This window comes from Nicotiana tabacum, chromosome 15 (genome assembly GCF_000715075.1).
Source record: "Nicotiana tabacum cultivar K326 chromosome 15, ASM71507v2, whole genome shotgun sequence".
NCBI classification, from domain to species: domain Eukaryota; kingdom Viridiplantae; phylum Streptophyta; class Magnoliopsida; order Solanales; family Solanaceae; genus Nicotiana; species Nicotiana tabacum.
Window position 1 is genome coordinate 33061938 of NC_134094.1, and position 72089 is coordinate 33134026.

General features: G+C 39.4%; 2 protein-coding genes and 1 long non-coding RNA gene across 3 annotated transcripts; all 3 read left to right on the forward strand.

Moving 5' to 3' along the window:
• Positions 1 to 7658: 7658 nt before the first annotated feature.
• Positions 7659 to 10383, forward strand: LOC107769103 (large ribosomal subunit protein uL6z/uL6y). Its single transcript, XM_016588289.2, has 3 exons — positions 7659 to 8165; positions 9739 to 9861; positions 9934 to 10383. The coding sequence occupies exons 1-3, from the start codon at positions 7791 to 7793 to the stop codon at positions 10018 to 10020; spliced, it is 585 nt and encodes a 194-aa protein (XP_016443775.1). The 5' UTR covers positions 7659 to 7790; the 3' UTR covers positions 10021 to 10383.
• Positions 10384 to 12988: 2605 nt separating this feature from the next.
• On the forward strand, positions 12989 to 13604 carry LOC107769104 (uncharacterized). Its single transcript, XR_001644327.2, has 2 exons — positions 12989 to 13082; positions 13171 to 13604. It is a non-coding gene; the product is annotated as an uncharacterized LOC107769104 (long non-coding RNA).
• Positions 13605 to 28390: 14786 nt separating this feature from the next.
• On the forward strand, positions 28391 to 30754 carry LOC107769105 (polygalacturonase-like). Its single transcript, XM_016588290.2, has 4 exons — positions 28391 to 28857; positions 29416 to 29705; positions 29975 to 30200; positions 30290 to 30754. The coding sequence occupies exons 1-4, from the start codon at positions 28420 to 28422 to the stop codon at positions 30518 to 30520; spliced, it is 1185 nt and encodes a 394-aa protein (XP_016443776.1). The 5' UTR covers positions 28391 to 28419; the 3' UTR covers positions 30521 to 30754.
• The last annotated feature ends 41335 nt before the right edge of the window (positions 30755 to 72089 follow it).

Genomic DNA, 72089 nt, shown 5'->3' on the forward strand with positions numbered 1-72089 from the left:
GAAGTTATAATAAGAAGCAAGAGAGATCTCGTGGATGAAACGTTGGAGATTTCTCTAAAAGCTACAAGCATTCAAGCGTTCTAAGGATTAAAAGATTAAGATGAAGATTCAAGATCAAGCTACAAGCCCTTGGATTAAAAATACGTCAAGGTCAAGATCAGACCTCAACCACTTGGATTAAAATAAAATAAAATTCAAGATTAAGCTCGAATGGGCTTTTATTTACTGTTGAAAAGTAGAATGAGAGGATTCATAGAGATTGTAACACGTAAATATTTGAAATAAAATATTACGATTGTTGCAATATTTTTCAGTCTCGATTATTTGCTTGACGCAAATTTATTATCTACAATTATGAAACTAATATATCCCTAATTTATACGGAGGGACATGTAGCAAGCTCAAATATAAATAACCCATCCCGATTTTAAATATCAATTCTAATTAAAAATTCACCCAATATTTTAACTCATACCCGACACATTCCTTACAAATAACCCATTAATTACAAATCAACACACATGCACACATCTTCAATAATAGACATGGAACCACATTATTCCTTCACAAATTTTTACAGTCAGCTTACTCGTCCTTATTATTATTTTTTGGATCTTAATCTGTATAATCTATTTACTTAATTTCATTAAACACTTATGGAGGACACACATTTCATCGGCACAGTCCACTACTTTGACATTGTTAATACATTTTGCACCGGTGCATACATAGGTAAAGACACGATTCACTCTTCACTCAAACACAGTCGTCTTCCCTCACCGCTAATCAGTGGCAGATCCAAAATTTTTATCAAGGGGTGTCAAAATATAAATAATTAGATACATCGAAAAGTCGAGGAGAGTCAACGTATAGTAAATATACATAAAATAAAAAAAATTATCTAGAAAAATAGCGTAATTTTCTGATAAAGGAGTTTCGCTGACACCTCTGGCTTCAATGCGGTCCGTCACTGCCACTAACCCACCTCATTATTTATTCTCATCACCAGTCCAGTTGTATCTTCACTTTCTCCACTATGTTACTACCGTAAACCACCTATTAACACTAAATTAAAATTTCAACCACCACCCTTGCGATTGACATCGTTCATCACCATCGACCCAAATGCAAAGCCATGAAACTACGTACCTTGAACCGGTTTCATATCCTCACCTTCCACCACCATAAATTAACCAACAATTATTTTTTCCGTTTCTCCAAAATTCAAAACCTCAAAATTTTCAATCAGAAAACGCCATCCACTGTTACCCCCTAACAGACCCTGACCAGTTCCACCATCAAAACCACCATAAGATCTTCTTCACAATAGTGTTTAGATTGGATTTTTGAGTTAGGTTCAATGTTTTCCGGTCAAAGGCGAGGTTCTGTTGCAGCCGCCGATAAAACACTAAAAGAAAGGAGGAGAAAGCTAAGCTAAGAAAACAAAATTAGGGCAAAGAAGATAATTTCAATTTTCATAATGCCGACTCTGCAGATACAAGGACATATATGCTCCACTCTTCACTAAAGGACAAAACCGGATAACTAACTCTATAGGACTAAAAGTGAATGCCAATGACTAATTGCATGGGTCCAATTGTAAATACATAAAGATATAAAATGAACTATAAGGGGGACTAAAGTGTCGCACCCCAAAACTTATAACCTCCTGTCTATTTAATTAATTATAATGGCTAGTTACAACTTCGCAAGCCCAGCATACAACCTTCTAAGCTTCTTCTTTTCTACTGCACATCAGTTCCCCCTGTTGAAATCTTACTTGTCCTGAAGGAAGGAAAGATGGAAAACGTATCTTTAGAGCTGAATAATCCTCCCATGTTGCCCCTTATGATGGTAACTCCTTCCATTTAACCAACGCATGTGCCACTGCCTTGTTTCCTCTTTGAATCATCCTTCTATCCATTATTTTCTCTGGTTGTGGGCAGTAAGGGCTAGACAACTCGATGACAGGAGGGTGTGTTATAGTAGGAGAAAATTCATGACAGAGCTTCAACTGGGAAACATGAAAGGTTGGGTGCATCAAGAGGTGGGCAGGAAGGGATAACCTATATGCCACTGATCCTATTTTCTGTTACACATGGTAAGGGCTATAGTATCTTGCTTATAAATTAGTAAAATACCTGCCCGATATGGAAAGTTGCATGTATGGTTGGAGTTTTAGGTAAACCTTATCTCCCTCATTGAAATGTCTGTTAGACTTGTGTTTGTTAGCTTGTTCTTCCATCCTTTGTTGGGCTCTTTTGAGGTGATAATTCAACAATTGTGTTTTGAACTCTCTAGTCAGTAGGCTTCTGTCCACTTATTCACCTTGAGAATCTCCAACCATGTATGGTAAGTGTAGTGGGGGTGGTTGTCCATAGAGGGCTTCATATTGTGTACTCTGTATAGAGGTGTGGAAGGTTGTATTGTACCACCATTCTGCTGATGCTAAAGAATTGGGACCAATCTGATTGTGAGTCTGAACAAAAGCACCTTAAGTAGGTTTCTAGGCACCTATTCACTACCTCTGTTTGCCCATCTAATTGAGGGTGATAAGCAGTGAAGGTATTGAGTGTTACTCCCATTATAGAGAACAATTACTACCAAACTTTACTAGTAAAGATTAGATATCTGTCACTAACGATATCTTCAGGTACCCCATGTAACTTATATATGTTTTCCATGAAGAATTTTGCAACATCATTGGCAGAATAAGGATGGGAGAGAGCAATGAAATGAGCATATTTGGTGAGTCGATCCATCACCACCCAAATCACTGGTTTTTCTGTAGATTTAGGCAGTGCATCTATGAAATCCATGCTAATACTGCTCCATGTTGCTACTGGTATTTTGAGTGGTTGCAGCAACCCAGGATAATGAGCATTGTCATACTTGTGCCTCTGGCAAACATCACATGCCTTGACCAATTCTTGGACTTCCTGCTTCATGTTCTTCCAATAAAAGAGAGCAACTACCTTCATGTAAGTGTTCTCTATCCCTGAGTGTCCTCCCACTGTTGAACTATGCCACAGTTGTAGGATATCTTTTCTAAGTTGAAGATCAGGTCCTACCACCAACTTCTCTTTCTTTCTGAGTTGACAATGGATAAAGGTGTACCCTTTTGTATCAATTTCTCCCTGTTGTATTGACTGAATGACTGCCCTCAGTTCTTCATCTAGCTCCCAGCTTTGTATAAATATTTCTAGTAGATCAGTTCTCACATTGGATAGTGTCATTGCAACAAGTTGGATAAATGGATCCTAGACAAGGCATCTGCTGCCTTGTTTTCCTTTTCCTTCTTATACTCAATATCAAAATCATATTGCATCAGTTTAGTGATCCATTTGAGTTGAGTTCTAGTGTGTAGCTTCTGTTCTAAGAGGAATTTTAGGGCACTTTGGTCTGTTTTAACAATGAAGGACATAACTGTCAAGTATTGAGACCATTTGTTGTCTGCCATCACTAATGCCAACAATTTCATGTCATATACATATAATGATTTATGTTGTGTGGATAACCCCTTGCTGAGAAAAGTAATAGGTTGCCCTCTTTGCATTAAAACAACTCCAATGCCTACATTGCAGACATCAGTCTCAACCACAAAAGCCAATGAGAAGTCAAGAAGGGCTAATACAGGTGTTGTGGTGAGTGAAACTTTAAGTTGGTTGAAGGCTCTTCTAGCCCTTTCAGTCCATGTGAAACCATCTTTTTAAGCATATCAGTAAGGGGTTTACAAATCACCCCGTAGCCTCTTATGAATATCATATAGTACCTTGCTAACCCCAGAAAACCTCTTAATTGTGTCACAGATTGATGCGTAGGCCAGGATTGTACAACTTCATCCTTCTTAGGATCAGTAAATACCCCTTGAGATGAAATGTAATGACCTAAGTATTCCGCCCTCTTTGCAGCAAAAACACACTTACTTCTCTTTGCCAATAACTGGTGTTGGAGTAGTAAGTCAAAGAATTTTCTTAAGTGTTGCAAGTGTTCTTCCAAGCTCCTGCTGTAAACTAGGATATCATCAAAGAAAACTAAAATGAATTTCGTGAGATGTTCTAGAAAAATCTGGTTCATCAAACTCTGAAAGCTGGAGGGTGCATTGGTCAACCAAAAGGGCATGACCAGGTACTCATAAGGCCCAAAATGAGTTTTGAATGTTGTCTTATGAACATCATCTGGTGCCATTATGATCTGATGGTACTCTGCCCTTAAGTCTATCTTAGAGTAAATGTGAGATCCACTCAATTCATCTAGGAGTTCTTCAATGATGGGTATGGGAAATTTGTCCTTGATGGTCACCTTGTTGAGAGCTTTGTAGCCAACACATAGCCTCCAAGATCCATCCTTCTTGTTCACTAGCACCACTGGAGAGACATACAAACTAGAACTATATTGTATGATACCTTGGTTCATAATTTCCCTAACTATTGTCTCAATGACATCCTTCTGCACTGTTGAGTATCTATAAGGTCTTGAGTTAACTAGTAGACTGCCTTCCATCAAAGGAATATGTTGATCAAACACCCTTATTGAGGGAGGTAACTGTGTAGGCTCACCAAATATCTTTGCATACTCATCAAGAACCTGCTTTAGCTCCATAAGCTATTCAACTCCTTCAGGTTTTGTCACCTCCATCTCCTTGTATTTTGCCTCTCTTACCTTGGTCATGAAGAACTGGGATCCTTCATTGGCCATTTTGTTCATTGATTTTGCTTGGATCATTTTAAATTTAGGTTGGATTTCTTGCAAGGTGAGCAGCTGCCCATTATACTCAAATTCAATCATGAGCTTCCTGAAATTGAACTTGATATCTTCTAAGGGGTAGAGCCCTTGTATTCCCAGCACTATGTCACTTTTTCTAATTGGAAATACAAGAAAATCATCCTGAAATATAGCCCCTTGCATTAACCACTGGAATCCCTTACAAATTCTGTCTGTTGGCACTTTCCTTCCATCAACAACTTGTACCAACTGAGGCTTAGTTTTACGTATTTGGCACCCCAACCTTTTTGTTGTTTCTTCATCTATGAAGTTGTTTGTAGAGCCACATTAAATGAAAACTTCCAATGGTCTTTGCTCTGTGAATCCTCTCAACCTCAAAATCTAATAACCTAAGGTTCCATTTAAAGCTTGTAAGGAAATAACAGTTCTTAGGGAGTTCCTTGGCTATCTCTTCTTCTTCTCATTCTTCTCCTTCTACTCCTTCTTCTTCTTCTCCTCCTCCTTCTTCTTTTTCTCCTTCTCCTTCTCCTCCTTCTCCTCTTTCTTCTTCTCCTTCTTCTCCTCCTTCTCCTCCTCCTTCTCCTTTTGCCTCTTAGCCTAGCACTTGTGGCCATGCGCAAACTTCTCATCACAAAAGAAACACAGTCCTTGATCCCTCTTCTCTTCCATTTTCGCTGGACTCAACCTTCTTCTTCCATTGTTATCAAATTTAGTTGTGACTGGTTTCTTGAGTGTATTCAAGTTGCTCCTGGCCAATTGTTATGACTATGACTCATGTTCCCTCTATTCACAGATGACACAGAGTTGCCAATTTTTATGGCCTTACTCTGAGCTGCGAAACTGGATTCATGCAGCCTGACTAAGTAGAAAGCCTCGGGTAATGTACAAGGATTTCCAATTCTCACTACATGGCTAAGTTCTAGCTTGAGGTTGTTTAAGAATATGCTAATAGCATGTTCTACTGATATATTGAGCCTAATCATGACATTGACAAAGGCTCTTTGGTAATCCTTCATTGTCCCTGTGTGTTTGATGTTCATGATCTCAGTCATTGTATCAGTATATTCAGCCCCAAATGTGTCACACAAAGCCCAAATATACTCCTTCCAAGTAGGAAGTGGTAACTCCCCCCTGCTCCTCATATAGCCTAAGTGCCATTGAAGGGCATCACCCTTAAAATGAAGAGAGACTAGCTTTATTTTCTATTGAATGGTGACATCTTCCTCAGCAAAGAACTGCCCCACCTTATACAACTATCTTCTCAAATCCTCACCATCAAACTTAAGAAATTCAACTTTGGTGTACTTAGTAAAATACAGGTTAAGATAGGCTACATTTTGTGTGTTTGGTTGGTTTGTGTATATGGGATTGTTTTGATAAGGCATATGTGCAGGGGTAGGTTGAAGATTTATCTGAATATATGGTGTTTGGTGATACAGGGGTGGTGGAATGTGTGTAGGTTATGGGTAATATATTGGTGGATAAGACATGTCCTGATTATAGGAGCCATATGACACTGGCATGTTCTGGGCAGAGTAGTAGGGTCTATTGGCATCATGAGGAGTAAGAAATGGTTGGGGCTGGAAGGTGGTAAATCTGGGTTGAGGGGAGAAGCTTTGCTATATTGGTTGGTTTTGGAACTGGGTAGACTGAGCTATGGAGGCTCGACCCAGTGTTACAGGAGCTTGGGGTTGCGATAAGGTGCTTATAGGAAGTGGGAGAGGGTTAAGATTGGCAGGAATAATAGGTGGGGGAAGCTGAGAGTTGGGAATTTGGTTGTACACAATCAATGGAACAGTGTTACTACTCGTTCCTATGGAGACTGAGCTGTTAACACAAACAGAAAAAGGAGTAGTTACCTCACCTAGGTCGAATGGCTTATCACTTGGTGAATATAGCCCCCCTCTACTATGATTGAGGTCCTTGTCTCTCTCAGGTCTTTTTTCGCCATGGATGATCTCGTTTAACACCTATCTAATTTCACTCAAGGCTTCATCTTGATTTCTGCATGCTTGTTCATGGCCAGCTTCAAGCTGGTCTTGTCTAGCTGTAAAGCTCGTCATCTCTGCAGAGATCTTCTGTAGCATATTCATCACTTCATTTAGTTCCGCCATTAATCCACAGAGCCGAGAAATTGCTCAGATACCACTGTTGCAGTCGCCGATAAAATAGTAAAAGGAAGGAGGAGAAAGCTAAGCTAAGAAAACAAAATCAGGGCAAAGAAAATAATTTCAATTTTCATAATGCCAACTTTGCAGATACAAGGACCTATATGCTCCACTCTTCAGTAAAGGACAAAACCGGATAACTAACTCTATAGGACTAAAAGTAAATGCCAAGGACTAATTACATGGGTCCAAATGTAACTACATAATGATATAAAATAAACTATAAGGGGGACTAAAGTGTCGCACCCCAAAACTTATAGCCTCTAGTCTATTTAACTAATTATAACGGCTAGTTACAACTTCGCAAGCCCATCGTACAACCTTCTAAGCTTCTTCTTTTCTACTGCACATCAGGTTCCGTTCAAGATCCGGTCGTTGGCCAGTTTCTGGTTAGTAATTCCTTTTTTTGTTAATGGATTATATTTAAGTAAGGAAGATGGTAAGCCAGATGGGTTAAAAAAATGGGTAGGTATTTAATTATCGGGTAATTAAAATTGGGAGTGAGTTATTTATTTCTGAGCTTGCCACGTGTCCCTCCATCTAAATTATGGGCATATCAATTCCATTGTATTGCAGTAGAGCTATAATTGACCGGATAGTGAAACTGAAGATATCTTTAAACTACTTTCCATAGAACAATCCTTTTTCGTATATAAAAATGTGGCTAAACGTTAAATAACATGACAGAAACTGGCCAACCCACGCCATTTCTACAAAAATGCACAATGAATTAGACTTTCGTCAATTGGACCTCCATTTTGGCCCATAATAAAACAAACATCTAAGACATTTTCATATAAACACCAACATGTAAACTCTTCCACTCTAGGGTTTTTTGGTTCGCCACAGGAAGCCGGTAGGCAATAGTGAGGGCAGAAGCAGCGAGAGAGACAAAAAATGAAGACTATACTCTCATCAGAAACGATGGATATCCCCGATGGGGTAAAAATCAAGGTAAAAGCAAAGCAAATAGAAGTGGAAGGACCAAGAGGAAAACTAACCCGCAACTTCAAGCACTTGAATCTTGATTTTCAGCTCATAAAAGATGAAGAAACCGGAAAGAAAAAGCTCAAGATTGATGCTTGGTTTGGATCTCGTAAAACCACTGCTGCTATTCGTACTGCACTTAGTCACGTTGAGAATCTCATAACTGGTGTCACTAAAGGGTACCGTTACAAGATGCGTTTTGTGTATGCCCATTTTCCTATCAATGCTTCTATCACTGGTGTGAACAAGGCTATCGAGATCAGAAACTTTCTTGGCGAGAAAAGGGTACCTTTTTTAAAATATATTTTCGAATTTTTTAATGTTAATGTTTAGTAATAACGTGTTTTTATTTGCTATTGCTTATAATGTATCTATCGTGTATTTACGTTGATTAGGAGATTGTATTTGGAAATGCTGTATTTAACTGCTAGAATTTCTGTAGTTTTTGGTGTGTGAGATATTGCTAGGCAGAGTGGATTGCTGAAGTTAATTGAGTATTCTGTTAAAATATGATTTGGTGTTTTTCTCCAAGTTTTGCCTCTGGCACATTTTAGTGTTTACTTCTCAAATCTGTATGTAAAAATACTATTTGGAATGTTTTGGAATGAAGAGGTCAATTAGTCTTACTGAATGGAATTCGTTTGTTGGTAAATGTTATTTGGCTTTAATTTGCTGCTTAATAATAGTACTACTTTAATAGGATGGCCGAATATGCATCTTGAAACATTTGACGTTTCAGGTGTCTTTGAGTGCTACATATTTGTTTTGTTGCCTCCATCCATCTAAAAAAAATATGGGGATTCTCTGAAATACCAATTTTATATAATTGCACTTGTTGTATTAAGCACAATTTTTTTAAAAAGTGAGTGGCTCAAAAAAAGCACACTTATATGATGCACATGGCTTCACCAATGGCTTTTATGACACTGATTTAGTAATGTGCTTCCAAGTCCTTCAATTGATTGAAATCTGTTTCTTAACATTTCATTAGGGAATGCGCTTAGATTGTGGCTGGCGGAGCCACCATCTGTTAAGGGTATCACCTATTCGCCGAAAAATTATACTGTTTAGCTAGGTCAAAATTTTATTTTTATGTATGCATGCTATATGTTGACTCTTATTTTCTCTGAGTGTTCTTTTAATGTTTTGACAACCCCTAGTAAAATTCCTGGCTTTGCTATTGACATGGATGATGTTATAATACCATTTTTTGGGTTTTAAGTTCTATGAAATCAAGTAGTCTGAGATTGAATAGTTGCTTTTCTTCCACGGGTAAATAAATGTAATACTCCCTCTGTTTCAGTTTTCTGAACCTATTTTTTTTGTCTATTCCATAAAATGATCCCTTTTTAAATTTGGAATCAATTTAACTTAAATTTTCAATTCTATGCTTTGATAGCCCCACAATTGCTCTAGCATGTTTAACACCACAAGTTTCAAAAGATTATAGCCACACAAATGTTATGACTTGTTTAGGACCACAAGTTTTAAAAGTCCTTAGTTCAGTCAAATAGGTTCACACAAATTGGAGCGGAGCAGAGGGAGTAATAGCTAAGAGAACTAGAGAGCTAGGTTGAAATTTTCGTAGTGAGTAAAGTACTTGGCTGCAATCAATGGATGGATTGAGATGATTTGGTTTATTTTTAATATAAGAGTAGATGTTTGAATCCTTTTTCCATAAGGAATGACATAGTTGTAGGTTAGTTTCCTTGATAGATGGATATGTTCTCCCAATTTCTTCTTTGGCGAGGTGTTTAAAATCTGCTGCTACATCATTCAAATTAACATTAGCTTTGGTGGCTTGGCATATTTAAGTGTAAGGTAGTAGGGAACTGACTTGTTGCTTTCATTGTCTCAGGTAAGGAAAGTCGATATGCTTGAAGGGGTTACTGTTGTCAGGTCTGAGAAAGTTAAGGATGAATTGGTATTGGATGGGAATGACATTGAGCTTGTTTCGCGTTCTGCTGCACTCATAAACCAGGTAAAACTCCCTCTTTTTACTCCTGTAGACATGCACTTTAATATGCACTTGTTGATTCTGCTTTATTGACAGAAATGCCATGTTAAGAACAAAGATATCCGTAAGTTCCTGGATGGTATCTATGTGAGTGAGAAAGGAAGAATAGCTGAAGAAGAGTAAGTTTTAGCAGGCTGGTTGTTTCATTTGAAGTTAATTCAACAATTTTGGTTCCATGGTTTTCTGGATGAAGTATCTGTTAGGAGTAATTTTATGTTTTATGTTTGGCTCATTAACTAGAGATGGATGCTTTCCTTTGATCGTTTGCTTATTATCAGATCAATTTCTATGTCAGTTTTTTTCCTTTTACCTGTTGTTGCCCTATGCCTTTTTAGATGGATTTAAATTTTTTTTTTTATATACACAATTAATGTGTCTTAACTTGTAGTAGAAGTAATCTACTTTATTTACCCGTTACTAATTTTACTTTGTATGGAGAGTTATCCGAAGTTATGTGATAATGTAAATATTCTTTTGCGCCATCCGTATATATAAGTCTCATTCAAGAGGGATTGCACTCCAGCTCTACAAAATAGAAAAAAAAAGCATTATAAACCATTTAACTAGGACATTATCTGATTGGTGTTCAACTCATTTTCAGTTATCTGCTAGTGACTGACCTTTCTTCGATTAAAAGAATGTGGAGGAAGGAACTAGAAAGGGAAAAGTAAAAGAAAATTAAATGTTTAAGTCAATATTCATTTTGATAGGATCTCGTCGCAACCTTTTAATCTATGGATAACGGGTAAGGGAAGAGGTTATTAAAACAAACTTGGACAATTCAGTTGAAGGTCTTTTTATAGAGACGCTTACTAAGTGACCTTTGGTATGATTACCTAAATGGCAAAGGTCAAAATTTTTCTCTCTACTTTCGAAATATTTTTCGTTATACTAATGGGTTATCTATACTCCTGCAGTCATACTTTGGAGAGACATGTGTTATCGTCTTGTTGGTCAATTCTAAATATTTTTTAATTAATTAAAAAGATCTGTTATCTATACACGAAAAATAATTTTTGTTTTTGTAAAAGTTGTAAAAAACTGAATTATTTTTATTAAAAACTGAAAAATAATTTTGTTTTACAGTTTTTACAAAAAAAAGCTTTTGAAAAAAGCTAAAAAATATTTTCTAAAACAATATTTTTATAAAAACTGAAACAAAAATAAAAAGTAATTTTTTAAAGCAATGTTTTTGTAAAAACTGAAAAAATATTTTTTTTTTCAGTTTTAGTTAAAAATATTTCAGTTTTTTTCAGTTATTAATTGCTTTAGAAAATTGCTTCATTTGTTTTTTTTCCAGTTTGTACAAAAAATATTGTTTTAGAAAATATTTTTCAGTTTTTTTAAAGCAGTTTTCTTTTTGTAAAAAACTGGAAAAAAAATATATTCGTTTTTTTTTTCCAGTTTTTAGTAAAAAAGTTTTTTTTAGTTTTTACAAAAATAAAATTATTTTTCGGGTATGAGTAATGGATCTTTTTAATTAATTAAGAGATATTTAGAATTAACCAACATGACGATGACATGTGTCCCTTCGTTTAAATGAGGGGTATATTTGAACCCAAAGTATAACTGCAGGGGTATAGATAACCCAATAGTATAATGAGGGGTATTTTTAGATCATTTTCGAAAATAGAGAAGTATATTTGGCCCTTTGTCGTTACCTAAATGGTTTTAATTTCAACCAATCTATACTTGACCGTCAATGTCGGATAATTAATGTTGATATTATTAGCCGTGCTAACCTTGATATGAAAATCATACATGCTCACAATTTCCCTCTAAATCTAGAAGAAAAATAATATAGCAAAGATTAACTTATCTGAAGTGAATAATGGGGCGTGTCTTATATTGTAAATCACATAGGATCATCCTGTGTGGTTATTTTCGTTTTTAGTACGCACTTGCATTAATAAATGTCCTTCCTCGATATCGGGGCGGTTGAACCATAAGACAGCTAAAGCAATGGCATGGGCCCTAACTTTTTGGGCCCCCATTTTTTTTCTAAAATTATTTGTTATATATTATAAAAAAATAAAAAATCGTGCATATACTGTTGGAAGCTAAGTTTTTTTGGAAGAAAGTAATTTTTTACTTTTTATGTGGGGTCCATTGGTGTCTAATTTCTTACCTAATTATATCATACCACCTGGCATGAGCCCACATGACTATTCATATATATATATATATATTTTTGTCTCTTTCACTTATTCTTACTCTCTTCTTATTAATTATTCCTATATTCCATTCGAGAAAACTTTTAGTTGTGTGCTTACAAAAGATCAAAGTTTGCTTTTGGGTGTCTTGTTCAAAATTTCAAGCATTGCAACAAGACAAAAGCAATATTTATTTTGAAGCAGTGCAATACTATTTCGATACCGTTATATCAACTTATCAAATTCTTGAGCCAGGTTTTATTATTCTAACCTTATATTATATTTTTTCATTGAAAATTTATCATTATTGATATTCTTACTTCCTAAGTATATATTCTTATTTTAGTTATTATTAGATTTTATTCAATTTAAATATGTTAACTAGAAAATATGAATCCGGTTATGCAAAAAGAGAAACAAATGTGAAGAACTAAATAAATCCCAAAAGGGAGCCCTTGATAGATTTTTAACAAATAATAAAAAATTTGAATTAGAAAACATGGGAGGATGTTCTTTAAATGAACAAGTCACTGATAGAGTTGAGTTAGATGATAATAACATTCAAGAAGAATATCTAGAGGAAGTTACTACGAAATCTGATATAGTTCCAGAAAATTAAGAACTCTTAAATGATTTGACTAACTGCATCTCTAAAAATATATATGACGATTTTTTTATTTTTTTTAAAAATTAGGGCTTCTCTGTGAAGTTTGTCTTTAGGCCTCCAATCTTGTTGAGCCGGCCCTGCCTCGACAGGACCTTTCAAATTGGAAAACTCAACTTGCGTTTTTCCATTTGCAAGTAACAGCATCACTCCTTTACTTTTAATTAATTATCTCAATTTCTTTTTTCACTATGCCTCGACATGATAGTAGCTCAAGCGAGTAAATATTATAGTAGGATGCAATGAATAGTAGCATATGATAATTCTTTGTTCTCAGATTTCGTGTAATGCCGTTGAAGATATACATGCCATTGACAAGTAATGGAGGAAATTGTAATGGAGCAAATCCCAATCACTAGTAATTATGGGTGGGTTTTGTTTGTTTTCCATGTGCTATTCTGTACTCGCATTGGGTCCTAACTATATACTCCTAAATAATATTTTTTTCATTTTCAGATTGAATCCGAAATCTATACTTAAAGATGAAGGAACCATATTTATCTCACTACAATCCTTGGTGGTGGTCCATGTACAATCCTGAGTTACTCTATGTGCAACGTTGCATCTACACAACATTAACAGTTCAACATTCCATCTTACTTCACAAAATATTCTTCGGGTCGTTTGGTAAGCGGACTAAGTTATCCCGGGATAATAATCCCAGGATTATAATCCATAGACTATTTTATCCCACATGGAAGGTGGGATAAAATAATCCTAAGTTTGATGAGATAAGGTGGGATAAAGTAGTATATCCAGTATTAAGTCTGGGATTAAATTTATACCATATTTGGTTGATGGTATAAATTTAATCCCTTACCTTATCCCACGTTCATGTATATGTTTACAATTTAAGAAGGAATATATAGAGTGTGTTTCAGTGGCGAAACCAGGAATTTCATTCAGGGTGTTCAAACTTGAAATAAGTAAAAATATTTTCGATAAAGGGTATTCAATATATGTTATATACCATTAAAATCTAGTATTTTACATATATATACAACGTAATTTTTCAATGAAGGGTGGTCAAATTAAAATCTAGTATTTTACATATATATACAACGTAATTTTTCAATGAAGGGTGGTCAGTTGACCACCCTTAGGGCTATGTACTTTCGCCCATGGTGTGTTTGGTACGAAGGAAAATGTTTTCCTAGAAAATATTTTCATGGAAAATAAGTGATTTTATTACTTATTTTCTCTTATTTGGTTGGTGAGTGAAAATTTTTTTTTGGAAAATATTTTATAGTGTTTGGCTAGAAAAAGCAACAACAACAACAATAACCCAGTATAATCCCACTAGTGGAGGATGGGAAGGGTAGTGTGTACGCAGACCTTACCCCTACCCTGGGGTAGAGAGGCTGTTTCCGATAGACCATCGGCTTCCTCCCTCAAAGAACTCCCACCTTGCTCTTGGGGGTGACTCGAACTCACAACCTCTTGATTGGAAGTGGAGGGTGATCACCACTAGAGCAACCCATTCTTGATTAGAGAGTAGAAAATATTTTTCAGGAAAATAATTTTTTATGCCACTCTCCTCACTGCCCTTCCCCCAAGTCCCCATGTTTTCTGTGTTCTCCGCCCTCCCTATCCCAAAACCCAATATTTTCAGGACTCTATTTTCTTCAATAATTTAATTATTCTTCTAAAAATTCACACAAATCCAAAGGAACTAATGTGTTGCTTTACTTTTTTAAGCAAAATAATGTTGAAATTTATGCTCCATAACTAAAAAGAAAATACTTTTTTTTGGTTGAAGAAAAAAAATACTCTTTCTACAATATAAAAATAAAGTACTCATTTTGTTAAAATAAAAAAAAATATTTTTTATACATCTTGAAAAGAAAACTCTTTTTGTTGAAATGAAAAAAAAATGATAAGAAGTTTTTTTTTGTTAAAATAAAAAAAATACTTTTTTTAATCATGAAAAGAAAATACTTATTTGTTGAAATGCAAAAAAGTATTCTATCTATAACATAAAAAGAAAGTACTATTAATAATATTTTTATTTAGGAGGGGGAGGGGGTTGGAGACGGGGATTAGGGTGTGGTAGGCGAGGGTGGTGGGGTGGGGTAGGGCGAGGGTGATGGGGTGGGTGTGGGTGTGGGTGTGGGTGTGGGTGGGTAGGTGAGGATTGGTGGAGATGGGCAATAGAGCGGGAAAGGTTGAAAAAGAGTTTTGAAAAATGTTTTTTCTTCTCTTGATAGGGAAAATATTTATCTCCAATTGGAGAAAAATGAGTTCATTAGGAAAATATTTTCCAAAACATTTAATCAAATCAAACATTGAAAAATTAGAAAATATTTTGTGGAAAATATTTTCCTTCATACCAAACACACCCATAATCTTTGTGTATAGGGGTGGAACCAAGCCCTTTGGACGCCTCGGTTCCCGATGAAGTAAATAGAGCAGAGATGTGACTGTAAGGAACTAAAATCGGGGCAAGGATCCCCTCGAGTCGGGGTCCGGGAAAAACACCTGCTCTCGGAAGAATTGGGGCCGCGTCCCCTAGGTCCCATTCGAACCCCAAAACTTCGCACAACATTACCAGATAATCGAGCACGACAAACAAAAGGCCGTGATATCCGTACCTAGTCGGATGTTACGACGTGGGTCTCGGCAGAAAATCAATGATTAGTAAAATAAATTTTTTTACCTCTTTTAAAATTGTACTTAGGGTAAAACTCCCCTACAATATAAATGGGAGTTTAACTATTCATTACAGATCATTATAACACGCATATCAAGATAATATACTCTTATTTTCTATGTTATTTAAAGTTCTTACTTTTGTTCATCAGTTCTTAATTATCGTGAGCCCAAGATCGAAGGCATGCATTTCATTAAAGTTGTCACCGAGTCCGGGACCTCTCCCCTTTAGTGGTTTGACAATTTATTACGCCTTTTATCTGTTTAATCTAACGTAAATTATCATTTGTATTAATTTAATCCGCGTATCCTTAAAATCACATATAAATTTAATTGTTATCCGTTTTTGAGGGTAAACAGTTTGGCGCCCACGGTGGGACTGAGGATAATAGTGGCAATTTAATACAAATTTCCATAACACACTCTATTTTACACTTGTTCTTTGAGCTCCTAATTTCAGGTCAAATTAAAACTGTCAAATTCCCAATTTGCCCGTTTGAACGTTGATGTTGAATCCAACCACCATTGCGAGAACAACAATGTGGTGCCCAGTGAGAACAACATGCTAACTCACATGTGGCTATCAAAGCAAACTTGCCAACCGACTCGAAAACAACATTCGCGGGGGAGCCCGTAGTACACATGACATCGAAGGTGATGGGATCAACTTGCGGGTAATCTTTGAAATGTTACAGGCTCAACAAGCAGCGATAGCCCAGTTGCAGAACCAGAGCCGCACCCCATGCATAGTTGAGCCCGAACCGTCCCGAAAAAACACTCGCAAAAAAGAACCAGTCACAGAAAAACCGAGTGAGGATGAACCCGTGACCAATTCCGAGATAATAAAGATGCTTGACGAACTGACAAAATGGGTGGAATCGGGAGAAAATAAAATCCAAGCCAACAGGAAAAAAGTAGAGACCTATAACTCCAAGGTCGATCAAATACCAGGAGCACCACCGATACTGAAAGGCCTGGATTCCAAAAAGTTTGTCGAAAAGCCTTTCCCTCCAATTGCAGCTCCGAAGTCGATCCCGAAGAAGTTCTGTATGTCCGAAATTCCAAAATATAATGGAACGACTGATCCAACGAACATGTGACCTCCTACACGTGCGCCATCAAGGGGAACGACTTGAAAGATGATGAAATCGAATCCGTTTTGCTGAAAAGGTTCAGAGAGACCTTGTTAAAGGGAGCTATTATATGGTATCACACCTTACCCCCTAATTTTATTGACTCACTTGCTATGCTTACTGATGCCTTTTTAAAAGTGCACACCGGGGCTATCAAGGTCGAGACCAAGAAGTTAGACCTTTTCAAGGTGAAGCAAAGAGATAACGAGATTCTCAGGGAATTCGTGTCGAGGTTTCAAATGGAAAAGATGGATCTACCCCCAGTCGCAGACGATTGGGCCGCCCAAGGAATCAACCCCCAAAGCTCATTGGCTTCGTAGCAGTTGACCAAAATTTGATAGAATACCCGGCGGTAACTTGGGACAACATCCATAACATGTACCAATAAAATATCAGGGTCGAAGACGATCTGCTCGGGGCCCCTTACAGATCCATTTATCCCGTCAGGACTAGTGACGGATCCAAAAGAGTCGTCGATCATGAACCAAGATTGAACAGAGATCAGTATCAACCATACACTGTAGATCGAAGGAGTAATGGGTCCGGACGCAACCTTGCAAAGAGTGAAAGAAGAAGCGATCTAGGTCATCATAATCAGGGACTCATGAGCAAAAATGGTTTTGACAGACCCATCGGGTCCAAGGAAGCACCAAGGTTATCAGAGTACAACTTCAACATCGATGCTGTCGGCATCATGTCAGCCGTCGGACGAATCAAAGATACTAAGTGGCCTCAACCGTTGCAATTCGATTTTGCCCAAAGGGACCCCAACCTAATGTGTAAATATCATGTCACTCACGGCCACAGAACCGAAGACTGCTGACTATTGAGAGAAGAAGTAGCCCGATTATTCAATAACAGACACCTCCGAGAGTTTCTGAGTGATCGAGCCAAAAATCACTCCAGGAATAGGGACTCCAACAAGCAGATCGAGCAAGAGGAACCTTAGTACGTCATTAACATGATCATTGAAGGAGTTGACGTCCCCCAAAGGCCGATGTTAAAACGCACTAATGTGTCCATTACAAGGAAAAAATGGGCTCGAGATTGCGTACCGGAGGGAACCGTATCTTTCAACGACGAGGACGCTGAAGGCATCCTACAACCACACAATGATGCACCGTTAATATCTATACTCATAAATAAATCTCGAGTTAAGTGTGTGTTAATTGATCCAGGTAGCTCTGCCATTATCATCATATCGAGGGTCGTGGAACAGTTGGGTCTATAAGACCAAATAGTGTCCGCAGTTCGAGTTTTAAACGGATTTAACATGGCATGCAAAACCACGAAAGGGGAGATAACCCTGCCGGTAAACACCGCAGAAACAGTTTAGGAAACAAAGTTCTACATGATTGAAGGATATATGAGATACAATGCTCTATTTGGGAGGCCATGGATTCACAACATGAGGGCGGTACCCTCGACGCTACATCAGGCGTTGAAATTCCCTACACCAGGAGGAATCAAATAGTTTACGGGGAGCAACCAGACGCAAAAACAATGTTCGCGGTCGATGAGGTGGTCCCGATATCCGCACTCTCGACATCAAAGAACCCGAGTTTGATCACCAAGGAAGAAACCAAATAGCAATAACCGACACCAGCCCCGACCGAGCCATAAAGGCAGGAGACATGCGAGGACGACGATTATGGAGTCCCTAGGTCTTTCATAGCCCCTAACGATTTCGATGCCACCAAGTTAACGGTCGAGGAGTTGGAGCAAGTCAGATTGATCGAGCATCTGCCTGATCGTAAGGTATACCTGGGCACAGAGCTAACTCCCGAGCTCTATCAAAAAACTCATTGAATTCCTTATAACTAACGTATATTGTTTCCTTGGTCCCATCTTGACATGACAGGGATCCCATCGGAAATAACTACCCACAAGCTGAGCTTGGATCCGAAGTTTTACCCGTTTAAACAGAAGAGGAGCCTTCAGTCCGAAGTCAAGCATGCATTCATCAAAGACGAGGTATCCAAACTCCTTAAAATGGGTTTCATTCGGGAAGTTAAGTACTTGGACTGTTTAGAAAACGTAGTGGTAGTGCTTAAAAGGGGAAATAAATTAAGAATGTGCGTAGACTACAAAGACTTGAACATGGCGTCCCCTAAGGACTTTTTTCCTTTGCCTAACATTGATCGCATGATCGATGCGATGGCCGGCCACGAGATACTCACCTTTCTCGACGCGTATTCTGGGTACAACCAGATCCGGATGGACCCAGACGATCAAGAAAAGACTTCCTTCATCACTAAATACGACACCTATTATTATAACGTAATGCCATTCAGACTAAAAAATGCTGGTGCCACTTACCAACGACTAGTAAATTGGATGTTCGAAGAGCAAATAGGAAAATCAATGGAGGTTTACATTGACGACATGTTAATTAAGTCCCTGCGAGAAGAGGACCATATAAAACGTTTGCAGGAAACCTTCAACATACTGAAGAAATACAATATAAAGCTAAACCCGGAGAAATGCGCATTCGGAGTCGGGTCCGGAAAGTTCCTTGGATTCATGGTGTCCAAACGGGGGATCGAGATTAATCCTGACAAGATCAAGGCCATATAAGACATCACCATGGTGGACAATGTCAAGGTCGTTCAAAGGATAACCGAGCGCATAATCACCCTGGGTCGGTTCATTTCAAGGTCCTCCGATAGGAGCCATCCGTTCTTCTCATTATTGAAGAAGAAATATAACTTCTCGTGGACCCCGGAGTGCTAGCAAGCTTTTGAAGAACTCAAACAACACCTTTCGAGTCCACCTTTGCTTCATACTCCAAAGGCACGCAGTTGTACCTGTACTTAGCGGTATTCGAGATAGCGGTAAATGGAGTCTTAGTTCGGGAAGAAGAAGGTAAGCAATTTCCTATATATTATGTTAGGAGGACTCTAGGCGAGGCCTAAACGAGGCATCCTCACCTGGAGAAATTGGCGTTCGCATTGCTAAGCACCTCTAGAAAGTTAAGGCCATATTTTCAATGCCATCCCATATGTGTCGCGACTACTTACCCATTAAGGAACATAATGCACAAACCCAAGATCTCGGGACGATTGGCCAGATGGGCCATGGAAATCAGTGGGTACGATATTGAATATCGACCCCGAAGCGCCATCAAATCTCAAAATTTGGTAGACTTCATGCCCACCTTAATACACGAAGTCGAAAAGGAATTGTTGTTAATATTGAGGACCTCGTAGGGAATCTAGACCCTTTTTACGGACGGTGCCTCGAACGCAAAGGGGTCCGGACTCAGCATCGTGTTGAAGCCGCCCATGGGTAACGTAATTAGGAAATCTATTAGAACTATGAAATTGAGTAACAATGAGGTCGAGTATGAGGCCATGATTGCAGGTCTCAAATTGGTTAAACGCCTGGGGCCGAAGTGATCGAAGCCAAATATGATTCCCTCATTGTGGTGAATCAAGTCAATGGGACATTCGAAGTGAAAAAGGAACAAATGGGAAGATACTTGGATAAACTACAAGTAACGCTACATCGATTCATGGATTGGACCCTACAACACGTGCCCCGGGATCAAAATAGCAAAGTCGATGCCCTGGTTAACTTGGGGTCGTCGGTTGATGATGATGAATTCAGCTGGGGAATAATCGTACAACTCATGAAATCGGTAGTGTAAGAACCCCACGCCGAGATAAACTCGACAAGCTTAACCTGGGGCTGGAGAAATAAGTATATAGATTACTTGAAGATCGGGAAACTGCCCTCAGATCCTAAAGAATCGAGAGCTTTACGCACGAAGGTGGCCAGGTTCAGCATGTCCGAAGATAACACCCTGTTCATAAGAATGTTCGATGGTCCACTCGCCATATGTCTGGGATCGGGAGGCACCAAATATGTTTTGAGGGAAGTTCGAGAAGGTACCCGCGGGAATCATTCGAGGTCTGAATCGTTGGTTCGTAAGATAATCAGAGTCGGATATTACTGGATCGACATGGATAAAGATGCGAAGGAATTCATACGAAAATGCGACGGCTGTCAGAGGCACGCACCAATGATCCATCTGCCCGGGGAGCTACTACATTCGGTCTTGTCACCGCAGCCATTCATGAAATGGGGAATGAACATCGTCGGTCTCCTGCCATGGGCACCTAGTAAGGCTTAATTTATATTGTTTATGACTGACTATTTTTCTAAATGGGTTGAAGCTGAGGTATTTGAGAAAGTCAGAGAAAAAGAAGTTATTGATTTTATTTGGGACCACATAATTTGTTGATTCGGGATGCTGGCTGAGATCGTATGTGATAACGGGAAACAGTTCATCGGCAGCAAGGTAAGCAATTGTTTTGAGGTCCATAAGATCAAAAGGGTCTTTTCAACACCCTATCACCATAGTGGGAACGAGCACGCAGAGTCTACAAACAAGTCCATACTCCAAAACCTTAAGAAAAGGTTGATCGATGCCAAAGGGAAATGGAAGGAAATTTTGCCCGAAGTCGTGTGGGCATACTGTATGACCTCAAAATCTAGTACCGGGGCCACCTTGTTTTCATCGATCTACGATGCCGAAGCACTAATACCGGTCGAGGTAGGAGAACCGAGTTTCAGGTTCCGATATGCGACCGAAGAGTCGAACGGTGAGGCCATGAGCACGAGCCTAGAACTATTGGATGAGAGGCACGAGGTCGCCCTCATCCGGTTGGCCGCCCAGAAATAGTGGATCGTGCTAACTTAGAATCGAATACCGGTTTTGAATTAGAGTCGATGGTTAGATCAATAGTATCCGAGCCCTCTCGATGATTGACCTTGAATACTGGGGGACATCACCCTTGGATCATGATTTTTATCAAAAAAGGGAAACTCTGTGCTCGATCCGTCTAGTCTCGGTAGTTAGGATTCATTGTAAGGGCCAAACAGTCAAATGAACCCTTCCCGCGTAGGTCATACCGGCCGCAATACGAGCTTTTATACAATCTTGCATGTTACACACAGAAATAAAAGAAAGTTTCTACCTTGCTAACAAATACTTTTTGCTTCTTAAAAGTATCGAGCCTAAGGGCTACTACTGCCCGAGAATTATCGAGCCCAAGGGCCACCCCTATCCAAGTCCAAAGGGCTACCCCCACTCGGGGACTGCCATCCTGGATAACTTAAGATGACTTAGGTTATAGAAACTCGGAGGCACATGACCTATTAAGAGTGCCCAAACATAAAAGGCTATGGCCACCCTAAAAGCGGCTCGCAGACGTCCGAAGCCCATGATCAAAACATAAGGCCTTCAAAATTTTGAACTGTTTCAAAGGTTACCCTCGACAAAATTATAGTCTAAAAACATTTAAATAAGCATTTTGGGGAAAGATGTCGGTATTCCGAGACCCCACAAGTTTCAAAAAAAAACTTGCATCGAGAACAAGTCTTGTTCGGACCTCCGAAAAATGACTTATTGCTACATTTTATTCCGTGCTAAGGCATTTGAAATCTTTGCAAATATAAAAAGAATGCTAAAGGTAATAGACTTGAAAATTTCCAAAAGGGAAAAAAACTTATATATACATTGAGAATGTTTTTATAAAGGTCGATGAAAATGGCCTCCACAAAATAAATGCACAAAATGCAAAAACAAAGATAAATATTCCTAAGGCACCTACGCCTGATCTCCATCAGAACCCGCCTCGTCACTAGAGCCGTCAGGGTCTTCTCTATCTTCGGGTTCATCGGAGCCCTCAGAGCCTTCTTCATCCTCGGGTTCAGCAAGCTTCTTGGCCTTGAACTCAAGCCTTTTTGCCTCTTCGATCTTGGACGACATTTCGAAACCTTGGACATGGATCTCTTCGAGGGTCCCCCTTCGAGTCAACCGCTTCACGTACTCAAGAGTGACTTTCAGACGGGCCTCAATTGCCTCAACATCATCCCTATACTGGGCCACCATCTCTTCAGCATCAACCTTGGTTATTTCTGATTCGGACGTCGTTATTTCAATCTCCTTGCCAAGGGCATCCCGTTCAACAATTACCAAGCCCAGTTGACTGGAGGTCCTCGTTTTGTCAAGCCTGTGTATCGGCTTTCTCTTTCTCCACTCGGAGTTGAACCTTTACCAATACCAGCTGCTCCCGGGCGGTCTCCTTCTCCGAAGCCAGCCAATCCATTTTTCCCTTTCAGACATCGGCCATGGCCTGGACCTCGTTCATTTCAACCCGAAGTTGGTCGATTCGGTCAATCTTATGCTGAACTTGCGAGGTTTGGTCATTAGTCGCCATGGCTAAGTCATCATTGCTAACTTCAAAAACCTTTACCTATTCCACCAAGTCGGCATGCTCCTTCTGAGCCACATCCACCTCGGCCCGGAGACTCTTGACGACACCTTCGTGTTGCTCGTTGAGAAGATTATGCATGTCTCTCTTCTTGGCGTGCTCCATGGCCTCAGCCTCGAGCTGATTAACCTCAGTCCGGTACCCAAGAAAAGTTTCTTGATAGAGTGACGAGGCCTGCAAAAAGATAAAGGAAAGAAGACATGAGAAATATCAAGAACTAAGTCAAAGGATGAAAGATCGTAGTGATACCTTACACGATTCAGTGCCTGCTGCGCCTCGTTGAACAAGCACAGTACGTCCACCTCATTCATTTTCGCCTGGTCCTCTTTGGTCACCAGGCATCGAAGGTGGCTCGCTACTCCCATGTGAGCGAAAAGAACTCGGGCATCCTTCGGGATAGTAATGACTATCGACCTCTTGCGGTCGGGATCTACGTTCGGGGAAAGGAATTGGTTGACTAACTATGGGCTTGAATTCAGCCCGCCGACTTCTGACGAGAACCCTTTTCTCAACACCTCCAAGTCGCCCAGCCCGGAAAAATCCTCCAAACGGACGAGTCCATACCCTAAAAAGAGGAACGAAAGGGATCCTCCATGCCACGAGTCCCTTTGTTATAACTTTCTTTTCCCGCTCAGGCCTTCCCGAGCATGGACTCGGTATAGGAAGGCAGCCCTGAAATCTCTATTACACTAGGTGCCTCCTTCGGGGGCGTGGCCGACTTTTCGGGAAGTCTCGGCCCCGATCTCCTCATCGATCCACCGTGCCTGAAGGGGATCAACCTCATGGATATCCTCTTCAACGGATGCTCTCTCCTCAAGGGATGTCGGCCCATTGGCCACGAAAAAATCATATTCTTCGGGCTCATCTCTGAGCCGATAAAGTGAATCTGAGTCGGCCACTCGAGAGCTAGAACTTTCCTTTGGCTTACGGGCCAACCTTTTCTTTGGCTTCTTCTTCTCTGAGCTCGGGGAGCCCAGAGCCTTTCTTTTCTTCTTTTCTCCCACTGCAACCCTGAGCTTCCCCAAAGCGGAGGGGTCAACAGACGGATCCTCGTCCCCTACTAAAGGCCTAAGCTCAATGGTCTTAGGCAAACCTGCAAAAGGAAAAGTGATGAAAATAGGGTAAGTATGATGCGAATGAGAGAGCCAGGTGTTACCTATTCGAGGAAGGGTCTTACCGTGAGAACGGGCCTCCCAGCGGCCCCTCTATATTACTTGTCGACCACGTATACTTACATGTGCGTTTGGGAGAAACAGCCCTCAATCCACTCCTTGAGCCGAGGGATCGCGTTTGGGACTCGAGCGACGGCTGTACAACCAAAAATAACACTAAGAAAAGAGGAGATGAAGGTAAAATGGTGTTCAAGGGGAAACTATACTTACGAGATGCGTTACACTTCTCGGGGAATGACATGAGTTCGGGGGGAACCAAGTCTTATGTCTTCACCCGAACGAAACATCCCTGCCAGCCCGGTCTTGGTCCTCATCGATGCTCGATAATGAGGCTTTGCAGGCCCGGTGTGTGAGCTTTATTAGTCCCCCTCGAAAGATTCGGGGACTGTATAGGCAAAGAAGATGATCGATGGTGAACCGAGAGATTCAGTCTTGTTCACGAAATAACAAAGGAGGATCACGATCCTCCACAGTGACAAGTGGATTTGACCGAGGCATACTTCGTACCTCTTGCAGAAATCTAAGATAACCGGGCACCGGGCCCAGCGTAAAGGGATACGTGTAAACACTTAGATAACCCTCCACAAGGTAGTGATGGCATCTGCAGGCTCGGGGACTACTACGTCCTTACCCGCCCAGTTGTAGTCCTCTCGGACTGCGGGGAGGACTTCTTCGGTAGTGGAGCATATATTTCTTGATACTCCCTCACACCGGCCCTGCACCAACGAGGGCTTCTCAACCTTAAAGTCATCGGCAACCGAACAATCCCCGGGAATGAACATTTTCAAAGGAGGCTCGAGAGCCGGTTCATCGGTACCCGTGTCAGGAGCGGACCTCTCGAGGATGACCACATCAGGAGTAGTTTCATCGATTTCAGCAGTCGGTTGCGAAGAAGAAGAAGCAACTTTTTGGGGGACAGATTTGGAAGTTTTTGCAATTGTTATCTCGAAAAAGCTTGAAAAATATGAAGAGAGGTTGAAAGATGAAAGGTCAAGTGCGCTGATTTTGGTAGAAAATAAGTAAAAGCTTGCAACATACTGAGAAGTTTTGAAGAACGGAGGTGAAAATATTAGAGTATGAAGAAGGGTAGTGATATCTTGAAAACTCGAAGATAGAAGCTTGGTCAAAAGGTAAAAAAAAAATGAACGAAAGAGGAAAGTATTTATAAGGGTTTCGAGCCGTTTTGCATTCAGGGATGACCTGCCGATGACCGACTCGTGTTTGAAGTCATAATGATACGACTGACGGGACGTTTCAGATTCTTTGTCGTTTCTATCACAGCGAACAACCAAACGAAGTGCATATGTCGTTTCTCGTCGTTTCCGTAAACTTACTCTCCGAGAAACGAGGGGACTATATGTATACGGGTGAAACCGAGCCCTTTGGACGCCTCGGTCCAAGATGAAGTAAACGGTGCAGAGATGTGACTGTAAGGAATCGACATGGGGGCAAGGAGCCCCTCGAGTCGGGGTCCGGGCAAAACACCTGCCCTCGGAAGAATCGGGGCCACGTCCCCCGGGTCCGATTTGAACCCCAAAACTTTGGAGAGCATTACCAGATAATCGAGCACGACAAACAAAGGGTCGTGATGTCCATGCCCGGCCGGATGTTACGACGTGAATCTCGGCACGTATCGGCAGAAAATCAATAATTAGTAAAACAGAAGACTTTTACCTATTTTAAAAATGTACTTAGGTAAAACTCCCCTACTATATAAAAGGGAGTCTAACTATTCATTAGGGATCATTGTAACACGCATATCAATGCAATATACTCTAATTTTCTCTGTTATTCAAAGTTCTTTTTTTTCTTCATCAGTTCTTCATTATCGTGATCCCGGGATCGAAGGTAGGCATTTCATTAAAGTTATCACTGAGTCCGGGACCACTCCCCTTTATTGGTTTGATAATTTATTATATCCTTTATTTGTTTAATCTAAAGCAATTTATCATTTGTATTGAATTAATCCGCGTTTCCTTAAAACCACATATAAATTTAATTGTTATCCGTTTTTGAGGTAAATACTCTTGCAATTTTTTTCCTCTTTAAAATGAGAAACTTTATATAGTTCTTACAAAAACTGAAAAGATGATCAACATAATAACATCTCGTAGGATTTGAAATGAGTAATTAAGGGTGTCAATGGATATTTAAAAACTGACTAAACAGATCGAACCGAATTGATTTTTAGGTTTCTTTTAATAAAATCATAGTTTTTTTTTTATATAAATCTATAGTCGTACCGATAATTATGGTATGTTTTTTATTTTATGAAAATGAACCGAAAAAATACCGAACCGTACCGAATAAATTTATATGGAAAAAATATACTAATATTAAAAATAATAAATCATTAAATTTTTCCTTGGGCCTTGAAATTGTAAAAACGGTTACAAGCCAACAATTAATTAAACCCAAAATTTTATTTCTCAAACCTATTATACTACTCCAATTGAAATTAAATTATTTTCAGCATATTCGCTAGCAAGACACAAGGTAATCTAGCGATTATGAGTAGCAAATTATAATGTATTGAATTTTCGTATGATTTAAATTTATATTTTCAAATTAATCTTCTATAGACTTTATTCTTGAGTCTCAGTTTGCTTAATATCTTTCTACCCATGTGATGTATATTTTTTTTTTGTTTTTGCTTAGTTTCTTTTACGCTGCTATAAAATTGTTGATGGATCGATACTCTGATCATCTTTCATATCTTATTAGTTCATCACCTTTTAAATAGTAAAATTGTCTAGAGAGTTTTGATAAGTCCTATCAAAGTAGGTATGTTATTACATTATGCTTCTACTAGTGACTTTTTAATGATATTTAAAAAAATATCGAAAATTAATCGAACCGTACCGATACCGAAGAGAAACCGACATCATTGATGCGGTTTTTAAAAGTTTAATTTTAGTTATACATCACAAAATAACTAAAAATTTGATATGATACAAATTTTATAAAATAATCGACCGAAGTATGGTCCAAAATAAGAACGTCACGCATGATCGCAACCCTACCTAGGCTATTGAATATTAAAATGTGGAAGATGCCAAATGTAAATGTTAATTAAGGAAAAAGCTAGAGTCCCGCCTTGGTCTTCGGTTAAACCAATCAAAAGAATATTCCCATAATTAACTTTCGCAAATCTACAATCTCTATGCATTTATTATTGATTAATTACTTTCCCTCTTCTTGCCTGCACTTTTAGTAATTAATTGCTTCTTTTCCATCTTAAATATTCTCTTCGGTCTACAATAATTGATTTTGTTACTGTTTTAACACAGATTAAAAAATTCACCTTTTAACATTAATTAGCAATGAAATCGACCATATTAACATTTACTAACACTATTTACTCTAAGGGCAATATAAAAAAAAATTATTAATTCATTCTTAAAATCTGAAAAAACCATTTATTTTGGACCACAAAAAAGGGCTAAAAAATTAATTAGGACAAGAGGAAGTATAGTTCAAGACGGGTTTGAGAGCTAGCTCATGTGGTGAGCTTTCTACCTTTCTCAGTTGAGTTGGTCATTCAAACCGCATTAATAGCATTGCAAACAAAAAGAAAAAATATTTGGCACCCCATTAATTTTTTTTGCTATTATTTATAAGCTGATTTGACTAAGTTACCCTTTAATATCTCTTCAAATTACCTTCATCTCTTCTTCGATTAATTAAATCATTTACTGGCGCAGTGGTAGATTTGGAAAAAAATATTTATGGCCTTCTTAGTTTCGTAAAATGACACTAATCTTGGATCATTTTGAAATGCTCAATGACACTTAAAAATGAAATGGTGGTAGTAACAATGTGTAACGAAATCCAACAAAAAATGGGATACTTCGACCGTCAAATTGTAAAGGTAAGAAGTTTGTCTTTTGCTCATTTTACAATTATTTTATTCGTATAAGCTACAGCAATTAACTTCACAGAATTCTAAAATCTCTTGGTTCCTTCCAATCGGTACGTATACGTATCAAATTAACTAGGGCGGATCTACTGTGTTGGTTTTAAGTTTTGTTATATCAAGAAATCTACTAATATCTATAAATATGAATCCAATTATTTTTGTAGTATCGGGCCGTAGAAACGCATAAACTTCATTAAATTTAAAAATGATTTTATTGCTGAATAATTAACACTTCTAAATATTTTTCTATATACAAATCTAAGCTAATAATGACTATAGCATTTGAGAACTGGCAATTCACATGTTGATGTTCTACTCAAACCAATGCATTTTAATTTTGGCGTTCTTCATGGATCTTACAACCATTCTTAATCTCGTGAGCTTTCTTCTAATTTTGAAAATTTCTACATTAATTAGAGACACATCTCCCAAGGATTCAACTCAATTTCCTACACATATTTTGAGTACGCAACGCACGATTGACTTTTTAGTCACTAAGCTATAAATGTACACATTAATCTTCACATTACTCCATAAGGAACATAAGCAACATGGCTAACTTCAATACAACTGTATCTTTGCAACTTTTCTTTTTCTCTTCTTACATATTACTAATACCTTCTTGTTTAGCTTACAATGTGGTTAGTTTTGGGGCTAGAGGAGATGGAAGGACAGACTCAACCGCGCCATTTCTTCGTGCTTGGATGGCAGCCTGCAGCTCAGCTAGGCCGAATAACGTGTATGTTCCTCGAGGAACATACGTTATAAGGCCAGTGACGTTCACTGGCCCATGCCGGGGCAGAATTGAGTTCCGGATTGACGGAACTGTCATTGCTCCGGCAGATTATAATGTCATTGGAGGTTCTAGCTTCTGGATTTTGTTTTATAAAGTTAGTAGGCTTTCTGTCTATGGGGGAACAATTGATGCTAAAGGACATGGTTTTTGGTCTTGTAGAAGATCTGGTCATTCTTGCCCTCCTGGAGCTAGGGTACGTATATAATTGATATCTAGGTTCCTCTTTAATTAACCTTATATTTATATTAGTATAACCAGAGTATAACTTCTATATATAGAATACCAGTGTAAAAGAATTTGTATACTATCAAACTAAATCATCTAAAATATTACAACATGTAACGCCTAATATTTTACTACATTGCTAGCTGGGGACGTAATTATAATTTTAAGTCAACTTACAAAATGTAATTATAACACCGTTTGACTCGGTAAAATTATTATTACAATAAAAATAGAAACAGTACATGTATAGTACTCCATTGAGCATGTAAATATGTAGAGAACTTCAAGTACTATTTTTATTTATTTAAACTTTGTAAGATGTTAACCTGAGGTAAATTTAAATGGAGAAATATGGTTAATGATGATTTATACAATCGATCCAACTTATTTAGGATTAAGGCGTAGTTATCATTGTGTTGTAAAGAATTAAACTTAGACTTTACAAGTGGCTATAATATTATTTTGAAAAAACATACTGCATGCATAATATTTTCTCACATATGCACTTTGATCTCTTTGCATGCAGTCAATAACATTCTTGTGGTGTGATAATGTACTGCTAAGTGGATTGAAATCATTGAACAGCCAAATAATGAATGTGGCAATTGATTATAGCAGCCATGTGAGAGTCCAAAATGTAAGAATAAGATCTCCAAGTGGAAGTCCAAATACAGATGGAATTCATGTGGAGAATTCCAGGGATGTTACAATCAAAGATAGCATCATCCAAACTGGAGATGACTGCATTTCCATTGGTCCTGGCTCAATGAATATGTTGATTCAGAAAATTGGTTGTGGCCCTGGACATGGCATCAGGTAAACTAATTGTTTGCTTGATGAATTAACTTAAATACCCATTTACCCAACTGTTTAAACTAAAAATAATCGACGTATGTAAAATATATATAGTATGTGCATAATCATATTTAATTAATGCATAATTTATGTATATGGGATAGTAAAAACATAAACATTATATTCAGCATGCTATTTTGCGTAAAGATCCCTCTTTTTTAAATAGATTTTTTTCCTTTCTCTCTCTTTTCTTTTTATAATATGATGAAGATTTGGTTGTCCTTTTGCAGCATAGGGAGTTTGGCAAACAGTTACAACGAAGCAGGAGTTCAAAATATAACAGTGGCAAATTCAGTATTCACTAAGACGCAAAATGGTGTAAGGATAAAGTCATGGGCAAGGCCAAGTGATGGCTATGCTAAAAATCTCATGTTCAGAAATCTTGTTATGAGGAATGTTGGGTTCCCCATCCTCATCGATCAAAACTATTGCCCTGAAGATAGTTGTCCTCATCAGGTATATAATCGACCCCAATTTGCTTGAAATTGAGACGTAATAATTATTGTATTGAATTATGAACATATGATTATATATACTTAATGCAGGGTTCAGGAGTGAAGGTGAGTGAAGTGACATACAAGAATGTGAAGGGGACATCGTCCACACAACAAGCAATAAAATTAGATTGCAGTAATACAAGTCCATGTACTGGTATTAAATTGCAAGATATAAAGCTCACTTTCGTGGATTATCGACTGAGAAGGCCAGCTTTAACCTACTGTAGAAATGCACATGGCAGACATGGTGGCACCGTCATTCCAAAGAGTTGTTTTTAAAACAAATTATTACTAATGCATGATTATTAATACAAGTATAATTGATTCTCATTACAGTAAGATAGAGATACTGGCTGTGTATAGGTATTTCCAACTTTCCAAAGGAAAAGGGAAAAGAAGGCTCATTTCTCATGAGTACCATTTTCTTGTATAACTGGTCATTAGTTCAGTCTTGTTGGGTAGTAAAGAGAGAATTTATTTATATGAAAATTCTTGGCCACAAGTGTACTACTTAGTGGGGCTTTGGACATAAAGAATTGTAAAATTACAAAAAAAGTATTAAATTTTTTTAAGTGAAAATGATATTTGAAAATTAGAGTTGTGTTTGAACATGAAAATAATTTTGGGTTGTTTTTGAAGTTTTGTGAGTGATCTAAGAGAAAATTTGAAAAACAGCTTTTTGGAGTTTTTCAAATTTTTGAAAAATTCCAAAATACATCTTCAAGTGAAAATTGAAAATTTTATGGCAAAACACCGATTTCGAAAAAAGTGAATTTTTTTGAAAAAAAAGTGAAAAACTTCTTATGTCCAAACGGGCTCTTAGTATGCCTTTCTATACAGTACTCTCTATCCTAACGTGACACTATTCGACGGAGTCAAGTTTTTCATTTTGTTAGTTTAAGAGCCTTTATGGATTACTAAAGAACTTGGTTCGTTACCTTACTCCTTAAAGCATAAGCGAAATAAGCAATAAAGTAAACACAATAATTTTTTACGTGGAAAATCATCCGGCTCAAAACGTGCAAAAATCACGACCTACCACGTAGGAAGAGCCAAATGTATCGATTACGAGACCTGTAACTCAATACCCTCTAGTTCTCCTACTTCAACTATTTGACTTACAAGTTACTCTAACTTGCAAAACCAGACAATCACTCCAACTCACTGATTATATATGACACTTTGATTACAACTCGCTTTTCCTTAAACACATTCACTAAACTGACACAAGAAGAACACTAACATTAGTAATCGCCTTGAGTATAGAAAATGTAATTCCTCAGTTAATGTGTGAAAGGATAATCTCAGCAGTCCAAAAAGATAGTATTTAATCTTCCTGGACTCCGAGATCTTTTAGGAGTCTTATGCATAGTCAGCTTCTCATTTGATAGGACTCCTGCAACTCCAAGGATTCCACAATTCTTGAGACTCTTGTATCTCATTTATGCAAGCATATCTTCTTGGATAACAATCCTTATCATGTTTAGCAGTCCTCTTCCAACGAACTCGGACTTGAGTAACTTTGTGATAAAGTTACTGCCTTGTATGAACATGCAATCATCGACCTTGAGGACCTGGTTTTTAGAATAGTTTAGCAGCTACATTGAGGACCCGGTTCTTAAAGCATTACCTCTAAAAATACTTTGTTAATCATCAAAACCTCAATACTCAACAAATTTTCCCTTTTTGATGATGACAAACTTTGTGCGCAGAGAACCAAGTAATTATCTCATCATAACCATACAATGATCCAGAGCAAGTACAACAAGCATACGAACATGCATATCAAGCACCAAACACCCCCAACTTTATCTTCCCCTTTTTGGCATCATCGAAAAAGACAAAAAGATGTTAGACATATTACGCACAGATAATGCAAGATTCTTGGCCATTTAGGCTACATCACAGGCTTAAGAATTATCAAGACAGATAAACCAAGCTGATGATACACCCATGTGAGAAGCATTAAAAACAACCTAAGAGAATTCATTTAGTAGTGACAAATTAAGCCCATGGCCTTGACTAAAAACATTAGAGAAAAATAAACTGCAACTCCTGCAACCTACTTAGAACTAGAAAGGAAGAAAAAATAAAGCACCACTGAGTTAACAAAAGCCGAAAACATCGGGTAAAGGACCAGGATCAAGGGTGAGAGGAGGAGGGGGTCAAGGCTTTCACAAGGGTGGCAATCTATTGGGCATAAATCTCTCTATCCTTCTGAGCTCCTCCCTAAGCTGTCTGGTTTCTTTTCTCAGCTCATCATTGTCTTCTCTTAGCTTAGCATTCTCTTCAAGAGCGAGCTCTAACTTTTTAGAGAGCTCAGCATCCATGCTGCTACCAGGTAAAATAGCATAACATGTTGGCCCTCTAGCCTTGATCTCCTAATTTCCACACTGCGTGGTTGTAACAACATCAATAATATCATTGTGATTTCCAAACTTAAGCCCAGTCAAGGCAATATTGAGCTTGTCAAACAACTCAGTTAGCTTGAAGCCATAAGGCATAACATGCTTAGGCTTGGAAGTGTCTGTAGCCCTTTTCATGTGCTGAATCATCATGCTAGGAAGATATATGGCTCTACCAGTATCCAGCAGTTCAATCACAACCATGTCAAGAAGGGTGGCTTCATTCCTCCTCCAAGATCTCTACAATATATGAGAGTTCACAAGGTGAAACAACAGCTTGTGAAAATGAGTTATATCAGTTTTGTACACCTTATGGGGAGCATCCAACTCAAACTTCTGAGAAAATTTCTTGGTGACCACAATGCCTATGTCCACAACATTGTCTATAGCTAGCCACTTCTTCTTCAGACAATTTTCAAATCTTAGGGAAGGAATATTCAATAGCAGCCCAAGCACTTCAGCATCAAACTCCATCTCAAACCCCCTTACATAACTCTTGACCACCTTTCCATCAAATTGGAAGTTTGCATAAAACTCCACTACAACAGGCACAGACGTAAGGGGAAATGCCTTAACAAACATATGTCTCCATCCGTGTAGTTCAAGATTTGCATCTAGCTGAGCCATACCTTTCTCATATGTGTTTGCAAGAATCTTCCCATTCAACACTTTTCTATTGTTGAATTCATTAAGCTTGTCAACCACAACAGGTATAACCCTCTTCTTCTTTCCTTTACTGGTCTTCTTAGATGTGGTAGTTGCCCTGGTGGGTTTAACAAACTTCCTCTTCTCTACTGGTTTCTTGGCTTGCATAGGAGGGTCAGACTCATCCTCTTCATCCAACTCAACTACAGGTTCAGCAACATGAGCTTGCTTTCTTGGCACCTCTGGACTCCTTAATGATCTGTTCATCAACAACCTTTCTTTTGCTCCTTGTGAGAGGAGTCCTAGTAGAAGGGACCACTTCTTTTCTTGCAGGGAGAAATTTTGTTGTTTTCACATGGATCTTCTTGCTCTTCTTTCCTATTGCAAACAAGGGTAAATCATCCTCATCACTGCTGACCTCCTCATCTCCAACAAAAGGAGTTAACAATGGCCTAGTTTCTTATGCCCTTTTCTCTCCACTAACTTCTTCTAAAGGGGCTATGACAGTATTCCCAATAGCCATGGAGCCTTCAGATTCCCCACTTGTATTTTCTTCCTCACTTTCACGTTTAGTACTTTCACTCTCACTTCCCCTTTCTTCTTCATCACCTTCACTCTCAAAGTCACCTTCTTCCTCAATGTATTTTTCTTCTCCTCCAGAATCTCCCACTTGTTTACCTAATTGTTCTTCTACCTCACTCTCCTTTTCCTCACCAAATTCCACCTTATTCTCACTCTTTTTCTCATCATGATCATGAGACATATCCTGAGCCTGATGATCCTCATGACAACTTACCTCTCCTCCTCCTCTATCAACTTCTTCATCATCCTCATCCTCATCCTCAGTCCAGCTATAAGAGAGACCATCAGAAGCCTCTTTATTCACTGGTTCTTTCTCACATCCCCCCAACCATTGGTGTGATATTTGTGGTATCCACACTTTTCTCCTAAGTTGCAACTTCTATTTCTAAAGTAGTATCCTCTACTAGTGGTTTGTCACTCATGGGTGGAACAATTTCTAAGGGTGCAACTTCAATAGCAGAAACCAGAACATCTAACTTTGATGAAGGTAATTTTACCTGATCAGTAGTAGTAGATGCATATTCCCCCTGAGCCACAACTTTCTTTACCACTGTTTCCTCCTTAGTTGCAGCACGAATCACCACTTTGTCACTCTTAATTGATTTTCTTGACGTAGCCTTGATCTTAGTGGGTTTAGAGGTGATTTTAGAAACAAACACAGGTGCATGGGAAGTTAGTTTTGGGGATGAAGGTCCAGTAGAGGGTATGGGTCACGAGGGAACAAGTGTGGGTGCATATTCACTGGTTGATTTTGCACTTTTCTTAGGCTTAGGCTTCATGTTTTTGGGTTTTGTTTCATTCTTGGATGAGGATTTTGCTTTAGAGGGAGTTTGGCTTAATTTAGGCATGGTGATAATAGAACGAGATTGATGAGAGAACGAGATAAGTTTTTCTTTGATTCTTGCTTAAGGTTTGAGAGGAACAGTGAGGTCTGAGAGATAGATTACAACATGTCTTTTAAAGAGGGTAGTCTTGATTTGACTGGAAGAAAGAGAATAACCGAATTAGAGTTCTAATGGGACTCTAATAATGGTTACTATTGGCTATTAGACTTTTAGAAATAATTAGACTCTAATTGCTCTAGGATTCCCCCTTGATCCTTGACTTGATGACAAATAGGAGTGATGCTAACATGATTAGAGAGTCTGAGTATCGTAGTAATTTCAATTATCAAGTCCCAATGATTTAAGACAAGATGACACGTACCTGAGTCAAACAGCCAACTCCTTAGCAACTCCTTAGTCATTTGTACAACAAGGCTTCAACACAATAGGTTAGTATTATAAGACATAGTTATCAGCTAGACTTTTTTGAGCGAGTGTATGCTCAAGACAAGCTCACGATTGAGTCAAGCACATTATACTCGACCATCTATATCCAATTACAAATTTTTCTAGCCAAATCATTGGGGTTCAACCTAGTTGGAAGTATTAATTAATCCCAGTTCTAGTCTATTTCTTTAAAAATGATCCCTACTCAGAGCCTTAGTAAAAATATCAGCAATTTGATCTTCAGTTTTACAGAAGTTAATTGAGATATTCCCCTTTTCAACATTGTCTTTGAGAAAGTGATGTCTAATATCAATGTGCTTGGTTCTCTTGTGTTGGCAGGGATGTTTAGCAATATTTTTGGTACTAGTGTTATCACAGAAAATAGGAATATAGTCAACAAAAATACCATAGTCCCTTAGCTGTTATCTTATCCACAACAACTGAGCACAGCAAGATGCTGCTGCCATATATTCTGCTTTAGCTATAGATAGAGCCACTGAGTTCTGCTTCTTTATTTTCCAAGACACCATGCAAACCAAGAAAGTGTGCTGTTCCTGAATTGCTTTTCCTGTCAACATGAAACCCTGCATAATCAGCATCGGCATAACCAACTAGATCAAAGATGTATCCTCTAGGATACCACAAACATAGATCAAGAGTCTCTTCAAGATATCTGAGTATTCTTTTGACATTCTTCAGATGAGACTCTTTGGGATTTTCCTGAAATCTTGCACACAATTCCACACTAAATACAATATCAGACCTTCTTGCTGTGAGATACAACCATGATCCATTAATTCCTCTATACAGTTTTTGTTCCACATTTTCCCCTTCTTCATCAAGGTCCATCTTTTTTACAAAGGCAATATGAGTGTCTATAGACTTAAAAGAGTCCATGTTGATTTATTTCAACAGTTCTTTGATATATTTTTGTTGATGTATCATGGTTCCAATAAGTGTTTGCTTAATTTGCAGCCCCAAAAAGAAGTTCAATTCATCCATCATGCTCATTTTAAATTCATTCCCCATCATCTCAGTAAATTCCTTGCACATTGCTTCATTAGTAGCCCCAAAGATAATATTGTCACGCCCCAAAACCGAGGAGCGCGACCGACGCTCAACCGAGTAAACCCGATCGATCAAGCCTGTTAGATTTCCTTCTACCCAAACTCATCCACGAATGAAGATAATACATATTTTCATTAATTAGACAAAATCATGACCATGTCTACAATACCAATTTATTACTAATATTTTTCATCATTTTTAAAGTCTCAAATAGGACAAGTAATACAATCACAACATAGCATAGTTTGTCTTTCTCAGCACCAATACACAACCCACACTATGTCTATGGAGCCTCTATAGATAAAGAATAGTACAATGATAATGCCGGCAACAAGGCTCCGGCTATATCTCAAATAGAATACACAAAGAACTTAAGATACATGACCCCGGGATGAAGTAAGGCTCACCAAGTCAGCTGGGAAGAAGGTGTACTGCTATCACTGATCAATACCTCCTGTTGTGGTACCATCTGCATCCATTTAAAGATCCAGCGCCCCCGAAAAAAGAGACGTTAGTACCGTCGAATAGTACTAGTATGAAAACCAAACACCGAATTGAAAAATTTAGAAATACAATATGAATATGATAAATCAGGGTGATAATAGCATGATATAGCTAACCGTTTAAACTAGAGCAAGCTTATTAAGAGCTATCAATATCATTTATAGGATTTAAGATGAGATCCTATGTAACCATCTCCACACAAAGTGGCCCTGCCGCCTCACCCGATGTATGCGAGTGGAGGTATAAGTACAATACCACAACTCTACTCAAGCGTCCCTGCCGCCTCACCCCAATGTATGCGGGTGGATGTATAATCACAGTACCAAGAACCTACACAAAGCGGCTATGCCGCCTCACCCCAATGTATGCGGGTGGAAATGCATCAACGATACCAATACCAACACAAAGCGGATATGCCGCCTCACCCCAATGTATGCGGGTGGTGGTGCATCACAATATCAATACCAACACAAAGCGGCTGTGCCGCCTCACCCCAATATATATATGTGGGTGGTGGTGCCACAACAATACCAAAACTATACACAAAACGGTCATACCGCCTCACCCCAATGTATGCGGGTGGAGGTGCAGTACCACAATACCATAATCCCTACACAAAACGGTCATGCCGCCTCACTCCAATATATGCAGGTGGAGGTGTATCACAATCAAAATCTTTATACCATAATCCCCACACAAAGCGGTCATGCTGCCTCACCCCAATATATGCGGGTGGAGGTGTATCACAATCACAATCTCTACACAACTTCGCATAATAACTTTCACATAAATCACGACTTGAAATTATAACATGTGGATACGTCATCCATAGTTTGGAACACATCCTTAATTTATAATGCAATATGATAAGAGAATTTGAAACACTAATTGAACATATATCTTCATCATAAAACTTATCAGAATACTTGATTTGAAATCAACATCTCGGAACTTACAAGGGTAATGGGAATTCCAATTTTTAAAGAAGAGTTTAGCCAACATACCTCACTTGAGCTTCCTTACACTCTAAATATTCTGAAATTCTTAGCAACTTCAATCTATTTTACAAATATAACAAATTGCACTAAAAATATCAGGAAGATGATCATGGTTCTAGCTCATTTGAGCATTTCATCAAATACTAGGTGTGCATAAGGTTTCAAGGCCCTTTTATGGAGAATTCAATCATCCAACAACCCAATCTTTACCATGCTTAGTTCAACAGTCTTCTTACACCCCTTGATATCACATGCATGTAAAATAAACAACTCTCATGCCCAAAAATTATCTTGCTAATTACCCATTTTCAAAAAATTTTAAAATTAGGGATTAGGGTGTAGAACTTTACCTCTAGGATGAATACCTAGTGAGTTTCCCTCATTAATCTTCCAAAACTCGAGCAATTGAAGAACAATTATTGGAGAACAACTTCTCACTCTAGGGCACTCTCTCCCACTCTAAAATGTCAGATAATAGCTCAAAAATGGCCCAAAGAGTGTATTTAATGAAATAGGGTCGGATTTTAAAAACCCAAAAATAGAGCTCTGGAACATGTTCTGCGGTCGCATATGCGATCGCATAATGGATATGCGGACCGCATATCGGTTGCATAATTGTAGACCAAATGACCAAATATTTGTCTGTGTATGCGGTCACTATGCGGTTCGCATAACGGTTATGCGATCGCATAATGCACCGCATAACAGATATGCTGTCGCATAGTCGACCGCATAGCTGCTTCCTGAATGGCCCTCTCCTGCTCACTTATGCGGCCATTATGCGGCCCGCAGAGTGATTTTGCAGTCGCATAATGGACCGTAGAAATGCATTTTCTGCCAAAAAGTTTCCTTTACCTTTCTGTGCATTGTTCAACCCGTAAAACCAATTCGGAGCCACGAAACATTATTTTCTTTTGCAAAATTTTACGGGGCCTTACTAATATCATCCACATATACTTGTACAATCAGATGATTTTTGCCTTTACTCCTCAAAAAATAATGTGTTGTCCACCTTTCTTCTTACAAAGGTATTGGTTATGAGGAATTTTAAGAGCCTCTCATACCAAGCTCTTGGAGCCTGTTTCAATCCATACAGTGCCTTGTCTAACTTGAACACATAGTTAGGGAACTCTTCACTCTCAAACCAGGAGGTTGTTTAACAAACATCTTATCCTTCAGGTAACTATTTAAAAATGCACTATTCACATCCATCTGATATAGTGTGAACTCCATATGTGCAGCAAAAGCTATTAGCATTTTATAGCTTCCATTATGGCTACATGTGCAAATGTCTCATCATAGTCAATGCCTTCTTCTTGATTGTATCCCTGAACCACTAATCTGGCCTTATTCCTTGTGTTATTTCCTTGCTTATCCAACTTATTTCTGAACACCCATATGGTAACTATGACAGTTCTACTCTTAGGTCTTTGCACCAGGTGCTAGACTTTGCTTCTTTCAAACTGATTCAGCTCCTCTTGCATGGCTATAATCCAATCTGGATCCTTTAGAGCTTCCTTTAAGATTCTTAGGCTCAACCTGTGAGAGGAATGTTGTAAGTGCACATAGGTTTCTCAGAGATAACCTGGTTTGCGCTCCAACATTAGGATCAGAGATGATGTTCTCAAGGGAGTGTGAGCTTTGATGTTTCCATGGTCTAATTTGCATGCCTAGAGATGGTTCACCTAATGAGTGACCCAAAGGACCAGTGGCAGTAGTTACAACTTTATCTGTCTGGGTAGCAATTAGTGTAGTTCTCTCTTCTTCTTGTTCTTCCTGATCACTTTCAACTTCCTTAGGATCTCCTAATCCATCTTCAGATTGTTGTTCAGGTTCTTTAGAGGTTCTTTTATCAGTGAGCCCTATATCATAGTCTTTATCCTACAGATCTTTCTCAGCCACATTTATAGATTCATCAAAATTAACACGAATAATTTCTTCTACGCATATAGTTCTTTTATTAAATACTTTGTAAGCTTTAAAATGTGGTGAGTAACCTAAGAAAATTCCCTCATCACTTCGGTTATCAAATTTCCTAGAGCTTCTTTGCTATTGTTGTGAACAAAATATTTGCACCCAAAGGCTCTTAGGTAAGTGATGCTAGGCTTTCTTTCTCGAAGTAAATCATAGGGAGTTTTCTCAAGAATGGGTCTGACCATGCATCTGTTTATCAAGTAACAAGCAGTATTGACTGCCTCAGCCCAAAAGCTCTTAGGCAATTCATTAGCAATCAGCATGGTCCTGCCTATGTCTTCTAGAGATATATTATTTCTTTCCACAATACTATTTTGTTGTGGAGATAGGTGCAGAGAAATTATGATCAATGTCACGAGTGCTATAGAACTCAAGAAATTTAGAAATTTCAAATTCAGTTCCATATCCGTTCTTATACTTGAAACATCACAACCTAGTTTCTATTGAATCATTATGACAAACACACATAAAATATCAAAAGTTTCATCCTTAGATTCCAGAAACATGGTCCATGTGTACCTAGAAAAATCATCTACAATGACAAATACATACCTCCTGCCTCCCCTGCTCCTCACTCTCATTGGTCCACATAGGTCCATTCGAAGGAGTTCAAGGGGTTTAGAAGTGCTGACAACCTTTTTAGATTTAAAATATGACCTTATATGTTTCCCTCTGACACAATCATCGCACACTTTGTCTGACGTGAACTCAACTTTTGGTAGTCCAAGAACCAGGTTTCATGCTGCCAACTTGCTGAGTTGAGATAGACTGGCATATCCCAGTCTTCTATGCCATAACAGTGGGTCATCTTTCACTACACTTAAGCATGTGTGATCGCTTTGAGGAAGAGACATAATGGATATCTTGTAGACATTGTAATGTATTTTACCTTTTAACACAATTTTATCAGTATCCATCTTAGTGACAATGCACAGTTTTTTTGTAATTAAGCTTTACCTCATTTCATTTGTCACACAATTGGGAAATGCTAAGAAGATTATGTTTAAGATCTACTACATAATACACATCTTCTATAGCATGAGAGAGTGACTTACCAACCTTACCAATACCTGTTATCTACCCCTTTTTCCATTTCCAAATGACACACTCCCTCCTTGGAAGGTTGTTAGTGAGAGAAAGTTTTTATTTTCTCCAGTCATATGTCTTGAGCATCCACTGTCTAGATACCAGTCTTGATTGTTTCCTCTCACTTTAGTCTGCACCAGAAATCACAAGTTAGTCTTGGGAATCCAAACAAGCTTGGGTCCCTTTTTTATTGAAAAAGGATGAATCAAATCTCTTTTTGCCCATACGGGAAGATGATTAATAGTTCTTTTCTTATTGACCTTAATCCACTTAGTTTGAACAAGGGCCTTGACTTTTGGTTCTTCTTCCTTCTTCACATTTTTAGAAAGACCAATGGTGTTCTTAAACTGAGCATGAATTAAGACAGGGCAAGTATCTCTTTAGTGTCTTACCTTCCCACAGTGAGTGCACATCTTATTATCAGGAATTCCTACTTACTTTCTGGGTACGGGTTTTCTATAGCCAACTCCTGATTTGTTAGTGCTGCAGTTTTTATTTAGCCAATTTAGTGCATCTGAGGATCTATGCCACTTGCTTAGTCTAGATAGTTCATATTTTGCTTTTTCAAAGCTTTCTTGCAATATTTTATTCCTATATTCAGCATCACAAAGATTATCTCTAACCTCTTTTATTTTCTTTTCAAGCTTATCTTGCAGATCACTCATTTTCCCTTTACCATGTGTATCAGGTAACTTCTCATTTTTATAAGTGAGCTTAAGAACATGGTTCTTAAGGTCTTTGACCGGTCCTTCAAGATCATCCTTTTCAGATTCAAGTTCTTTGAGGTCAAGTTTAACACATGAAAGGTTGCTTATTAACTGATTATTTCCAGCACTCATCTTGTCTATTTCACTCATCATGGTCATAATTATGACCATTAGATATTTTTTAGACATAGCATGAATATTTTTATTCAAGTTAGTGATACTTACCTGACTTGTTTCATCTTCAGTCTCTGAGAGTTCATGGCCATCATCCCTATCACTTCTTCTTCTGTTTGACTTTCTTCAATTGCCATCAGTGCGACTTCAATATTTTCATCTCCCAAATCAGTCTCCAAGGTCCTCCATATATCATGAGTAGAGATGCAAGAGGACACCTTGTAGAGAATATTTCTTAGTAAACTTCTGTAAAACAGGTCATTTACTTTAGAATTTTCCTGGTTTACCTGACGATCTTCATCATCATAATCTTCTTCTCTCTTGTCACATTTGTTTCCTTCACTATCCACTTTGGTGGGGATAATTGGTCTGTGATTTAAAATTAGCCATGGGTCAAAGTCAGCGACCTGAAGAAATATTTCCATACACATCTTCCATTCATCATAGTGATGTCCATAAAATAGAGGAGGTCTTCTAATATGCATTCCTAGCTGTACTGGAGGGTCAGTCTCCACTGCCTGATGTGCATCAATCACAACATAGAGAATTATGGCCTCGTCCTCTTTCTCTTTCTATTTATCACTTCCACTATCCTCATATGCTGTTAGAATAACCTGTTTCATTGCTTCAGTGAATCCCTTGCCTAGAAATTTGCCCTTGTTTGGACACTTCTCTTTCAGTTTTTGCCGTTTCTCCTTTTCAGCTCTTTCTATCTTCCATCCAATTTCCACATCGGGCAATATTTGGCCATGTGGTCTAGCTTGTTGCACTTGTATCATCCATTATGTTAAGCTTTGTCAATCTGCTTAAGTTTACCACTGTTTTCTCTCTTAGATGCGCTTTTGGAATTTCTCATGAACTTAGCAAACATTGCTAGGTCAAGATTATCACTGTCAGATTCATCTTCTTCGGATGCCTTAAGAACTAAGGCCTTATCCCTCCTTGGTTCTTCCTTGCGCAATTCTATCTTTCTCATATCATGAGTCTTTAAGTTTTCAACCAACTCATCAAGTGAGATCTTATCCAACTCCATTGCTTCCTGAATAGCTGTGACTTTTGATTCCTATAAAGCTGGAAGAATACTTAGAACTTTGCTAACCAACTCTTCTGAAGTGAATACCTTTCCAAGTAATTTCAGTTCATTTTTTATTATGGTAAATCTAGTCATCATCTCCTAGATGGGCTCAGACTCCTTCATGGATGAGCTCATAGTTCCTCATAAGCAGTTCAATCCTTGATCTCTTCACTTGGTTTGTTCCTTCATGAGCAGTTTGAAGTGCATCCTAGATCTGCTTTGCATTAGAGCAAGCTGATATCCTGTTGTACTCATCAGGACCAAGTCCATAGATGAAGATCTTCTTGGTCTTTGCATTCTTCTCCATCATTCTGAAATCCGCTGCTACAAATTCAGAGGAGTCTTTGGGAACAATTTTATTTTGCCCATTTTGTTTAGTGGGAGTTATTGGACCTCGATTCACTATGGTCCATAGTTCATAGTCTTCAGCCGTCAGAAAATCTTCCATTCTTTCTTTCCACCAAATGTAGTATTTTCCATTAAACATAGGTAGCCTAGTAGTTGATTGTCCTTCGTTAATTCTAGGTAGGGCACTCATTTTGCTTCCAAGATCTCTCTAGGTGTTAAGCATGTGTGAGAGAACCTGTCTCTGATATCAATTATTAGTTTGAGTGCTTTTATGGATTACTAAAAAACTTGATTCGTTACCTTACTCCTTAAGCGTAAGCAAAATAAAATAAAGTAAACACATCATTTTTTTACATGGAAAATCACCCGGTTTAAGAGGTGCAAAAATCACAATCTACTCCGTAGGATTTTAGCTTCAACTTCACTAAAACAATGAGCCAAATATATCGATTACAAGACCTATAACTCAATACCGTCCAATTCTCCTACTTCAACTATTTGACATACAAGTTACTCTAACTTGTAAAACCAAACAATCGCTCTAACTCACTGATTATATGTGACACTTTGATTACAACTCGATTTCCCACTACACATTCACTAAACTGACTCAAGAATAACACTAACATTAGTAATCGCCTTGAGTATAGAAAATGTTATTCCTTAGTTAATGTGCAAAAGGATAATCTTAGCAGTCCAAAAGGATAATATTTAAACTTACTGGACTCTGAGATCTTTTAGGAGTCCTATGCGTAGTCATCTTCTAATTTGATAAGGCTCTTACAGCTCCAAGGACTCCACAATTCTTGGGACTCCTTTCTCTCACTTATGCAAGCATATCTTCTTGTATAACAACCTTTATCATGCTTAGCAGTCCTCTTCCAACGAACTCGGACTTGAGTAACTTTGTGATAAAGTTACTGCCTTGTAAGAACATGCAATCAGCGACCTTGAGGACCTGGTTCTTAGAGCAGTTCAATTGCTATGTTGAGGATCTGGTTCCTAGTGCACTTCCTCAGAACGCACTTTGTTAATTATCAAAACCTCAATACTCAACACATTTTATTTTGACCGTAATTTGTTCCAATTTAAGTGTTTTAAAAAAAATAAAAAAAATAAAAATATATATATATATATATATATATATATATATACACACACACACACACATACTATTTGTAATACTTATTAATAATTAAAAATATTTAAAAAGCATATTCTTAAAATTTTGATTAAAGATAAATTCGCTTGACTCTCGAAATTCAAACACTACCACATAAATTGGGACGGAGGGAGTATAAATAAAGACAACAGACTCAAAGTTGTTTTACTTCTCCCAAACAAAAAAGAACTCGAGCTCTGCTTTTTCTAGTCTAGAGCTTTTTTGTTTATTTCCCTCTTTTTTTGTTTCAAATTATCTCTTTTAGAGCAATTAATTGTACTATTATCTTTTTAATTTTTAGAGTAAAATCTCCATGTACGACTCAAATTTATTCTATAATACTATCTATAACTATAAGTTTAGTGCTGCGCTCCTGCAAAATAATGAAAACACATGAATGGTTTTTCTTTTTGAAATGTCTTGTTGAGGAATAGAATGCGGAATTTACGTATGTGCAGTGTAGCCACAATTAGCTTTGTGATTACGCATGTATGCATACATATGCAATATATGTCAATCAATCTCCCAGAGATGTATATTTTTTCCTATATAACAAATGCATTCTCAATATTCTCTGCTTCTTACTCTCAACAGTCTGCCACATTCTAGATAATTTGAAAGAGACATGCTCTTTCTATATGTTAGAGAGTGCAACATTTGTTCAATATTTGGATGTATAAGGATTTTAAAAGGTGTTTTAGTGGTCATGTGCTACTCCATCTATTGCTTTAATTAATTTTTTTAAGTTGAATACTCAAATTATCTCATATAGTATCAGAGTCAAATTTTGGTGAACTGGCCGTTTGCACAACTATTTTGTTTCTATCACTCTAGGATTATCTCAATCAATTCGCCCTAATATTTTGTCATGCTCATATTATTTTAAAGCACATAATCCACAAGATTGCTTAAGAATATTCCCAGATTGGCCGTTTGAGTGGTCTTGTACAACCACATAATTATTTGTAACCTTCCTCCTGAAGCAATGAGTTTTACACACTTACATGACTTATGATGCACATTTCTCGATCGATAACATCGTACCTCATATGTAATCTTTTTTCATGAGATTCTATGTTAGGAACCATAGAAGTTTGAGTGTCGAATTTGATGATTTACAGTTCGTCCTTAGTTTTTGGTATTTTTACTTCACTTCCTATAGTGTTAAAAGGGTTTGAGCATATTATGTGATAGTTTTACCATTTCCTGCCACAATGCTTTATGGAGGTTTCCGTTCAGATCTTAAATCATATTTTAAGAAGAAAAAAACTAGTGTTTCAAGTTTATTGTGCCATATGTAACAAATTGATCAATTGCAATAATGATTTTAGCAACAAATCATATTGAATATAGAATACTTTTTATTTTTATTTTATTGATATTGACTTGAGATAAATTTAAATGAAAAAATATGGTCAGTGGAAATGTCACGACCCAAACTCCCACTGAATTCGTGACGGCGCCTAACACCGCTTGCTAGCAAGCCAACAACTAAACAACAGCAATAATCACAGTAAGGGAAATAATTAATCTCAACAGCGGAAAAATCATAATAATATCTGAAATAACAATAATAACATAACTACAAACATCCCATGATCTGGTGTCAACGAGTACATGAGGACATAGAGTCAATACTCAATACAAATATGTCTAAATGATAGAACAATGATAACAAAATAAACCAAACAATAACTTCAAGGTCTGCGAACGACATAGCAGCTACCTCGTAGTCTCCACAAGCTGATACCGGTGCAAGCCTCTAGCAATCACCACGTCCGAAAGTATCTGGATCTGCACATAAAAAGCATAGTGTAGTATGAGTACAATCGACCCCATGCACTCAATAAGTAACATACCTAACCTCGTGCTGAAAGTAATGACGAGCTCGGAAGAAATTCTGGGTCCAACACCAATATCCAATAACAACTCATAATATAATCAAAAAAGTTAAAGTAGATAGCTCAAAAGATATCATGTTCAATTCGTTCACACTACAAAAAATTAGACATATTTTTCAAGTATAACATTCAAAGCCCAATCTTTCACCCAATTTTTTAAAATGTGAGTTTATCAAGGAAACTGTGATTTTTCAAACTTTTAGCAACAGATAAGACATTTAATTTACCAACTTGCATGAGCAAAAGACATCTCTATGCCTACATGTCAAATATACATGTCAAGTCAATAACATCAAATACAAATACCCCTCACCATTACCGACACAACCACACTCAGCACTGTACGGGTTCCTAGCACAAATACCCCTCACTAAAGCACATATATAACTATGTGCCTGCGCTCACTGTAATATCATACTCCGGAGGGGTGGATCTTGGCCCAAGCACTAATCAATAATCAATATAACCATTGCAACATGCAATCCGATCCTAATATTAATCCATTGCGGCGTGCAACCCGATTCAAATATTAATTTGTTGCTGGATGCAACCCAATCCAATATCACTTACAACACGGCTCTATGAACCACATTAGTCATTAACCGCTCAAGTCTCAATGGCTCATCTCATAAAACTCAGCTCAAACAATATTACATATAGAACGCAACAACATCATATGATATGACAAAAAAGTAATGTACAAAGACTGAGATATAACATGCGGATGAAGAATTATGGCTGAGAATATTACTTTAACTAAGGCAAATAACTCAAAATAACAAGAATAGCCCTATCATGTCTCAGACAAATAAGTACATAGCCTAGACATGATTTCTAACATGAATCATAGCTCAAATGATCATACAAGTAGAGAAAAAAACATGGATATAATGAGGCATGAAATCACCCAAGCCTTATAGTAGCCTAAAGTCTACTCGGATCACGAACACCCTAGTGTACGCACACACACCCGTTACCTAGCATGTGCGTCACCCCCAAAATATCTCAAGTATCATAGTTCGTATGTATAATTACCTTCAAACTAAGTTTAGATATGTTACTTACCTCAAAATGCGTGAATCAATACTCCAATAAGCCCTTAGCTTCCCACACAAATCGACCTCTAAATTACTCGAATCTAGCCAAAATTACTTAATATCATCAATAAAAACCGTAGGAAACAAGCCCAAACAATAAAGCTATGACCTTGAATTAATTATGCAAATTTAACCCTAGGCTCGCACTCCAGAATCCGTCAAACCTCACAAATCCTGAACATTCATTTCGATTCCAGTCCAAGTATATGTGTTTCACCCAAATCCAACCTCAAATCATCACTTTTCACTCTCTAAAACCATAGTAAAAACTCTCCCAATTGCACCTTTAATTCCCATAAAGTACGTGTAATAATCCATGGGTAATTAATATCTAACACTAAAATCAAGTAAAGATTACTTACCCCTTCAATTGTGGTAAAATTCTCTCCAAATATCGCTTCTAGCCGGGCTCAACAACTCTAAATAATGAAAAATAACCAAACCCTTCGAAATATAAAGTCTGTCCGGTGATTCCGCATTTGCGGTCCAAATCATCACACATATGGTACAACATTTGCGAAAAACCCATGGCCAGTAACTGTGATGACCCAAAAGGTTATCTTATATTTTAGAACTCGAATCTGCTCTTTTAAGCCTTAAAATTTTCATTTTTACCCTCCTCGATTTGCGTGCGTAGTCCGGATAGATTTTCGGAAATCTTTTATGTTAAAAACTGATGAAAATAAAAACTTTTACCTTAAAAGTTAATTTTAGTTGACTTCGGTCAATATTTTTGGTAAACGGGCCCAGATCCATACTTTGACAGTCCCAGTAGGTCCGTATCGAATTATGGGACCTGGGAGTATGCCCGGAATCGAATTTGGAGGTCCCTAGCTTGAGTTATGAATTTTTGATGAAAATTAAAAGTTTGGAAATTATTTGCTTTTAAGAATTGATTGATATTTGACATTATTAATATCGGGTCCGTATCTTGGTTCCGGAGCCCGGTACAGATTTATCATGATATTTAAGACATGTATGTGAAATTTGGTGAGAAATGGAGTTGATTTGACGTGATTCAGACGTCCAGTTGAGAAATTAGAAGTTTTAAAGTGTTCTTGAGAATTTCATTTGAATTGGTGCTAAATTTAGAGTTCTAGGTGTTATTTTGGCGATTTGATTGTGCAAGCAAGTTTGTATGATGTTTTTAGACTTGTGTGCATGTTTGGTTTGGAGCCCCGAGGGCTTGGGTGAGTTTCGGATAGGCCACGAAATGTTTTGGACTTTGGAAATCTGGTTTTTCTGCAGAATCTGTGTTCTGGCATGTCCTTCTTCGCGTTCGTGAAGGTATTCTCGCGAACGCGAAGAGTAAACTGGGCAGCTGAGGATTTCTTCTTCGCGAACGCGAAGGCTTGGTCGCGAACGCGAAGCAATGGGGGCGTTACCCTTCGTGAACGCGTAGCGTTAGGCACTGGGGAGGGGGAGTTAGCCTTTTCTTCATCGCGAACGCGAGCAATGTGTCGCGAACGCGAACACCAGGGAATGGTAGCCTACGCAAACGCGAGCACTGCCTCACAAACGTGAAGGCTTGGCAGCCCATACACTTCGCGAATGCGACAGTGCTCTCGCGAACGCGATGAACACTGTCGCCCAGCACTTAACAGAATCCAAAACGGGATTTTTGCAAAAAAACTCATTTTTCTCAAAAACCAAACGGTGAGGGGCGATTTTTCAAGATTCATTCCTTCCCCAAATTGTTGGTAAGTGATTCTAACCTATTTTTTTTAATTACCCATTACATTTCTTGAATTTTCAATCTAAAATCTAGAGTTTTCATGGTAGAATTAGGGGTTAGGGTAGAAAATAGGGATTTCGGAAATTTGGGGATTTAGACCTCAATTTGAGGTCGGATTCCAAAACTAACTACATATTCGGGCTCGGGGGTGAATGGGTAAAAAGATTTTGGTCCGAACTTCGGGTTTTGACCAAGCGGGCCCGGGGTCAATTTTTTGACTTTTTGGTGAACAAAATTGGAAAATTTAATTTATGCAATATAATTGATTCCTTTAGCAATATTTGATATTATTGAGTTATTTTTGAATAGATACGAGTGGTTTGGAGGTGAATTCTAAAGGAAAAGCTGTGATTGAGAATTAAGTGGCATTCAGAGCGAGGTAAGTATTGTGTCTAACCCTGGCTTGAGGGAATTAGGAACCTTAGATTATTTGCTAAGTGAAATTCATGTGAGCGGCGTATATGTGAGGTGAAAAGTACTTATGCGCCACCAATTTACTTGTTTTCCATGTTTCTCCATTTTTTTGATATTGTTTCATTCCTATGCCAAATTGCTATGTGTTATACTAGTGTTGTCCAAATTATCGTTCTTACTATGTTTTTGGATTTTTCTGGTGATAATTGAGTTTTTATTTCAAAGTTGAGATTGATATTATGGAATCAAATGTTGAAGTAAGGTTTGTACTTGTTATTCTATCTCCCTGTTGTTATTTATGCATTGCATTATGGTAAGGGAGAGTGTTAATACACGAACGGTGATGCCGTGCCATATTGTGAGTATTAATACACGAAGGGTGATGCCGTGCCATATTGTGAGTGTTAATGCACGAAGGGTGATGCCGTTCCATATTGTGAGTGTTAATGCACGAAGGGTGATGCCGTGCCATATTGTGTGTGTTAATGCACGAAGGGTGATGCCGTGCCATATTGTGAGTATTAATGCACGAAGGGTGATGCCGTGCCATGATATGAGAGTTAATGCACGAAGGGTGATGCCGTGCCATTTATATAAATTTTATGGTGAGATTGCGATTAAAAGCACGAAGGGTGATGTCGTGCATTTTTCTTTACTGTATTCACTATTCCTGTTGATTCATGGTATATTGACTGCTTCGTTGATCATTCTGTTGTAGTTCTTTATATTGTATTCCCCTCAGTATGTCTCCCCTCCCGACATTTCCTGTTTAGTTCTTCATTCCTGTTATTTGCGTATATACTATTAAATTATACTGGTTGATTGTAGGTACCTTGCCTTAGCCTCGTCACTACTTCGTCGAGGTTAGGCTCGACACTTACCAGTATATGGGGTCGGTTGTACTGATGCTGCACTCTGCACTTTCTGTGCAGATTTTGATACCGGCTCAGGTTGATCGAGATTTGCTATTGGTCCGCTGTCCGGAGACTCAAGGTAGATCTATCGGCGTTCACAGACCTTGATGTCCCCATCTATCCTTTATGTCCTACTATTTTCTTTCATTCACACAGTTGTATTTCTTTCAGACTATTACTTGTAGTAAATTCTAGAATGTTCGTGAATTGTGACTCCAAATCCGGGTGGTAGTAATTAATACCGTTTTATGATATTCCGCACTTATTATGTTTCAATTGAGTTAATTATTGTTATTTACTGAATGGAAATAAGAAATTTGTTTAATGATTTTCTAATGTTGGCTTGCCTAGCAAGTGAAATGTTAGGCGCCATCACGATCCCGTCGGTGGGAAATTTCGGGTCGTGATAGTTGGTATCAGAGCCCTAAGTTACATAGGTCTCACAATTCACGAGCAAACTTAGTAGAGTCTGGAGGATCGGTACAGAGACGTCTATGCTTATCTTCTAGAGGCTATGAAGTTTAGGAACACGTTTCACTTCTATTCTTCTCTGTCATGCGATTTTGCTTTCTCAATACTGATTGAACTCTTCTACTCTTATTCTCTCACAGATGGCAAGAACACGTATCGCTTCCTCAGCTGAGCAGCAGCTAGAGCCTCCAGTGATAGCTCCTACGCGGGGCAGAGGTCGAGGCCGAGGCCGTGCCAGAGGCCGAGGCAGGGGCAGGGCTCAGCCTAGGGCCCGAGCAGCAGCCCCAGCAGTGGAGCCTCAGATAGAGATTGACGAGGAGGTTCCAGCCCAGACTGTTCCTGTCGGATCAGCTCAGGTTCCGGAGGGGTTCATTGCTACCCAGTACTTTAGGACGCTTTGGTACGTTTGGTGGGCCTTATGGAGAGTGTGGCCCAGACTGGCACATTTCCCATGGCACCAGCAGTCTCTCAGGCTGGAGGAGGGTCCCAGACTCCTACCATTCCCGCTCTGGTGCAGATAGCTCCCCAGTATTAGGTTCCAGCGGCTCAGCCAGTCGGATTAGTTCAGCCGGTTATTGCGGCACAAGTCGGAGATGGGCCAACTATGTCTCTGAGGCTTTATGGAGATTGGACAGGTTTACCAAGCTCTTTCCTATTCACTTCAGTGGTGCTCCTTCAGAGGACCCCCAGGAGTATCTTGACAGCTGTCACGAGGTTCTACGGAACATGGGTATAGTGGAGACCAATGGGGCCGATTTTGCTGCATTTCAGATGACTGGTTCCGCCAAGAAATGGTGGAGAGATTACTTGTTGACCAGACCAGCTGGGTCACCTGCTCTTACTTGGGACCAGTTCTCTCAGCTCTTCATAGAGAAGTTTCTGCCTATCATATTGAGAGAAGAGCATCGTCGTTAGTTTGAGTGTCTCTAACAGGGCAGTATGACTGTTACTCAGTATAAGACTCGTTTTGTAGATTTGGCCCGTCATACCATTCTTCTGCTTCCCACCGAGAGGGAGAGAGGATGAGGAGGTTTATTGATGGACTTGCTCAGCCTATCAGATTGCAGATGGCTAAGGATACTGGGAGTGAGATTTCTTTTCAGGTGGCTGCTAATGTCGCCAGACTAGTCGAAATGGTTCTTACTCAGGGAGGTCAGGGATCTGACAAGAGGCCTCATCATTCCGGTGAGTTCAGCGGTGCCTCACCTAGAGGTAGGAGTGCTTTTGGTAGAGGCCATCCTCCCAGGCCGTTTCATTCAGCGCTCCATGCATCCCACGGTGCCTCAAGTGGTCGTGGCCCTCAGATGCATTATTCCAATAGCTAGCCTACAGTGCACCACCAACTCCTATTAGTGCACCTCCACTCCAGAGTTATCAAGGTGGTTATTCAGGTTGACAGGGTCAGTTTCAAGGTCAGCAGTCACAGCAGCCGAGGCTATGTTATACTTGTGGTGATTCGAGGCACATTGCCAGATTTTGCCCTCGGGCAATGGACAACTCACAACATCAGAGTTCTCGTGCCATGGTTCCGGCACCAGTTGCTGCACCACCTGCTCAGCCAACCAGAGGCAGGGGTCAGGCAGCTAGAGGCAGGGCCCAGACAATTCGAGGTGGAGGTCAGGCCGTTAGAGGTGGATACCAACAAACTAGAGGTCATCCCAGGGACGTAGTTCAAGGTGGTGGGCCCCAGCCCCGGTGTTATGCTTTTCCAGCCAGGCCTGAGGCTCAATCATCTGACGCTGTTATCACAAATACTGTTTCAGTTGCTGTAGAGATGCTTCAGTTCTATTTGATCTGGGATCTACTTACTCTTATGTGTCTTCCTATTTTGCTTCCTATTTGGTTGTGCCCCGTGATTCTTTGAGTGCTCCTGTGTATGTGTCCACACCAGCGGGAGATGCTATTGTTGTAGATCATGTTTATCATTCATGTGTGGTCACCATTGGGAGTCTTGAGACTCGTGTAGATCTTCTACTTCTCGAGATGGTTGATTTTGATGTCATACTGGGCATGGATTGTCTGTCACCTTATCATGCTATATTAGATTGTCATGCCAAGACAGTGACCTTAGCCTTGCGGGGGTTGCCTCGATTAGAGTGGAGAGGGAATCTTGGCCATTCTGCCAGCAGGGTTATCTCTTATGTGAAGGCTCAAAATATGGTCGCGAAGGGTTGTCTAGCTTATTTGGCTTATGTCCGCGATTCTAGTGCGGAGGTTCCTTCCATAGATTCGGTGTCGGTTGTTTGTGAGTTTCCATAGGTGTTTCCTACAGACCTGCCGGGGATGCCACCCGACAGGGATATTGATTTCTGCATTGATTTTGCTCCGGGCACTCAGCCTATTTCCATTTCGCCATATCGCATGGCCCCGCCAGAGTTGAAAGAATTGAAGGAGCAGTTGCAAGATTTGCTTGATAAGGGCTTCATTATACCTAGTGTCTTGCCTTGTGGTGCACCTGTGTTATTTGTGAAGAAGAAGGACGAATCAATGAGAATGTGTATAGATTATCGGCAGTTGAACAAAGTCACCATCAAGAACAAATATCCATTGCCGAGGATTGATGATTTATTTGATCAGCTTCAGGGTGCCATGGTATTTTCAAAGATTGATTTTAGATCTGGCTACCATCAGTTGAGGATTAGGGCATCCGATGTTCCTAAGATAATTTTTCGGACTCGGTATGGGCATTCTGAGTTTCTAGTGATGTCATTTGGGCTGACAAATTCCCCAGCAACATTCATGGATTTGATGAACCGGGTGTTCAAACCCTACTTGGATTCCTTTGTGGTTGTGTTTATTGATGATATCTTGATCTACTCCCACAGTCGAGAGGAGCATGAGCAACACCTTCAGATCGTTCTTCAGACTTTGAAAGACAGCCAGTTATATGCTAAGTTCTCAAAATGCGAGTTTTGGTTGAGTTCAGTTGCTTTCTTGGGTCATGTTGTATCAACAAAGGGTATTCAAGTGGATCCTAAGAAGATTAAGGCAGTCCAGAACTGGCATAGACCTACATCAGCTACAGAGATCCGTAGTTTCATGGGTTTGGCAAGCTATTACCGTCGATTTGTGGAGGGGTTTTCATCCATAGTAGCCCCATTGACCAGATTGACCCAGAAGGGTGCCCAGTTCAGGTGGTCAGACGAGTGTGAAGCTAGCTTTCAGAAGCTTATGACAACTTTGACTATGGCACCAGTATTAGTGTTACCCACAGGTTCAGGATCTTATACAGTATATTGTGATGCATCTCGTATTGGTTTGGGTGCGGTATTGATGCAAGGTGGCAAGGTTATTGCATATGATTCACGGCAACTGAAGGTTCACGAGAAGAATTACCCTGTTCATGATCTAGAGCTGGCAACCATTGTTCATGCACTGAAGATTTGGAGGCACTATCTTTACGGCATGCCATGTGAGGTATTCACTGATCATCGGAGCTTGCAGTATTTGTTCAAGCAGAAGGAACTCAATTTGAGGCAGAAGAGGTGGCTGGAGCTTTTGAAAGACTATGATATCACCATATTGTATCATCTCGGGAAGGCCAATGTGGTGGCCGATGCTTTGAGTAGAAAGTCAGTCAGTATGGGTAGCCTTGAAAATATTCCAATTGGTGAGAGACCTCTTGCATTGGATGTTCAGGCCTTGGCCAACCAGTTCGTGAGGTTAGATGTTTCTGAGCCCAACCATGTTCTAGCTTGTACAGTTGCTCGGTATTCTTTATTTGAGCGCATTAGATATTGGTAGGATGACGATCGTTATTTACTTGTCCTTAGAGACACAGTGCGGTACGGTGGTGCCAAGAAGGTTACTGTTGGAGATGACGGAGTTTTGAGAATGCAGGGTCGTATTTGTGTGCCTAATGTGGATGGACTTCGTGAGTTGATCCTTGAGGAGTCCCACAGTTCCCGGTATTCTATTCATCCGGGCGCCGCCAAAATGTATCAGGACTTGAGGCAGCATTATTGGTGGAGGCGAATGAAGAAGGACATAGTTGCCTATGTAGCTCGGTGCCTAAATTGCCAACAAGTAAAGTGTGAGCATCAGAGACCTGGTGGTTTACTTCAGAGGTTAGATATTCCTAAGTGGAAGTGGGAGCGTATCACTATGGACTTTGTTGTTGGACTCCCACGGACTCAGAGGAAGTTCGATGCAGTTTGGGTCATTGTGGACAGGCTGACTAAGTCAGCGCATTTCATTCCCGTGGCAGTTACCTATTCCTCGAAGCGGTTGGCAGAGATTTATATTAGTGAGATCGTCCGTCTTCACAGTGTGCCGGTGTCTATCAATTCTGACCGAGGTACGCAGTTTACCTCACACTTTTGGAGGGCAGTTCAGCATGAGTTGGGTACGTGGGTTGAATTGAGCACAACATTTCATCCTTAGACGGACGGGCAGTCGAAGCGTACTATTCAGATCTTGGAGGATATGCTCCACGCCTGTGTTATTGACTTTGGAGGTTCTTGGGATCAGCTTTTGCCGTTAGCGGAGTTTGCCTACAATAACAACTGCCAGTCGAGCATTCATATGGCTCCCTATGAGGCATTATATGGTAGACGGTGTAGGTCGCCAGTTGGGTGGTTTGAGCCAGGGGAGGCTCGGTTATTGGTTACAGATTTAGTTCAGGAGGCCTTGGACAAGGTCAAAATTATACAGGATCGACTTCGTATAGCTCAGTCCAGGCAAAAGAGTTATGCCGACCGTAGAGTTCGTGATGTTGCATTCATGGTCGGAGAGAGAGTGTTACTTCGGGTATCACCCATAAAGGGTGTAATGAGGTTCGGAAAGAAGGTCAAGTTGAGCCCTAGGTATATCGGGCCATTTGAGATCCTCGAGAGAGTGGGGGAGGTAGCTTATAGACTTGCGTTGCCTCCAGGGTTATCCTCAGTTCATCTGGTATTCCATGTGTCTATGCTTCGGAAATATCATGGTGACCCGTCCCACGTGTTAGATTTCAGCTCTGTCCAGTTGGACAAGGATTTGACTTACGAGGAGGAGCCAGTGGCAATTCTAGCCCGACAAGTTCGCCAGTTGAGATCCAAGAGTTACCCTTCAGTTCGAGTGCAGTGGAGAGGTCAGCCTATTGAGGAAGCTACTTGGGAGTCCGAGTCCGATATGCGGAGTAGATATTCCCACATTTTCACCACCCTAGGTATTTTTCTATGTCCGTTCGAGGACGAATGGTTGTTTTAGATGTGGAGAATGTGATGACCCAAAAGGTTATCTTATGTTTTAGAACTCAAATCTGCGCTCTTAAGCCTTAAAATTTTCATTTTTACCCTCCTTGATTTGCGTGCGCAGTCCGGACAGGTTTTCAGAAAGCTTTTATGTTAAAAACTGATGAAAATAAGAATTTTTGCCTTAAAAGTTAATTTTAGTTGACTTCGGTCAACACTTTTTGTAAACGGGCCTAGATCCGTGCTTTGACGGTCCCTGTTGGTCCGTATCAAATTATGGGACCTGGGCGTATGCCTGAAATCGAATTTGGAGGCCCCTAGCTTGAGTTATGAATTTTTGATGAAAATTAAAAGTTTGGAAATTATTTGTTTTTAAGAATTAATTGATATTTGACATTGTTAGTATCGGGTTCGTATCTTGGTTCCGGAGCCCGGTACAGGTTCATTATGATATTTAAGACATATCTATGAAATTTAGTGAGAAATGGAGTTGATTTGACGTGATTCGGACGTCCAGTTGAGAAATTAGAAGTTTTAAAGTGTTCTTGAGAATTTCATTTGAATTGGTGCTAAATTTAGAGTTCTAGGTGTTATTTTGGCGATTTGATCACGCGAGCAAGTTTGTATGATATTTTTAGACTTGTGTGCATGTTTGGTTTGGAGCCCTGAGGGCTCGGGTGAGTTTTGGATAGGCCACGAGATGTTTTGGACTTTGGAAATCTGGTTTTTCTGCAAAATCTGTGTCCTGGCATGTCCTTCTTCGCGTTCGCAAAGGTACTCTCGCGAACGCGAAGAGTAAAATGGCAGCTGAGGATTTCTTCTTCGCGAACGCGAATGCTTGGTCGCGAACGCGAAGCAATGGGGGCGTTACCCTTCGCGAACGCAACAATTCTCATCGCGAACGCGTAGCGTTAGGCACTGGGGAGGGGGAGTTAGCCTTTTCTTCATCGCGAACGCGAGCAATGTCTCGCAAATGCAAAGACCAAGGAATGGTAGCTTACGCGAACACGAGCACTGCCTCGTGAACGCGAAGGCTTGGCAGCCCATACACTTCGCGAACACGACAGTGCTCTCGCGAACGCGATGAACACTGTCGCTTAGAACTTAACAAAATCTAAAACAGGATTTTTGCAAAAAAACTCATTTTTCTCAAAAACCAAATGGTGAGGGGCGATTTTTCAAGAGTCATTCCTTCCCCAAATTGTTGGTAAGTGATTCTAAACTATTTTCTTTCAATTACCCATTATATTTCTTGAATTGTCAACCTAAAATCTAGAGATTTCATGGTAGAATTAGGGGTTAGGGTAGAAAATAGGGATTTCGGGAATTTGGGGATTTAGACCTCAATTTGAGGTCGGATTCCAAAACTAATTACATATTCGGGTTCGTGGGGGAAAGGATAAAAATATTTTGGTCCTAACCTCGGGTTTTGACCAAGCGGGCCCGGGGTCGATTTTTCGACTTTTTGGAGAAACAAATTGGAAAATTTAATTTATGCAATATAATTGATTCCTTTAGCAATATTTGATATTATTGAGTCATTTTTGAATAAATACGAGTGGTTTGGAGGTGAATTCCAAAGGAAAAGCTGTGATTGAGAATTAAATGGCCTTCGGAGCGAGGTAAGTGTTGTGTCTAACCCTGACTTGAGGGAATTAGGAACCTTAGATTATTTGCTAATTGAAATTCATGTGAGCGGCGTATATGTGAGGTGACGAGTACTTATGCGCCGCCAATTTACTTGTTTTCCATGTTTCTCTGTTTTTCTGATATTGTCTCATTCCTATGCCAAATTGCTACGTGTTATACTAGTGTTGTCCAAATTATCGTTCTTACTATGTTTATGGATTTTTCTGGTGATAATTGAGTTTTTATTTCAAAGTTGAGATTAATATTATGGAATCAAATGTTGAAGTAAGGTTTGTACTTGTTATTCTATCTCCATGTTATTATTTATGCATTGCATTATGGTAAGGGAGAGTGTTAATGCACAAAGGGTGATGCCATGCCATATTGTGAGTATTAATGCACGAAGGATGCTGTCGTGCCATATTGTGAGTATTAATGCACGAAGGGTGATGCCGTAACATATTGTGAGCGTTAATGTACGAAGGGTGATACTGTGCCATATTGTGAGTGTTAATGCATGAAGGGTGATGCTGTGCCATGATATGAGAGTAAAAGCACGAAGGGTAATGCCGTTCCATTTATATAAATTTTATGGTGAGATTGAGATTAATAGCACGAAGGGTGATGTCGTGCAGTTTTCTTTACTATATTCACTATTCCTGTTGATTCATAGTATATTGACTGCTCCGGTGATCATTCTGTTGTTGTTCTTTATCGTGTATTCCCTTCAGTATGTCTCCCCTCCCGACATTTCCTGTTTAGTTCTTCATTCCTGTTATTTGCGTATACACTGTTAAATTGTACAGGTTGATTGTAGGTGCCTTGCCTTAGCCTCGTCACTACTTCGTCGAGGTTAGGCTCAACACTTCCCAGTACATGGAGTCGGTTGTACTGATGCTGCACTCTGCACTTTCTGTGCAGATTTTGATACCGACTCAGGTTGATCGAGATTTGCTATTGGTCTGCTGTCCGGAGACTCAAGGTAGATCTATCGGCGTTCACATACCTTGATGTCCCCGTCTATCCTTTATGTCCTACTGTTTTCTTTCATTCATACAGTTGAATTTCTTTCAGACTATTACTTGTAATAAATTTTAGAATGTTCGTGAATTGTGACTCCAGATCCGGGTGGTAGTAATTAATACCGTTTTATGATATTTCGCACTTATTATATTTCAATTGATTTAATTATTGTTATTTACTGAATGTAAATAAGGAATTGGTTTAACGATTTTCTAACGTTGGCTTGCCTAGCAAGTGAAATATTAGGCGCCATCACGGTCCCGTCGGTGGGAAATATCGGGTCGTGACAGTAACCTTCCGACCATCCGCTTTTGCGGACACTCCCTTCGCACCTGTGAGTCCGCTTCTGCGGCTACTAGACCAATGCTTCTGTGCAAGCGCATCTGCAGACTTCCCCAGCTAGGCCCAAATCTCGCATATGCGCCATCTAGTCCACATATGTGGCCAAACTACCGCATATGCGAAAACACTAGAATTCAGAAATCTCAACAATGCCAACTCAATCCAAGTTGATCTGAAATCAATCCGAAACACACCCGAGGCCCTCGGTACCCTGTCCAAACACACCTACTAATTCTGAAACATAACACAGACCTACTCGAGGCCCAAAATCACACAAAACAACATCAAAACTACGAATCGAACCTCAATTCAAGACTAAGGAACTTATGAACTTCCAACTTCTAAAACTCGTGCTGACCCACATCAAGTCAACCCGGAATGATCTCAAATTTTCACACAAGTACCAAATAAGACAATGAACCTATTCCAACTCCCTGAACCACAATCCGAACAAAATATCAATAAAGTCAACTCCCAGTCAAACCTATGAACCTTCCAAATCTTCAACTTTCTAACTTTCATCAAATAGCACCAAATTAACCTACGGAACTCCAAATCAAAATCCAGACATACGCCTAAGTCCAAAATTACCATTCAAACCTATTTGAAATATCAAAATAATATTCTGGGTCATCTATGAAAAATTCAAACCCCAATCAACTCTTACAACTTAAGTACCCAACCTTGAGACTAAGAGTACCAATTCACTCCAAGATTTCTCCGAAACCAAACCAATCATCCAATACACATATGTAAAGCATCAAATAGGGGAAACGAGGCTAAAATATTCAAAACAACCGACCGGGTCGTTACATAATCCCCTTCTTAAACAAACATTCGTCCTCAAATGAGTCTAAAATCATACATGGAGTCTCAAGAAGGTGAGGATATCTGCTATCTCCTGCTTGGTCTCCCAAGTATCCTCCTCGACCGTCAGACCTCTCCAATAAACCTTCACCGATGATGTATTCTTTGACCTCAACTTTCAAACCTGCTAGTCAAAAATGGCCACTGGTCCCACATCATAAGTCAAATCCCCGTCCACTTGCACCGTGCTGAAGTCCAAAACATGTGATGGATCCTCATAATACTTCTGGAGCATAAAACATGAAACACTAGGTAAACTCCATATAGACTAGGTGTCAAGGCGAGTCTGTAGGCCACTTCTCCAACTCTCTCAAGCACCTCAAAGGACCAAGGGACCAATATACCTAGGGCTCAACTTGCCCTTCCTCCCAAACCTCATCACACCCTTCATGGGAAAACCACTGAGTAAAAACTTCTCACCCACCATATATGCCACATCACGAGCCTTCTTGTTAGTATAACTCTTCTGCCTAGACTATGTTGTACGAAACCGCTCCTGAATCACCTTCACATTGTCCAAATAGTCATGGACCTAATCAGTGCCTAACAACCTAGCCTCCCCATGCTCAAACCAACCAACTAGAGAACGACATTACCTCTCATATAAGGCCTCATATGGAGCCATCTGGATACTTGACTGATAGCTGTTGTTGTAGGAGAACTTTACTAACGGTAGAAATTGATCCCATGATCCCCCAAAATTAATGACACAAGCTCGTAACATGTCCTCCCATATATGAATAGTACACTTAGATTGTCCGTCCGTCTGGAGATAAAATACCGTACTTAGCTCAATCTGTGTTCCTAAATCATGCTACCCTGCTCTCCAAAAATGTGATGTGAACTCAGTGCCTCGATCTAAGTAATAGACACGGGCATACCATGAAGGTGAAAATTCTCAATATAAATCCGGACTAGCTGCTCTGAAGAGTAGGTAGGTATTACTGGAATGAAGTGCTCAGACTTGGCCAGTCTATCCATAATAACCCACACTGCATCAAATCTCCTCAAGGTCCGTGGAAGTCCAACTACAAAATACATCATTATACGCTCCCAGTTCCACTCTGGAATATCAAGCCTCTAAAGCAGACCACAAGGTCTCTGATGCTCATACTTTACCTGCTAACAGTTCAAACACTGAGCAACATGCTCAAAAATATCCTTCTTCATCCTTCTCTACCATTAGTGCTGCCTGAAGTCCTTCTACATCTTCACGACACCCAGATGAATGGAATACCGCAAACTATGGGCCTCCTTAGGTATCAAATCTCGCAAATCATCCATATTAGGCACACAAATATGGCCATGAAGTATCAATACTCCATCATCACTATTAGTAACCTCCTTGGCATCACCGTGCTACACCAAGTCCTTTAGGACAATCAAATAGGGATCATCATACTGACATGCCTTGATGCGCTCAAACAAGAACGACCGCAATACAACACAAGCAAGAACCTTGTTGGGAACCAAAATATCTAACCTCATGAACTGATTGGCCAAATTCGGAACATCCAATGCTAACGGTCTGTCCCCAACGAGGATATAAACAAGATTTCCCATGCTCTCAACCTTCCTACTCAATGCATCGGCCACCACATTGGCTTTCACCGAATGATAAAGAATGGTAATATCATAGTCTTTTAGTAGATTAAACCACCTTTGTTGCCTCAAGTTCAGATCCTTATGCTTGAATAAGTGTTGGAGACTCCTGAGATCTGTGAACACCTCTCAAGTCACGCCGTAAAGATAGTGCTCTAAATCTTCAGCGCATGAACAATAGCTTCCAACTCCAAATCATGTATAGGGTAGTTCTTCTCATATGGATTCAACTGACGTAAAGCATAACCAATCACTCTGCCCTTCTACATCAATACACAACCAATGACAATCCATGAATCATCATAATAAACTGTATAAGAACCCAATCCCAAAGGTAAAACCAGAACTGGAGATGTAGTCAAGGCTGTCTTGAGCTTTTGAAAACTCTCATCACACTCATCAGACCATCTGAATAAGGCACCCTTCTGCGTTAATCTAGTCAATGAGGCTGCTATAGATGAAAACCCCTCACAAAACGACGATAATACCAAGCCAACCCGAAGAAACTCTGAATCTCAGTAGCAGTAGACAATTTAGGCCAACTTTGAACTGCCTCAATTTTCTTCAGATCCACCGTAATCCCCTCACTGGATACCACGTGGACCAAGAATGCCACCGAGTCTAACCAAAACTCACACTTGGAGAATTTAGCATATAGTTTCTTCTCCCTCAAAGTCTGGAGCACGATCCTCAAATGTTGCTCATGATCCTAGCTTCTTCTCCCTCAAAGTATAGAGCACGATCCACAAATTCTACTCATGATCCTCCCGACTTTGAGAATACACCAATATATCATCAATAAACACAATTACGAAGGCATTAAGATAGGGCTGAAATACATTATTCATCAAGTGCATAAAAGTTGCTGGGGCATTGGTCAGCCCAAAAGACATCACCAAGAACTCTTAATGTCCATAACAGATCCTGAAAGCAGTCTTAGGACACCTTAATCAATTGTACAAAGTCAAGTAAAACAATCCCAAACAATAAATCTATGACCTTGAATCAATTATACAAAGTCAACCCAAAAAGTCAACCCTGGGCTCGCACTCCAGAACCCGTCAAAACTCATAAATCACGAACACATGTAGCGACCCGACTGGCAGTTTTGAGCTCTAGCATGTCGTTCGGCGGTTTGAGACTTTGAGTAGCTTCACTTCGTGTATTATGATTTGTACATGTAGTCGGATTAGAATTTCGGGAAGTTCAGAGTTGATTTGGAAGGATAATTCTCAATTCGAAAGTTTTAAGTTGGTAGAGTTGATCAAGGTTCGACTTTTGAGTAAACTACCTTAGAATCAAGATTTGAAAGTTTCTATAGGTTCATAAGGTGATTTTGGACTTGGGCTTATGTTCGGATCGAGTTTCGGGTGGACTAGGAGTGTTTCAACCCTTACTGTGAAAAATTGGCATTTTGAAGGTTTTAGAATTTTCTAAGTTTGATTTGAAGTGGACTTTGGTGTTATTGATGAACGTTTGAGATTTCGAGCCTTGGAATAGGTTTGTATTATGATTTGTGACTTGTATGTAAAATTTGGCATCATTCCGGATGGTTTAAGTGTGATACGAACGCATTCGGCAAAGTTTGAAGATTTAAAAGGTAAAAGAAGGATTTTGATCGTTGATTCATAGCTTTGATATTATTCGTGGAGTTTCGAGCCTTTGGATAAGTTTGGATAAGGTATTGGGACTTGTTGGTGTCAATGGACGGGGTCCCCCCTGGGGCCTCGTGTTTGTTTCGGGATGGTTTTAGACCTAGTTTGGGAGTTCTGTTGTTGCTGGTGTTTGGTGCTAGTGTTGTGATTCGCGATTGTGAGTGGACTTATGCAATTGCGAAAAAGGAATTTGGTGGGCTGCCTTTTGTGCTTCGCGAACGCAATAGTGGAGTTGCGAACGCGGATAAAGAGCTGGGGTCAAGGGATTTTTACCCTACGCGAATGTAACAAGCTAGTCGTGAACGCGATGAATCGTGGGTTGGCAGATTTGCCTTTCGCGAACGTGGAAGGGAGACCGCGAATGCGAAGTCTGGTTTCATGGTTGGGAGATAGTTGGTCATCGTGAACGCGATGTGTTGATCGCTAACATGAAGCTTTTGGGTTGGTAGCCCTCCGCGAACGCGACCACGATTCCGCGAACGCCAAGAAGAAAGGCATGGCAGAATATGTTCTTATTTCGGGGGTTAGACCCATTTCCTTCACTTTTGGCATGGATTGGGCGATTTATAGATCTCTTTAAGGTGAGATTTTTATCATCTATAGCAAGGCAAGTGATTCCCAAACATTGTGAGTTAAATACATGAATTATATATGGATTTGAACATGAAAATTTATCGAAATTATGAGATTTTGGAAAATAACCTAGAAATGGTAAATTTGGATATTAACCACGAAATTTGATATGGAATTAGGAATAAATTATATATAGAAGTTCGTGGTGTTATTAGTGATTTTTATGTCACGACCCAAACTCTTTCCGTATAATGTCGTGACAGCACCTAGTCTCTACGACTAGGTAAGCCTAAGAAATTGTGGAAAATAACAAAACGAAAGTAAAACTTGGCAACTAACAGTAGTGGATAACTGAATAACTAGTAACAATGCCAACCGACATGTATAATAATCAATACTCTATAAATACACAGTCTTCTCAAAACTCGGAACATCGTAAGTCACAAGCTATAGAAGGAAACTAGTATCTCTATACACCAGAGTCTAAGAAAAGAAGCACGGAAGGTAAATGACATAGGAGAGAATAGAAGGGGGACTCTGAGGTCTGCGGACGCGGCAGATGTACCTTGAAGTCTCGGTACATCTTCCCGTGTACGTACTCGTCACCTCATGTACACGGCGCTCACATATCACAACAGTATCAAATTCTAAGGGGATTTCTCCCACACAAGGTTAGGCAAGTCACTTACCTCGAACCAAGCTCAATCAATTAGTAATAATGCCCTTTCCTCGATTATCCAACTCTGAATGGTCCAAATCTTGCCAAAAATAATTTCATACCATAAATATAACTATATTAGACTAATTTAATTAATGAAATCAAGGCTTTAACAAGAATTTCGAAAATTTCCCTAAAAAGCCTCCCTGGCCCACGTCTCAGAATCGGGTAAAAGTCATAAAATATGAACACCCATTCACTCATGAGTTCACTCGTACCAAAATTATCCAAATCCGATATCAAAATCTCAATCAAAACCCAAAACCTTAGTTGAAGAACGTTTTCCCATTTCCCCCAAATTTCCACCCAAATCCGAAATTAAAAGATGAATTTAGTGATAGATTAGTGGAATATAACCATAAATGGGTTAAGAATCGTTACCCAAAAGCTTCCTCTGAAAATCTCCCAAATTATCGCCTCAATCCGAGCTCTCAAAGACACAAAATAAAAAATGAGATCAAACCCTCAAAATTGATCTTTTCTGCCCAGGGATTCCGCATCTGCGGACCACCAGTCGCACTTCCGATGCCGCACCTGCGAAAAATCCCTTACAGGTGCGGAAATGACTTAAGGGGCTGGGTCCGCATCTGCGAGCAAGGTGTCGCACATGCGCGCCCGCTCCTACGGAAATCTTCTGCTTCTACGAAACCTCACACTCGAGGCCCCGTCCACTTCTGTGCTCCATCTTCCGCACATGTGAGTCCTCATCTACGGTCTCCCCACCGCAGTTGTGAAAACACCAAAAACCAGAAACTTCAGCAAACACACAAGTCCAATTTTTGATCCGTTAAGCATCCAAAATACACCCGAGGCCCCCGGGAACTCAACCAAACATACCAACAACTCCTAAAACATCATACGAACTTAGTCGAGCCCTAAAATCACATCAAACAATGCTAAAAACACGAATCACTCTCCGATTCAAACTTAATGAACTTGAAACTTCTAATTTCAACAACCGATGACGAAACCTATCAAACCACGTCCGATTGGTCCCAAATTTTGTACACAGGTCATATTCAACCCTACGGACCTACTCCAACTTATGGAATCATAATCCGACCCCGATATCAAAAAGTCTACTACCGGTCAAAATCTCCAAATATTCGACTTTCGCCATTTCAAGCCTAAATAAGCTACAGACCTCCAAAAAAAAATCCGGACATGCCCCTAAGCCCAAAATAATCCAAAGGAGCTAACAGAACCGACAAAACTCCATTCTGGAGTCGTCTTCACATAGTTCTGACTACGGTAAAAAATCCTAAGACTTAAGGTTCCGTTTAGGGACTAAGTGTCCCAAAAATACTCCTAAACCAACAGCAAAACCTCCCGACAAGTTATATAAGCAAAAATAGATACGGGAAAGAATTTAATGGGGGATCGGGGCTATTACTCTCAAAATGACAAGCCAGGTCATTACAGTTTATTTTCAAAAAATTTCGGAATCCGGGTACGTGGGCCTAGGGGTTGACTTTTCGAGCGGAGTTGGAAATTATTATGAATTGTTAAACTATGAGTATTGGAATATATTATGATTGGTTTGCACATTGTTTGATTAGTTTGAGATTGTTTGGCATCGATTTGAGGTGTTAGAGAGGTGTTGGGGCCAGTTATAAGATTTCAAAGCGACGTAAGTCTCTTGTCTAACGTTGTGCGGGAAATATTACCCTGTTGCTGTGATATATATTATGTGATACATGTTATGGGAGCTACGTAAGGAAGGGGTGACGAGTGTCCGTTCGTATGCTAGAATTTCTGATTATGTCCGAGTAGACTTAGACTCATGCCATGATTTAATTATACTCTTTGAGTTATTCTTGCCTGTTTAAATGCTTTAATTCATGTTATAACCTAGGTTTACACTTGCGTATAGTAATGGACTTGTTATTTTAGATTTTTGATGAGCTAGTTGATAAGCCGTGGAAATTGTACTACCCTTATGTATTTCTCCTGTGTCGTGCGTATTCATCGAAAGGTTTTCTTGAATTTCATAACTCACACGTATATTCGTGAGTGGGGTCAAGGACCCATTAAAGTCTCATATATTCTAATGGATCAGGATGAATGCCCCAGTAGTATTCTTATGGGATCGGGTCGTTCGCCTCAGCAGAGTAATATATTCTTATAGGATCGGGTCGTTCGCCTTGGCAGAATTAAGTACAAAACTATTATGGGATCGGGCCGTTCCCCTTGGCAGTTTTAGGAAACACTCTTATAGGATCGGGCCGAGCAAAATCGTTCGTAATACTTGATAAGAGTCAATACGCGTGAGTTTCCTAACTTAAGATGTGACAGTTTATTTGGTGTTGACCATTATGTATTCCATTTGACAAAGTACCCGATATTTGAGGACTTTGCGTTTACTCTTTAGTTGAGGATTACATTATGTACATATATCTATTCCCACTGTTTTATATGCCATGCCCCATACCTGTTTACTTTGTTATACTTGATTTATTGGACGACTAGTAAATGTTGATGTCGACCCCTCGTCACTACTTCTTGGGGGGTTAGGCTAGATAGTTACTGGGTACGCATTGATTTACGTACTCATGCTACACTTCTGCACTGATTGTGCGGGTACTAAGACGTGCATATTTGGTGGTAATCTTGGTGCACGAGTGCATTTGCTAAGAGGACTTTATGGCCAGCTGCATTCCATGTTATGATCCGCAGCACACGGAGTCTCCATCTTACTCAATTATTTTATTTTGTCTATGTTGTATTAGTATTGTACATCCTAATAGATACTCATGCACTTGTGACACCCGGTTTTGGGGGTTTCTAGTGGATGTTCATAGTTGCATTTTGATATTATTATTATTACTGCACTTTATTATATTTTTATACTCGGAAACTTGGTAAGGAAAATCATATGTATCAATAAATCCTAGAGTTAATTCTATTTAATTAATGAAATCCCTGATGTTTACAAATTAAAATGGATAACTAAGTGGAGGTTCATGTGTTGGCTTGCGTAGCAACATAGTTGGGCGCCATCACGACCTATTACGGGATTTTGGTCGTGACAACTTGGTATCAGAGAACTTGGTTCACTTAGGTCTCACGAGTCATGAGCAAGTCTAATAAATTCTTACGGATCGGTACAAAGACGTCTATGCTTATTTTCGAGAGGATACAAGGCTGTTAGGAGAACTTCCCTTTCTTTATTCCCTCTCGTGCAATTTGATTTTGTTGAAGCTTATGTCTTCATTTCCTTCCTGCTTATTTGAATGCGGTGTTGAGCGTTTGTTATCAATTGGGCATCGAGGAGTTGTAGTGGTGCTACATATGTGGTGCAAGATGTTTTTCACTGTGTATATGGGAAGACTATTAATGCCACCTTGTGGAGGGGTATTCTGTTGTTTCAATCTAGTGTTAGTGTTGCCCATGGTTTCGAGGCTATACATAGTATGTTATGATGTTCACACATTATTATCGTGTCATACTAGTGTGAACGGCAAAGTGTTTACTCATGTGTTGCGGCAGTGAGTGATTCAGGAAAATGGTTATTCGATTCGTGATTGGAAGATTCAGTATTTAGTTCTAGCACCGGAGAAGTAATTGGACTATGGGTGTTCAGGCCATGGCCAACGGAGTAGCAAGATTTGATATCTCCGAACTTGATGGAATCCTAGTCTATGTTGTGGTGTCATCATCCTTGTTTGAACGTATTAAGGCTCGCCAATATGATAGTTTTTGTTTGTTTACCTTTGGGGTACGATGTTGTGAAATGGTAACTAAGAAGCGGTTATCAGAGATGACGATATATTGCTGCTTCAAAATCAAATTGGTGTTTCCAGTATTGATGATTCGAGGGGTATGATCCCTGAGGTGGCTTTTGTACTTAGGAAGTTTGAATGTAACGAGAAGGGCTGATTTGAATGTAGGAAAATGTGAATATATGATTATCATTTTAGGATGTAGTATGGCTTTGTGATTTAAACATATTGTTGGACCTTCGGTTGATGTTAATGAATGAATGGATTCTTACGGTTGGCGGAAGAGTGTGGACCCACGGAGAATAATTGATTTTATAAAGAATGTAACTATGGCAATGTCGTTGGGGGATGTCGTTATGAGATTAAACTAGTGAGCTATATCCTGTGAGAAGGTTAAGGATTACATGATTCCTAATGAAGTTCCTATAAAGAGTTCTACTTTCTATCCAACATGAGGTATGTACTACAATGTGGGCTTGAATCACCTGAAGAATATGGTGCAGCTCTTAGGAGGTCGAGTGTTCTTTTGGGGATGATAATTTGAGATATGTTATGAAACATTTAAGAAGAGCTTGCGAGAAATTTGGTTGGGTAAATGTGTGGGATCATGGTAGCTAGGATGAGAAGTCATTGTGGGTCCTTGGAGTTGCGAGTGTGGCTTAAAGCTATGTGGGGGAGCCTACTATTTATGATTGGGTCACGTGGTTATGTGCCTTTGCATTTTCTAGTTATCGGTACGTTGGTGGATTAGTGATGACTGAGATAGAGAATATCATGGGTAATTCGAGCAAGGAATTTGACGTATGTGTGCTATATTTCACCTTATTAATAGGTGGAGGTTGTGGGATGACTCAGATTTTATATTTCTCGTAGATGTGATGCACACGGGAAGGATTCATTCGGTTGCTTCTTTGGAGTATTCGTGTGCTAACGGAGCACTAGCTGTCGGGTTTTATATATTCGGGATTAGCTGAGAGTGTGGTGCTCGAAGATTTTTGGGTTCGTTATTTGTGGAAGAGGATTTAGGTTTTGCAGTAGAGTGTGAAGGGTACTTGGAGTATTTCTATGTTTTCACTGGGTCTGCAGTGCAATATCAGAAAGATAGAAGAAACAACTTCGGATTCACAGAAGATCTTTTAGAGAGGGTATGTAAGTGGAAAGTAGTATTGAGTGCATGAGGAGGATATAAAATGGCTTATGGATATTTAGATGATTTGGTCTTATGGTTTGCGGCCACTCGAGATGAGTGTTGATTGAGGTCCATTGTGTGTTGGAAAAGAGAGGTATTGATTCTGAAGGTAAGTCAAGAGAAAACTGAGTAATTGAGTTAGTTTAGCAGTGGTTTGGATTGGCATGGAAATAGAAATGATCGATCATTCAGTACGATAGGGTTATATAGGTGTTCGTGGCTATAATTCGGGGTTTGGCAGTCTCTAAAATTTGGCTGGTTTGGAGGGATTCAATCCTGATGGTTTGGTTATGTGCAAATGGGTCCCAAAGAGTTATGACGGTCTCGACCATGACTTGTGTGTTGGAATTTGAGGATCATTCAGTGTTGGAATTCGACCATGCAAATGCGATTATGGGAAGATGGTTGTGTGTTGCGATTCTTCTTCTAAAATGAGTTAAGTGAAAGGCTTCTAGCCGATGAAGTGTTTATTCTACTAGTGGTTCATGAGTTATGATAAAATTATTATACTTTCGCGTAGCAGCATGATAGGTGTACTGAGAGGTATAGAATTGGAATTTGAGGATCAAGGTTGCAGTTCAGTTTTGATAAGAATGTCACGAGCTCGGAGGAGCGAGGGGAGATTTAATTTATTTAGAGTATGCTGGCACAATTTTCAGATGGCCTGAGGATGGTTGGTTTTGTGGAAAAAGTATTATGTGTTGATTTGCGGATGCTTGACTAGCACTACAATAATAGTATGGTTGTAGCCATGGATGTGCAGATTTTACTACCTGGAGCGGAAAGTTGTGGAGTATCTCCCATGGGATGATTGTGTAATTATGATGTGTCAGTCATTTAAGTAGTAGAGATTGAGATCAGGTATGAAGATTTTGGTATTGTTGCTGATTGGAGAGTTTATGTCTGAGCGATGCTCTATTCCGGTGGTTGCAATTGTGGAAGTTTGTTCTTGATTTGACGGTTGATCGTATGTGTCATGGATAGGGTCATTGTGGATCTTTGGATGGTTATTGATATGTTTTGGGATGATCATAATCGGCTTTGAGGCCCATAAGCCTAATGTGGGTGTATGTTCTATATCCTATCAGATATGTTTATTCAGCATAATGTTGCTCATAGATGATTTTTTGAGCATGGTAGATGTAATTCCTGCCCTCGCCTATTTCATGTGTTACTCTTTTATGCCATGTGGGTTGTGAGACGAATTGATTATTCACGTGTGTGTTGTGATCTTGTGTAGCTTGTGGTGTTATATGAGCGGGATGGCTCTTGAGATGGTGGTTGATTATTGCACGTTAGTCGTGCTTGGGCCTTTGTAGTGCATGGTGGTATCCATCTCTCCAGGGTTATGTTTATGTACTCGGTGTTATTTTTTGTTATTTTACGTGTGTCTAGTAAGGATGAGCATTTTTGGCTCCATGGGTATTCCTATGCCGATTTATTATGTGTGGATCAGGTGGCACGCCATCATGGGTGAGATGATTGGATCGGGTTGCACGCCGCAATAGTAAGATGTTGAGCACGATTCCTTATACTTATTTTATGTGTTTTGTTTCTCATCTTAGAGATAGGTCTATAGCACTATTTGGCTATTTTTATTCATTATGTGAGCTGGATAGTTCTGTACTCGATTTCGCTTTTCCATATTGGTCATATTCGAGTTGTGGCTCGTTGGCGCGTTGATGACGTTGTATGAGATTTTAGATCGTTTTGATGTGGCTTGTCGACCGAGAAGCTTGTGCTGGGTGAGATGAGGCCGTTGGGCCTGGAATCATTATAATCAGATTGGGATACTGTACGTTGGAGGGAGAATGTAACTAATCAGTTCAGAAAGCGGCAAAGGTTCCTGTGGAATGGAGGAACTCCATGGTTTATTATTTTGACGGGTTATTATGAGATTATGCACATCTCTTTCATTGTTTCCGTATTGTGAGGTTCAGAACAGGACTTTTATGGGTCATAAGGTATATTACGGGCATCGGGTTTGTAAATTTGCAGCTAGTATGGTTGGAAGATATTACGATGGGCATATGAGTTAGGCGGTGCATCGTGTGGTTATAACTTGGGTGTATATGTATGTTGTGTATAGCTTGTGGAGTTTGGTACGGTGCATGCATGCAAGAATCGAACCTTATAGAAGGTTCCATGTGTTGGAATTTGGTTCTAAGGCTTGTGGGTTAAGGTAGCAGGAAGGATCTTCAGTTTGGGATGAGCTAATGTGCTCATATGGATTTTGGTGGCACGGGTAGGAGCACGAGGTGTTATACAGTAATTTTGGCAACTTTGGAATAGTTCTTGACACGTTCGAAGACGAACGTATGTTTAAGTAGGGGATAATGTAAAGACCGACCAGTTGTTTTGAGCTCTAGCATGTCGTTCGGCTGTTTGAGAACTTGAGTAGCTTCACTTCGTCTATTATGATTTTTACGAGTAGTCAGATATGAATTTCGGGAAGTTCAGAGTTGATTTGAAAGGATAATTCTCCATTCGGACTCCTTAAGTTGGTAAAGTTGACCAAGGTTTCACTTTTGAATAAGCAACATCGGAATCGAAATTTGAAGATTCCTATAGGTTCGTGGCTTTGATGTTATTCATGGCATTTATAGCCTTTGGATAAGTTTGGATAAGGTATTGGGACTTGTTGGTGTGATTGGTAGGGGTCCCAGGGCATCATGTGTGTTTCAGGATGGTTTCAGACCAAGTTTAGGAGTTTTGATGTTGCTGGTGTTGGTGTTGTGCTTCGCGATCGCGAGTGGACTTACGCGATCACGAAGAAGGAATTTGGTGGGCTGCCTTTTGTGCTTCGCAAATGCGACAGTGGAG

What these genes read in the sequence shown, in the direction of transcription:
- LOC107769105 (XM_016588290.2), top strand. Translation starts at nt 28,420, where the DNA reads ATGGCTAACTTCAATACAACTGTATCTTTGCAACTTTTCTTTTTCTCT. An exon ending in GGCCCTGGACATGGCATCAG is followed by an intron (nt 29,706 to 29,974) that starts GTAAACTAATTG and finishes GTCCTTTTGCAG; the next exon opens with CATAGGGAGTTTGGCAAACA. An exon ending in AAGATAGTTGTCCTCATCAG is followed by an intron (nt 30,201 to 30,289) that starts GTATATAATCGA and finishes TACTTAATGCAG; the next exon opens with GGTTCAGGAGTGAAGGTGAG.
- LOC107769103 (XM_016588289.2), top strand. Translation starts at nt 7,791, where the DNA reads ATGAAGACTATACTCTCATCAGAAACGATGGATATCCCCGATGGGGTA. An exon ending in ACTTTCTTGGCGAGAAAAGG is followed by an intron (nt 8,166 to 9,738) that starts GTACCTTTTTTA and finishes TCATTGTCTCAG; the next exon opens with GTAAGGAAAGTCGATATGCT. An exon ending in CTGCTGCACTCATAAACCAG is followed by an intron (nt 9,862 to 9,933) that starts GTAAAACTCCCT and finishes CTTTATTGACAG; the next exon opens with AAATGCCATGTTAAGAACAA.